Source organism: Schistocerca piceifrons, chromosome 9 (genome assembly GCF_021461385.2).
Source record: "Schistocerca piceifrons isolate TAMUIC-IGC-003096 chromosome 9, iqSchPice1.1, whole genome shotgun sequence".
NCBI classification, from domain to species: domain Eukaryota; kingdom Metazoa; phylum Arthropoda; class Insecta; order Orthoptera; family Acrididae; genus Schistocerca; species Schistocerca piceifrons.
The window spans coordinates 167,360,949-167,433,037 of NC_060146.1; the positions used below are offsets into that span (position 1 = coordinate 167,360,949).

The following is a 72,089-nucleotide window of genomic DNA, read 5'->3' on the forward strand; positions in this document are numbered from 1 at the left end:
ATCCCACAACTGCAGCACCAGTGGAAACTGAGGATGAACCTCAGAAGAAGGCGGCCTCGGCTATTATTCCATTTTGTGGGACCTTATCCAGAAAAATTGGACACATTTTACGTAAACACCAAGTGAAAACCATCTTCTGTCCTCCAAGCAAAACCAAGAGCCTTGTTGGTAGTGTCAAGGACAACCTTGGTCTATGTAAATCTGGGGTTTATCAGATACATTGCCAATGCGGTAGTGTATATATAGGGCAGACCATTTGTACCATTGAGGACCGATGCCGAGAACATCAACGGCACACTAGACTGCAACAGCCCAGTAAGTCGGCAATCACTGAGCATTGCCTGTTGGAACTCCACAGCATGGAATATGACCAAACCAAAGTCCTGACACAGACTTCCAAATACTGGGAGATCAGAGTAAGGGAGCCACAGCTAAATCGTGACAGCGGTTAAATCCTTAGCAAGGTGTGGGAACCCTCAATCACCTGGATTAAGAAGAAAAAGGACATTTCCCAGAGTGTACCGACTTCGGGGGAGGAGGGAAGAATAACGAGAGCAGTGCCGACAGACCCTCCTGAACGAGAAGACTTGGAGAGCAGCGCCCAGACAGCGGGAGAACGGATGCTGTACCTGGACCGCGCGCAGGGTGCGGACCTCACCGACTCATAGGAAGCACCTGAGGGAGGAGCGGGAGGGAGATTGTCTTATGTACCGGATGTTACAAAAAAGGTACGGCCAAACTTTCAGGAAACATTCCTCACACATAAAAAAAGAAAATATGTTATGTGGACATATGTCCAGAAACTCGTACTTTCCATGTTAGAGCTCATTTTATTACTTCTCTTCAAATCACATTAATCATGGAATGGAAACACACACACTAGCAAAATCACCTTATTAACTGCAGCTTTAGTTGACTTACCTGTTCTAAACATGTACTGGTGAGGGCTCGTTTTGTGTTGCAGTCTATGATCTTACAGTCTCTTGTATAATAGCTTTTCAAATAATAGCTTTCAAATGACAAACTGGTCTGTAGGATTTGAGTATCATCAGATCCTTGTTTTCCCCTTTACTAATCATTACCACTTCAGTATTCTTCCACAATACAGAGACCCTTCCTTGCACGATACATTCATAAAATTTCTATAATCTACCAATAACATTTTTCATACTGTACTCTGATATTCTGTCTTACCTTCTTCTCGATTGTCAGGAAGTAGTGTTTCCCAACTTTCTGTTACCATCTCATCATTCCTTTAGAACATGGATAAGACTGTAAGTGATTGTATTTTCTTGCAGACTGTTTTACATAGAATACCCCAGGGATTGGTTTCTAAGTTAGCCTCAGCAAATTGCTTCCATCTTTCCATTTCTGTTTTCCATAGCTCTCCCTTAAAATGTTGTTTAAGATACCTGTATCTATGCAACCTTCATTCTCTTTCTTCTTGGATCATGCTACTCTGGTACAGCTTCCTGGATCTTCTTGTTACACATCTTAATTTCAGCAGCACCTCAGTCCAGATGTGAGGTACTCCCTTAGAGTGACGTCTCCAGCCAGGTGTTAATGCCTCCACCGTGTTTTTGCACTGTTACATCTACATTATCACTTCCCAGACAATGAAACAGTCTTCTTAGTTCTTTCTAGTTTGAATCCTGGATGTTGTATTTGGTCCTTATGCTCATGTTTTCTGTGGCATCTTGGATTTTCCTTCCAGTGATGGTACAGTGTACAGTATTGTGATCACTCAATGTCATTTCACACTTAACCTTCCAGCCTTTTGTATGGTGCTCTGCTGCCCTATTTACTACAGTGACATCAGTATTTGATGTTTCTCCAACCCTCTGTTCCTAGATTTTATAATTATATTTTTCCCTGAGACATTTAAGTCTTTTCTTTATCTGTGATAATGATTGAAGCAGAAGAAATGTACAGAAATGTTAACCATTGTGCTGTGGTGGTGTAATGGTTAGCATTTCTGCCTAGCAAGCAAGCAAGTAAGAAAGAAGACCCGGGTTTGAGTCCCAGCTGCAGCACAAATTTTGATCCATTTCTTCTGCTTCAATCATTATCCTCCCTTCATAGGTTAGTGGATTGTTAGGTACCTGTAGGTTGAGTTCCACAATGGCTTCTTCTAGTAGTCATCCATGGTCATTTGCTCGAATGGAATACACAAGAGGTTTTGTTCATCCTATGTGACTAATATCCTTTAGTCTTGATCTCAACACTAAACTGAAAATAGATGGAAACTAAGATGCAACTCTCCCTTCCAGTTGACAGTCTGGAGAGCATTTGACATGGTGCCCCACAGCAGACTGTTAACGAAGGTATGAGCATACAGAATAGATTCTCAGGTGTGCGAGTGGCTTGAAGACTTCTTAAGTAATGGAACTTAGTTGTTGTCCCCATTGGCGAGTGTTCATCAGGGATGAGGGTACCATCAGGGGAGTTCCCAGGAAGTGTGATAGGATTGCTCTTATCCTTTTTATGCACAAATGATCTGACAAACAGGGTGAGCAGCAGTACGTGGCTGTTTGCTGATGATGCTGTGGTGCACAGATAGGTGTCATCATTGAGTGACTGTAGCAAGATACAAAATGAGTTATATAACATTTCTATTTGCTATGACATATTGCAGCTTGCGCTAAATGTAGAAAAGTGTAAGTTAACGCAGATTAAGAGGGAAAACAGTCCTATAATGTTCAAATATGGCATTAGTAATGTGCTGCTTGACACAGTTACATCAATTTTATACCTAGGTGCAATGTTGAAAAGTGATATGAAGCATGGAAGAACAGTAGTAGAGAAGGTGAATGGTCTATTTTGGTTTATTGAGAGAATTTTAGGGAAGTGTGGACACACCACATATAGGACACTGGTATGACTCATTGTTGAGTACTAATAGTGTTTAGGATTCCCATCAGGTCAGATTAAAGGAAGACATTGGAGCAATTCAGAGGTGCACTGCTAGACTTGTTACCTGTAGGTTTGGACAACACGCAAGTGTTACAGAGATGCTTCAGAAACTCAGGTGGGAGTCCCTGGATGGAAGGTGACTTTCTTTTCGAGGAATATTACACACATTTCATCAGATCAACATGTCTGCAACTGAGATGGGTATACCATATGACGGTCTTTGTAGTTTGTTCTGGAATGCACACCCTCCATTCCCCTTCATCTACATTATTCCTGTGGTATAACACACCATCACCCAAGAAGTAATAATCCTTGATGTCTTTGCCAGTGTTGTTGTACTTCCTTTTAATAGCACTAACTTTTCATCCCAGTTTTGCTCTCTTCTGATGTTCTTTATTACTCTGCACACTGTCCCTTCATGTACGGCCCCTTTTATCAGACAAATAGTGCTTTCTGTCGACAGTGGAGGCGCAGGATGTTTTTCTAGTCCTATTGGCAATAGAGGTAGCATATCCGCCACTGTCGGCTAAGTTACTGGCACATATCGAATATTGAAATCAAATTCTTGCAAAGCAAGCACCCACCTCATTAATCTGTTATGAAGCAGTCTGAATGTTAATACAAAGGCCAAGCCTTGTGATCTGTTACTACATAGATTTTTGTCCAGCCAAATAATATCTAAATTTGGCAATATCATACACTACTGTTCATGCTTCCTTCTCCATTATCGATTATGTGGAGCTCCAGTATGTAATAGTAGTGAGTGACAGCTGACACAGTGGTACAAATTATGGAACATGCTTTATTTTATAGAAACTCAATACATACAAGAATACACAACATAATACACTGAAGCCACAGAGTGGACTGAATTGCTACCATCAACCATCAGAGACAAGACTGTGAGTTGTTTTCTCTGGCCAGCGATCTTGACTTTACCACAAGTACTTCTGTTCCCATATACTGATATAAATGGACCCCTAGTCCATAAACTGACATATCACACCCTAAGTAAAATGTCTTTCACGTATCTGAATGAGCTAGCATTGCTTTTCTTCAGCAATCTATGCAGTGCTTTGCTATTTAATGTTTACTCATCGACGAATCAATGGTACAATTTATAGAGACCGATGAAACTTTTCAGCTGCTTCCTTTGCTTGGTATTGGAATATGTATTATTGCTGTCAGTTTCTCTGTGTTGGGTCTTATTCCTTCTGGTCTGATAAGATGCCCCAGGAAAGGTATTTCCTGTATTCTGAATTCTAACTTCTGAAAATTAAGCCTGGCACCTGCACATTCACACCTTTCTAATGTCTTCCGCAGAGTCCTTAAGTGTTTCTCCCACATTTCACTGGCTCCTAACATGTTATTTACTTAGATCATAATTTTCTTCAACAAATCTTCTTCTAGCATTCAATGTAGGGTTCTAATAAAAAAGCAGACACATTTACGGTATGTTCAATCCAAAAGGCAGCAGTTTATATTGATAACACCTTCCCTCACACAAAAATGCTGTAAATGACCTTGATTGATTCCAGGTTGATCAGTATTTGATGATATCCAGACTTCTGCAATTCCCTCTCTACTTCTTCTTTTCTTACATGTTGTATTGGATAAGGTGTCTTAAAATATGGCCATTCGTCCAGCCTCCAACATTACTTGACAGTTTATCATTTTCCTATATTCACCAATAGCTCCTTTTATTTTGAATCCAATAACTGGTAATTTTGGTACATCATTTCCTTATTTCAGTAACTCATTATATATAGTTTTAGCTATAGCATAAAACTGGCTTCTCTAACCAACTAAAGACCTAGTTGCACACTCATATATTTTAACTTCAATTATCAGAGTAATTACTACCTTATCTATTTACTAGACCATCTTCATCTAGTAGATCTCATTCATCACCTCACAAAGTCATTGACAAAAGGAGAGCTGGAGATGCCTGGTGGGAGACAGGCTATAATAAGTTTAATAGCTATAGCAAAGAGGACAATGCTCAGAACTGAGCCTTGAGGCACCTGGTTCTCCTGAATAAAGGTGTCCAACAAGATAAAACCTGCATGTACCTTGAAAATCCAGTCTTTTAGAAATTCCTCACAGAAATGGGGCAGGCAGACTAGGAATCCCCAAGTGTATAGAGCTTGGATGATACCAGTCCTCTAGCAGGTGTTGCTGACTTTTTCCAAATCAAAAAACATAGCCACAGTCTGATATTTCTGCAGAAAACTGTTCATGACATGGGCTGAAAAAGTGATGAGATGGCCAACTGCAGCACAGCATGCACAAAATCCATATTGTAAAGTGGTTAGTAGGTTGTGAGATTCAAGCCACTGTACCAGCCAGCCATGAATCACACATTCCATCGCCTTGCAAACACATCTGGTGATGGAAATGGATGGCAGCTAGAAGGAAGGTGTTTGTCTTTACTGGGCTTAGGTATGGGTATGACAGTGGCTTCATGCCAGGCTAAGTTAAAATAAACAGTTAAGATCACAATAATATTTATCTATTAACCAGTTTCAGCTTATGTACAAGCTATCTTCAGAATTTTTTGGCCCTGCATAGGTAGGAACAGTGTCTGAGAAATGTGCCATCTGTCCAAATGTGATTGTACATATGAAAGGAGAAAGTGCTTGCCCACGAGAGATAGGTGCTGCAATATCTGAATGTTAACACCATGTGGCCCTGGGATGGAAGATTGGGATGAGGAGAGAGTGTGGTCAAGCCCCCTCATAGTAAAGGTGGCATTGTAGCCTTCACAGTTCTGAGAGGAAAACGATATCAACTGTGCCTCCTCCACTCACTTCCAAGGGAGGAAGGTGGGGTGATAGTGGGAGGAGCTCAAAATCCCCATGAAATAGCGGCACAAGGCATTGGAGATGGGAACAGGATCCACAATGACATCATCTGCTACTGTCAAGCCAGAAATTGAGGAGTGAACCTTTGTCCCAGAGAGCCAGCAGAGCTTACCCCATGTGATTGAAGTGGGAGTGAAACTCAAAAGAACTAGTAAAAGAAATCCAGCTTGCTTTTTCACTATCCCAAAGAATGTGATGACACTGCACATGCAAGTGTTCATAATGAATACAGTTCACCATCGTAGGATGAGAGCTATAAATGTGGAGAGCTTGTCTCAATGTGCTAATCACATCGTGTCACATCTCAGTCCACAAGGGGACCAGTACATAGTGCAGTAAAGAACTGGTGTGAGGTATGGAACATTCTGCGGAAGTAAAGATAACTTTCATTCAGTACTCTACCTATCCATCACAGCTGGGGAAATGTTGTTTATCAATGGTTGCCACAGAGGAGCAAAGCCTCCAATCAGACTTAGGAAGGTGCCAATTGAATTTTCACACAGGTGGGGTATGAGTCAGCAAATTGATAGCACACGTGAAATGGTTGCTCAAGTATGTGTCACAAAGAATGCACCACTCGGGACAATGAGAAACCAGGGCAGTGCAAAATGAGAGTTGCAAATAGAGATAGGTGTGCATGGAGTCTGAACGGAATGTGGTTGCTCCAATGTTGAGCTGGTTGAGAAGGTCAACTAAGAGGATCATCTCAGACAAGTCCTTTAAGAACCCCAAATGGTACGGCAGCTGTTAAAGTCACCGAGCAGCAAAAAGGGTGAGAGAGCTGACCAATAAGCTGGAGTAAGTCTGAACTGGTGGCAACAAATGATGAAAGGATGTAAACATTACCAAGAGAAAAGATGAAGCATGGAAGGAAAATGCAGACTGCAACAGCTTGCAGCTGAGTGTTCAATGAGGTGGTTTCGTTATGGACATCATCCCAAATGAGCAGCATGACTCCTCCATGAGATGTAATCGTGTCTTCAGGGGGAAGGTCAAAGCAGACAAGAAGGAAATGCGAGATATCATAGCAGTCACGAGGATGCGATTTCACTTTTTGGAGCAGAAAACAACCGGAAGCTGTGATTCCAAGAGCAACCACAAGTCCTCCTTGTTAGATCTAATGCAGTGAATATTCCATTCAGGATGGATTCAGAACAGGGAATGGGGAAGAGGGAACAAACAAAGGGCAGTAAACTTGGCAGCTGCTGAGTGCCAGCCTTTGAAGACTACTGCTACAAGGCGCAGTGGCTGTAGGATCCCGTTTCATGAAATCTACAAAGGTGTCAGCATTCTCCCTGAGTTGACCTGTGGATTCCAGTGCAGAAAAATGGTAGGTGATGTGGACTGGCAAAATGGAGGTCTCCCAGATGAGGGTATCATGTGGCGACACTGTTGAAGAGGATCTCCAGGTCAGGGAAAGAGAAGACTATTTGACTTCGTTTGATTTCTTAGAGCTTTTAGGTTGTCAGATGAAGACACAGACAGTTGTTGGCTGGACGAATGTAAAAAGCCTTCGTGGGACTGTTCCTTTTGTCCTTTGTGGCCTGCCACTTGTGTAGCAGGTGATTTTGCCATTGGGGAGGAGGATCTGGAGGCTTGTTGTGCAGCTATAGGAGAAGGAGATGGCAATGCTAGCATGATATTTGGCAATTTTGCAACTGCAGCACTGAATTGGAGATCATAAGTCTGCGTAGCCACGTCTTTCATAGAGCAAGGCGAAGCAAGAATGGCACTATAAGTGCCAGATGGTAAAATGCGGGGCTTTTGCTGAGCCAACAAATCATGAATGATGGGAAACGTACTTTTTCCTTCATACAGATCTCCTTGACGGCCCCCTCATCAAGGTACCAGGGACATTCGTGGGATGAGGCAGCTTGATCACCATTATAGTTGATACAATGCGAAGAAGGTGGCAGCGAATTTCTCTCGTGAGCATATTTACTACAAGTAACACATTTGACCATGTTTTGACAGGACACATGAGTGTAGTTATAATGTTGACGCTGATAGCAAACACATTGGTTTTGGAATGTATGGTGAGACGATGACGATTTCATAGGCTGCATTCATCTTTGATGGAAGAACTACCCGATCAAATGTGAGGAAAAATGTGCACGTAGGCACTACGTTTGTTTCAACCTTTTTCATTACACAGTGGACTGTAGTGATGCCCTGATCAGAGAGATAATTTTGGATTTCCCCTTGGTCAGACCATTAAGCAGCTGAGGTAAATAACACACGCGAAGTATTCAGCATATGATGGGCCTCAACACGAACAGGATAGCCACAGAAGAGCGAAGCTGTAAGCAGTTGTTGGGCTTGAAAATCAGAGTTGGTCTCCAGAAGCACAGTTCCATTATGTAAGAGATAGCAAGATTTCACAGGACTTGTAATTCCATCAACAGCGTTCTAAATAATAAACAGATTAACTGTAGCAAAAGACTGACCTTCTGTGGTACATGACACCACAAGGAACTGAGCTGCTGCTGGAGAGTCACTGGATTTGTAGCCTCATTCCATTTATGTTTAGTAGATGTAGACTGAGATAAAGATGATTGGCTCATTGAGAAAAAATTCCTCATGACTGCCAGGGCTCTGATGGCACACTAGTTCCAACTGGGAGCTGCCTCAGATGGAGCTCACCCACCTTAGGTGATTAGTCACACTTCAGCTAACACCTGTTGAACTCCATATAGATGGACCAATTGATAATTGGGGAGGTAACAGCTCAGGCAATCATCCCTCCCTGGGCCTGGCCTGTACCAGGGGTATGGTACGTGCGAATCCTACCTGTCGACCCAGTCACCAGTTACATATCAAAGTGCATGGGCCAGCCTTCAGGAATGCACAGGGGGGAAGAAGAAACAAAGAGACTTCAAATGCTGAAGCAGAGTAAGGGGAAGAGATGGAGAATGAAGGAAGCAGGAATAAAACAGACAAAGGACCGTTCTGATGCTGGGCTATTGAAAATTCAGAACACATTCCCAAAAAATACCCAAGACTTGTTCCCCAAGGGAAGGAAAAAGAATAGCAAGAGTATAGATATGCATCATGTAAAGGGAAGATGTGCTTCAAAGACTGGGGGCCCTGTAGTAGCCAATAATGAGCTCGCCAAAGAGTGGTAAACCCCCTGGGGGAAGGGAGGGAGGAATTGGAGGAGCAGAGAGGAACATGTAGACAAAGAGAGGGAGGAAGAGGAGATGGACAGGGGGGAAGAGGAAATGTTGTTGTGGTCTTCTGTCCTGAGACTGGTCTGATGCAGCTCTCCATGCTATTCTATCCTGTGCAAGCTTCTTCATCTCCCAGTACTTACTGCAACCTACATCCTTCTGAATCTGCTTAGTGTATTCATCTCTTGGTCTCCCTCTACGTCCACACTGCCCTCCAATGCTAAATTTGTGATCCCTTGATGCCTCAAAACATGTCCTACCAATCGGTCCCTTCTTTTTGTCAAGTTGTGCCACAAACTCCTCTTCTCCCCAATTCTATTCAATACCTCCTCGTTAGTCCATGAACCATGGACCTTACCGTTGGTGGGGAGGCTTGCGTGCCTCAGCGATACAGATAGCCGTACCGTAGGTGCAACCACAACGGAGGGGTATCTGTTGAGAGGCCAGACAAACATGTGGTTCCTGAAGAGGGGCAGCAGCCTTTTCAGTAGTTGCAAGGGCAACAGTCTGGATGATTGACTGATTTGGCCTTGCAACAATAACCAAAACGGCCTTGCTGTGCTGGTACTGCGAACGGCTGAAAGCAAGGGGAAACTACGGCCGTAATTTTTCCCAAGGGCATGCAGCTTTACTGTATGATTAAATGATGATGGCGTCCTCTTGGGTAAAATATTCCGGAGGTAAAATAGTCCCCCATTCGGATCTCCGGGCGGGGACTACTCAAGAGGATGTCGTTATCAGGAGAAAGAAAACTGGCGTTCTATGGATCGGAGTGTGGAATGTCAGATCCCTTAATCGGGCAGGTAGGTTAGAAAATTTAAAAAGGGAAATGGATAGGTTAAAGTTAGATATAGTGGGAATCAGTGAAGTTCGGTGGCAGGAGGAACAAGACTTCTGGTCAGATGACTACAGGGTTATAAACACAAAGTCAAATAGGGGTAATGCAGGAGTAGGTTTAATAATAAATAGGAAAATAGGAATGCGGGTAAGCTACTACAAACAGCATAGTGAACGCATTATTGTGGCCAAGATAGATACGAAGCCCACACCTACTACAGTAGTACAAGTTTATATGCCAACTAGCTCTGCAGATGACGAAGAAATTGAAGAAATGTATGATGAAATAAAAGAAATTATTCAGATAATGAAGGGAGACGAAAATTTAATAGTCATGGGTGACTGGAATTCGAGTGTAGGAAAAGGGAGAGAAGGAAACATAGTAGGTGAATATGGATTGGGGCTAAGAAATGAAAGAGGAAGCCGCCTGGTAGAATTTTGCACAGAGCACAACTTAATCATAGCTAACACTCAGGAAGAAGCTGCCAAAGGAAGATCAGAGAACAGTGGAAGAAGAATGGGGAGATTTTAAGAGGGCTCTAGTTGCGGCAGCTGAGACTGTGTGCGGAAGAACTAGCACAAAGAGGAGAAGTAAGGAAACCCCATGGTGGAACAACATATGTAAAGAGGCAGTACTTCGAAAGAACAAAGCCTTTAGAGAATGGTTCCAGACCCGAACAGAAGAAGCTAGGGTAAAATATAAGGAAAGCAAGAAAGCGGCACAGACCATAGTAAGGGCGGAGAAGAAGAAGTGGATGGAAAAATGGACAAGAATGTTAGAAGAGGACAGTGAAGGGAACAAAAAAGTACTTTACACCATGATAAGAAATAAGAGGAACGACAGAAGCGAGTGCCTGAGGATCATGGATAATAGTGGAAGAGTTGTGGAGGAAATGCATGAGCTCAAAAAGATTTGGAAGGAGTACTTTGAAGATATGTTGAATGCCGCCAAGCGAGTAACTAACAGCGTTGGAGAGCCTAAGGCAGCAGACGATTATAATAGTGGGGAAATTGATGATCTAACTTGGAATGAAGTGGAAGAAGCCATAAAGAGGGTGAAAGGGGGCAAGGCACCAGGTTGGGACGAAGTAACAGTGGATATGATACGAACAGCAGGAGAAGTAGGAACCCAGTGGCTATACAGAGTGCTGAGGGTGGTGTGGAAGGAGAACAGAATTCCTGAGGATTGGAAGAAAGGAATTATAGTCCCGATCTTCAAGAAAGGGGATAAAAGGAGATGTGAGAACTACAGAGGAATCACCCTGCTATGCCACTGTGGAAAAATCTATGAAAAGATCCTGGAGAAGAGAATAAGAAGCAGTATTGAAAGTAGACTGCAAGAGGAGCAGTATGGTTTCAGACCGGGAAGATCAACAACGGACCTCATATTTGCGGTAAGGCAACTGCAGGAAACGCACTATGAGTACGGGAAGGACTTAATCATGGCCTTTTTAGATATTGAGAAGGCGTATGACAGTATCTGTAGGGACAAGCTCTGGGATGTGCTGAACGCAAAAGGGATAGATGAAGAGATAACATGAAAAGTCAGAAAAATGTATGAGGGAAGTGAGAGTTGTGTGAAAGTGGGGAGGGAACGTACTGCATGGTTCAAGCTGGAAAATGGGCTGCGACAGGGAAGTGCACTTTCACCTTTATTGTTTATTATTGTTATGGATGAAATCCTACAGCAAGTATCAGATGCAATTGGAGATCATAAAATGAAAGCAGTGCTTTTTGCCGATGACCTGATGTTATGGGGAAATTGCGAGAAGGAGGTGCAAGAGCAGTTAGATGTATGGGAGGCAACGGCAGCACAATATGGAATGCATTTCTCTGCAAAGAAAAGTGAAATAATCGTCACAACAAGGAAGAAGAATAGGCCAAATGTGGATATAACTTGTGGAGGGGAAAAACTACAAGTGATAGAGAACTTCAAGTACCTGGGAAGCATGATTGAAAGTAAGGGGGGAAACGCAATGGAAATAAATGAAAGGTGCAGAAAAGCAGGGCAGTTCTACAAATGCATTAGGGGGCTTATTTGGAGCAAGGAGGTGCCACAGAAATCCAAGGGAATTATATACCGAACCTACTTTGTCCCCATATTAGCATACGGAAGTGAGACATGGGTAATGCACAAAAGTGACAAAGGAGAATACAGGCTAGTGAAATGAAGTTCCAGAGGAGCAGGTTGAGTGTAACAAGACGAGACAGATTGCGAAATGTGTATGTGAGGGAAAGGCTAAAGGAGGAACCAGTACAGGACAGGATAGAAAAATCAAGACTGCAGTGGTATGGACACATGAAGAAAATGGATGAGGGAAGAATTACAAAGAAGATGTTTGATCTGCAACTGGAGGGGAAGAGGCCCAGAGGAAGACCAAGAGATAGATGGGTGGAGGGAGTGAAGGAATGTGTGATGAGAAGAGGAGAGAACTGGACGAAGGTGGAAGAGGGGGAATGGTGGAAAGACAGAACACGATGGAGAGGCTTGTGTTCCCGACAGACCCAGCCAGTGGCTGGAAACTGTCCAAGATGATGATGATGATAGAAGGTTGTATACATGGAAGAACCCTGGAGATACTAAAAGGTATCAGATAGATTATATAATGGTAAGACAAAGATTTAGGAACCAGGTTTTAAATTGTAAGACATTTCCAGGGGCAGATGTGGACTCTGACCACAATGTATTGGTTATGACCTGTAGATTAAAACTGAAGAAACTGCAAAAAGGTGGGAATTTAAGGAGATGGGACCTGGATAAACTGAAAGAACCAGAGGTTGTACAGAGTTTCAGGGAGAGCGTAAGGAAACAATTGACAGGAACGGGGGAAAGAAATACAATAGAAGAAGAATGGGTAGCTTTGAGGGATGAAATAGTGAAGGCAGCAGAGGATCAAGTAGATAAAAAGACGAGGGCTAGTAGAAATCCTTGGGTAACAGAAGAAATATTGAATTTAATTGATGAAAGGAGAAAATATAAAAATGCAGTAAATGAAGCAGGCAAAAAGGAATACAAACGTCTCAAAAACGAGATCGACAGGAAGCGCAAAATGGCTAAGCAGGGATGGCTAGAGGACAAATGTAAGGATGTAGAGGCTTATCTCACTAGGGGTAAGAAAGATACTGCCTACAGGAAAATTAGAGAGACCTTTGGAGAGAAGAGAACCACTTGTATGAATATCAAGAGCTCAGATGGCAACCCAGTTCTAAGCAAAGAAGGGAAGGCAGAAAGGTGGAAGGAGTATATAGAGCGTCTATACAAGGGCGATGTACTTGAGGACAATATTATGGAAATGGAAGAGGATGTAGATGAAGATGAAATGGGAGATAAGATACTGCGTGAAGAGTTTGACAGAGCACTGAAAGACCTGAGTCGAAACAAGGCCCCGGGAGTAGACAACATTCCATTAGAACTACTGACAGTCTTGGGAGAGCCAGTCCTGACAAAACTCTACCATCTGGTGAGCAAGATGTATGAAACAGGCGAAGTACCCTCAGACTTCAAGAAGAATATAATAATACCAATCCCAAAGAAAGCAGGTGTTGACAGATGTGAAAATTACCGAAGAATATAATAATACCAATCCCAAAGAAAGCAGGTGTTGACAGATGTGAAAATTACCAAACAATTAGTTTAATAAGCCACAGCTGCAAAATACTAACACGAATTCTTTACAGACGAATGGAAAAACTAGTAGAAGCCGACCTCGGGGAAGATCAGTTTGGATTCCGTAGAAATACTGGAACACGTGAGGCAATACTGACCTTACGACTTATCTTAGAAGAAAGATTAAGGAAAGATAAACCTACGTTTCTAGCATTTGTAGACTTAGAGAAAGCTTTTGACAATGTTGATTGGAATACTCTCTTTCAAATTCTAAAGGTGGAAGGGGTAAAATACAGGGAGCGAAAGGCTATTTACAATTTGTACAGAAACCAGATGGCAGTTATAAGAGTCGAGGACATGAAAGGGAAGCAGTGGTTGGGAAGGGAGTAAGACAGGGTTGTAGCCTCTCCCCGGTGTTATTCAATCTGTATATTGAGCAAGCAGTAAAGGAAAGAATAGAAAAATTCGGAGTAGGTATTAAAATCCATGGAGAAGAAATAAAAACTTTGAGGTTCGCCGATGACATTGTAATTCTGTCAGAGACAGCAAAGGACTTGGAAGAGCAGTTGAACGGAATGGACAGTGTCTTGAAGGGAGATATAAGATGAACATCAACAAAAGCAAAACGAGTATAATGAAATGTAGTCTAATTAAGTCGGGTGATGTTGAGAATATTAGATTAGGAAATAAGGCACTTAAAATAGTAAAGGAGTTTTGCTATTTGGGGAGCAAAATAACTGATGATGGTCGAAGTAGAGAGGATATAAAATGTAGACTGGCAATGGCAAGGAAAGCGTTTCTGAAGAAGAGAAATTTGTTAACTTCGAGTATAGATTTAAGTGTCAGGAAGTCATTTCTGAAAGTATTTGTATGGAGTGTAGCCATGTATGGAAGTGAAACATGGACGGTAAATAGTTTGGACAAGAAGAGAATAGAAGCTTTCGAAATGTGGTGCTACAGAAGAATGCTGAAGATTAGATGGGTAGATCACATAACTAATGAGGAAGTATTGAATAGGATTTGGGAGAAGAGAAGCTTGTGGCACAACTTGACCAGTAGAAGGGATCGGTTGGTAGGACATGTTCTGAGGCATCAAGGGATCACCAATTTAGTATTGGAGGGCAGTGTGGAGGGTAAAAATCGTAGGGGCAGACCAAGAGATGAATACACTAAGCAGATTCAGAAGGATGTAAAATGGTTTAAATGGCTCTGAGCACTATGGGACTCAACTTCTGAGGTCATTAGTCCCCTAGAACTTAGAACTAGTTAAACCTAACTAACCTAAGGACATCACACACATCCATGCCCGAGGCAGGATTCGAACCTGCGACCGTAGCGGTCTCGCGGTTCCAGACCGCAGCGCCAGAACCGCACGGCCACTTCGGCCGGCGCAGAAGGATGTAGGTTGCAGTAGGTACTGGGAGATGAAGAAGCTTGCACAGGATAGAGTAGCATGGAGAGCTGCATCAAACCAGTCTCAGGACTGAAGACCACAACAACAACAGTTATGTGATCTACCCATCTAATCTTCAGCATTCTTCTGTAGCACCACATTTCAAAAGCTTCTATTCTCTTCTTGTCCAAACTATTTATCGTCCATGTTTCACTTACATACATGGCTACACTCCATACAAATACTTTCAGAAACGACTTCCTGACACTTAAATCTATACTCAATGTTAACAAATTTCTCTTCTTCAGAAACGATTTCCTTGCCATTGCCATTCTACATTTTATATCCTCTCTACTTCGACCGTCATCAGTTATTTTACTCCCTAAATAGCAAAACTCCTTTACTACTTTAAGTGTCTCATTTCCTAATCTAATTCCCTCAGCATCACCCGATTTAATTTGACTACATTCCATTATCCTCGTTTTGCTTTTGTTGATGTTCATCTTATATCCTCCTTTAAAGACACTGTCCATTCCATTCAGCTGCTCTTCCAAGTCCTCTTTCATCTCCCTTCACTACCTGAATAATTTCTTTTATCTCATCATACATTTCATCAATTTCTTCATCGTCTGCAGAGCTAGTTGGCATATAAACTTGTACTACTGTAGTAGGCATGTGCTTTGTGTCTATCTTGGCCACAATAAGAGGAAATGGACAGAGAAAAGGGGAAGGAGGAGATTAACTAATAGAAGACTGAAATAAATAAGTACCTGGGTGGTGCCAGGTTCTCAGCTAGTGGAAAGACAAAAATTCTTTGATCACAAAAGCAGCTAGTTGGAGCCATTTCTGAAAACCTTTATGCAGATTAGTATTTTACATTAATAAGTAACTCACACATGTCCATAGCTTTTTATAATAAATTAGTGTGAAAAGTAATAAGTTGTTTGTTTTATTTACCTTCAAGCTTATGCTTCGAAACAGTAACAGACTATGAAAGAACTTCATGGAGCAATCAGTATGGATAAAATAGCTACACCTTGAAGGCTAATGATTGAGTGTTGCAATATGGGTTTGACAGTCATAGAAAATTATATTTGAGTAGAGAGCGAACAACACACTCTATTTCAAGAATTAATTTTCACTCTGCAGCAGAATAAGTGCTGATCTGAAACTTTGTGCCAGGCCGGGACTGGAACCTGGGACCTTCGACTTTATTGGGCCAGTGCTCTGCTGACTGAGCTATGTGAGTGTGACTCCTGACCTTCCCTCCAAGGCATGGTAGCAGGTTCAAGTTCCTCTTTAACACCCAGTTTTAACCTGTCGGGAAGTTTCACATCAGTTACTTCTGATAAGAAATTCATTAAAAGAGTAGAAGTAATTTATAAATAACAAATCCTTTAGGCTTCTCTTAAACAGTACTTTATTTTGGAGCTGAATTTTTTATCCTTAGTGGAATGCTAATGAAAATGTATGTTCCTGAATATTGTACACTCTTTGTGGACCAAAGTGAATGACTTTAATAAGTCTCTCTGAAGATCATTCTTATTCCTAATGTTCACTCTGTATATTGAACAGTTGGTTTGAAAAACAGATGATTTATTTAACAAATTTCATTAAGGAATAAATATATTGCAAAGCATTAGTTATCATACCTGGTCTTTGAACAAACCTGTGCAACACATTCTTGGATCTGTTCCACAACTAATTCATATTAGACACTTACGAATGTCAAAAGTCTTAGTTTAGCTCAATGAGTTACTTCGGAGTGTGATACCATGTTCTGTTGTGTGCTCCATCCAAATGAATATATTATCAAGTTTTAATCCCAAGATCTTAACACTATCAATTTTTTTTTTATCAGCCTGGCCTCCAATTTTACACTTGTTGGATCGAAGCTCTTGTCATTTCTGAACCAGATTCAGCAAAGGCTTTTGTTTTGAAATTTGAATGACAGCGAACTGACTAGTAATTACTTACTTATATGGATGAAAATTTCATTAAGTTCTTACTAAAACTGCATTTCATTTGCTGTTTATTGAAATATTAGCTAAGCGCCCACTGTTTCACTTGCATAGTCTGTATGGACTGCACAAATATTTTTATTTTTGATTTTTCTTTAATCAAATTTTTATGTAAGTCACAAATTGTAATACCTTCTAAACTTTTCATGCTAATTAGGGCCATAAAAGAATGGAATTTTCCAAATGTACTTCTGAAGGAGCAATTCTGGTAGTTGCAATCCAAAGCTTTTGTTAATCATACCTTTTGCATTCTTGTGGTGATATTTACAAAGGAACTTTCATCCCAAGCACGTATTTCTTTATAGCTAACAGAGAAGTGAAATACCAATTTTCAGAGTTTTAGCTTTAATTTTTTTAATATAACAAAATATTCTCGAAAATTTTCATCCCCTAAGTGGTTGAATTTCTGATAACAGTAAGACATGAATTTTTTAATTTCTAATGCTAAGACAAATACAATTTTTCATAGATTTAGCTATGCAAATGTTTTCGTACTGAAATAATTTCATAAAATGTTTCATGCCTTATTTCATTCTCTTAGGGGCCAGAATTTACAAAACACTGAAACAAGCATTTTTTTAATTTCTAACCAACAAGTCAAATACCAGTTTTAATAGATGTAGCTTTAAAAATACTTTACTACTTCTTTAATAATGAATTACTTCCAAAGAAATTTTCACCCACTATTTTACCCCCTTAATGATTGAATTTCAATAAATGCTGAATTGTGTATTTTTTTATTTCTGATTGAGGAACTATATACCAATTTTCATAGTTTGATATTAAAAATTGCCTTAATAGTGACATATTTTCAAAATGCCTTTCAACCTTTATTTCACCCCCTTTATCCATTATAGGGATATTTCAGACAATCCATTCTTGAACGATTCCTTCAGTATAAGGTACATGTCCTATCCAAATTTCTATCATTAGTGGTTTTGGCTGGGCAATGAGGAGTCAGTGAATCAGTCTGTCCCTATTTCACCCCCATCAGGGACTGAACTTCCAAAAGTAGAGAAACATGTATTTCTTTTATTTCTAACTGAGAAGCCAAATACCAATTTTCATAGCTTTAGCTTTAAAATGCTTTCACAATAAATTTTTTTTCATGAAACATTTCATACCTTGTTTCACTCAATAAGGAGTTGAATTTTTTATTTCTAGCAAAGATGCCAAATACAAATTTTCATAGATTTAGCTTCAGAAATGCTTGCACAATGAAATATTTCAACATAGAATTTCATCCCATTTTTCACCTCCACAGAGGCTGAATTTTATTTCTAACTCAGAAGTCAAATGCAAATTGTCATTTAATTAGCTTTGAAAATGTGTTAGTAATGAAATATTTCATTAAATGTTTCATCTGCTATTACAACACCCCCCCCCCCCCCCCCAATAGGGGCTAAATTTCCAAAAATGCTGAAACATGTATTTCTGTACTTCTGACTGAGATATTAGATACTATTTTCACAGATCTGGCTTCAAAATTGGCTTAATAGCAACATACACTATGTGATCAAAAGCATCTGGACACCTGGCTGAAAATGATTTACAAGTTAGTGGCACCCTTGTAACGTTATGTGATTGCCTTATCATTTTAAATTATTCACTAATCGAGCAGTCGCTCGGCAACAGCTACAGTTAGCAAATAATGTTGCGAGAATGTAAAAGGTGAACGACCTGTGACGTAACTTGTTTATTGTCGAAGCGCCGTCAGAGATGCAGTGAGTTATTGACTTTGAACACGGCCGCCTAATACAGGCGGCTGTGCTTTGAAAACCGTGGCGTGAAAAACGGACAGAAGAAGAACACTTTTACACATTTTTTTTTTTATGTACGAGATATTCTCGATGAACAGTTACTCATTCTTCTCTTGTAACTTGTGTCGGACGCGCATGTCTTGCCGCCGTATTATTATCGTTAAAAATAATATTGTTTTAGTGTAAAGTAAATGTGTAATACTAAAAGTGCCTAGCAGTAGATTTATTGTGCGACATGTATGTGAAAACGTCAAAGGAATTGTTTTCATTACGAGAAGTGCCAGTCAAAACGGCATCCATGTTAAATCCTTCATTGCAGTGTAAGTTCGTCTATTAATTGCCATAAATTCAGAGTTAAATGGAGCTGGTGTATGGACTATTTATTTAATATAGAATCTATGTCTCACTCCTTCATGAAGTTATTTAATTTTCTTTATGTTTCTGCCAAATAGAGAGTTGACAGTCACGAATTCTTTCGTCGAAATCGGACGGAAGTTGTATGCGGCGAAATATTTTCTCCGCGCCATATTCTACTGGTAAATGCATGATAAACTACGGTCCCTTAGGAAATTCATGTTGAGCTATCCAAAAATAATTATATTTTGAATAGGCATTTACTCTCCTCTGCAATGCAACTTCCGACTGATCAGACGATCAAACAAGAAACAGTCGGACACGGTCGGCGTTCGCAAATATGTTTCCACCGCTGATTATAGCTATATGTTACAGCACAAAAGTAAACATATTGTTATAATTAGCGACTACGAATGGGAACATTTATAACTGTATGTTTATGTATACACATTACGTAAACATATCGTTATACCCTCCATCGATAATGTTGAAATTCAATATGATGTGACCCACCCTTAGACTCGATGACAGCTTCCACTCTCTCAGGCTTACATTTAATCAGGTGCTGGAAGATTTCTTGGGGAATGGTTGCACTGAGGAGAGGTATAAATATCGGTCGGTGAGGCCTGGCACACAGTCGGCATTCCAAAACATCCCAAAGGTGTTCTATAGGATTCAGGTCAGGAGTCTGTGCAGGCCAGTGCATTATAGGGATGTTATTGTCATGCAACCACTCCGCCAAAGGCTGTGCATTATGAACAGGTGCTTGATCGTGTTGAAAGATGCAATCGCCGTCCCCAAATTGCTCTTAAACTGTGGGAAGCAAGAAGGTGCTTAAAACATCAATGTAGGCTTGTGCTATGATAGTGCCATGCAAAACAACATGAAAAATACGACCACACCATAACACCACCGTCTCCGAATTTGACTGTTGGCACTACACACGCTGGCATTTGCCATACCCACACCCTGCCATCGGATCGCCACATTGTGTACCGTGATCCGTCACTCCACACAATGTTTTTCCACTGTTGAATCATCTGATGTTTACACTACTTACAGCAAGCAAGGTATCGTTTGGCATTTACTGGCGTGATGTGTGGCTTATGAGCAGCTGCTCGACCATGAAATCCAAGTTTTCTCACCTCCTGCCTAACTGTCGTAATACTTGCAGTGGATCCTGATGCAGTTTGGATTTCCTGTGTGACGGTCAGGATAGATATCTGCCTGTTACACATTACAACCCTCCTCATCTGTCAGTGGTCTCTGTCAGTCAACAGACGAGGTCAGCCTGTACGCTTTTGTGCTGTACGTGTCCCTTCACGTTTCCACTTCACTATCACATCAAAAACAGTGGACGTAGGGATGTTGAGGGGTGTGGAAATCTTGCATACAGATTTATGACACAAGTGACACCCAATCACCGGACCACGTTCGAAGTCAGTGAGTTCCGCGTAGCGCCCCATTCTGCTTTCTCACAATGTCTAATGACTACTGAGGTCGCTGATATGGAGTACCTGGCAGTAGATGGCAGCACAATGCACCTAATATGAAAAACGTATGTTTTTGGTGGTGTCCACATGCTTTTGATCACATAGTGTATTTCGAAAAATATTCCATCTCCTGTTTCGCACCTTAAGGGGTGGAATTTTGAAAAATCCATTCTTAGACTACACTTAAAGTATAAGATCAACACCCTCTCCAGATTTTGAGTTCCTGTCCTTAGTGATTTGGACTGGGCGATGGTGGGTGAGTGAGTGAGTGAGTGAGTGAGTCAGTCAGTCAGTCAGTCAGATGTACAGATTTGTATCACCTAAACAAAACCAGATGGCAGTTATAAGAGTCGAAGGGCATGAAAGGGAAGCAGTGGTTGAGAAGGGAGTGAGACAGGGTTGTAGCCTCTCCCCGATGTTATTCAATCTGTATATTGAGTAAGCAGTAAAGGAAACAAAAGAAAAATTCAGAGTAGGTATTAAAATCCATGGAGAAGAAATAAAAACTTTGAGATTCGCCGATGACATAATTCTGTTAGAAACAGCAGAGGACTTGGAAGAGCAGTTGAACAGAATGGACAGTGTCTTGAAAGGAGGGTATAAGATGAACATCAACAAAAGCAAAACAAGGATAATGGAATGTAGTCGAATTAAGTCGGGTGATACTGAGGGATTAGATTAGGAAATGAGACACTTAAAGTAGTAAAGGAGTTTCTCTATTTGGGGGAGCAAAATAACTGATGATGGTCGAAGTAGAGAAGATATAAAATGTAGATTGGCAATGGCAAAGAAATCGTTTCTGAAGAAGAGAAATTTGTTAACATCGTGTATAGATTTAAGTGTCAGGAAGTCGTTTCTGAAAGTATTTGTATGGAGTGTAGCCATGTATGGAAGTGAAACATGGATGATAAATAATTTGGACAAGAAGAGAATAGAAGCTTTTGAAATGTGGTGCTACAGAAGAATGCTGAAGATTAGATGGGTAGATCACATAACTAATGAGGAGGTATTGAATAGAATTGGGGAGAAGAGGAGTTTGTGGCACAACTTGACAAGAAGAAGGGACCGGTTGGTAGGACATGTTCTGAGGCATCAAGGGATCACAAATTTAGCATTGGAGGGCAGGGTGGAGGGTAAAAATCTTAGAGGGAGACCAAGAGATGAATACACTAAGCAGATTCATAAGGATGTAGGTTGCAGTAAGTACTGGGAGATGAAGAAGCTTGCACAGGATAGGGTAGCATGGAGTGCTGCATCAAACCAGTCTCAGGACTGAAGACCACAACTACAACAACAAACAAAACAATTCAATGAAGCTCCAGTGTGAACACACATAATGTTGATCCAAAACAGCAAAACAAACTGCATAATTCTATGTTGATCTATCTGTGGAATGTAATACAGCACCGTCTCTGTGCAGCATTTATTCGACAAGTCCTCAGAAGGTTTCCAGAGGCACGTGGCACCAGATGGCTACATGCAGTTCCTGTAAATTATGGGTGTGGAGTTGGTACCTCACGGTGTCCCATATGTGATCCACTGGGTTCAGATTGGGCAAATTTGGTAGTCAAAATATCAAAGTGAGTTCACTATTGTATTCCTCAAACCACTGCCTCATGGCGTGGGCAGTTATTGTACTGGAAAATGCCCATTGTTGTCAGGGAAGATATCGAGATAAGGGATGCTGGTGGTCTGTAACAATTTTCAGGTAATCGACAGCTGTCACAGTGCCTTTGATTACTACCAGAGGTTCCACAGAAGCCTAGGTGAATGTCCCGCATAGTGTAACACTGTCACCAATGAATGACCTACATCCATTGCACAGTTCATGTTTTGAGCAGCCGTTTGCCTGGATGACAGTGTACCTGGAAACTTCAGTCGACCTGTGACTGGGTGTCACATTTCCACCCATCCATGCCGCAATGTAGATAATTCCGTGATTACTGCTGTAGTGATTTATGATGCCATTGGGTCAACATGAGAAACATTAGGGTTCATTGGTTCCAGGGCCCCATATTTGACAATGCACTGAATGGTGTGTTCCAAAACACTTCTATTGGCACCAGCTTTGCACTCTGTCCTTGGTCTCCTACCTTGATTTTCTGTGATGAGATGTTGACAACTGAGACATCTACATCTACATACATACTCCGCAATCCACCATACGGTGCGTGGCGGAGGGTACCTCGTACCACAACTAGCATCTTCTCTCCCTGTTCCACTCCCAAACAGAACGAGGGAAAAATGACTGCCTATATGCCTCTGTAGGAGCCCTAATCTCTCTTTATCTTATCTTTGTGGTCTTTCCGCGAAATATAAGTTGGCGGCAGGAAAATTGTACTGCAGTCAGCCTCAAATGCGGGTTCTCTAAATTTCCTCAGTAGCGATTCACGAAAAGAATGCCTCCTTTCCTCCAGAGACTCCCACCCGAGTTCCTGAAGCATTTCCGTAACACTCGCATGATGATCAAACCTATCAATAACAAATCTAGCAGCCCGCCTCTGAACCTCTGAATTGCTTCTATGTCCTCCCTCAGTCCGACCTGATAGAGATCCCAAATGCTCGAGCAGTACTCAAGAATAGGTCGTATTAGTGTTTTATAAGCGGTCTCCTTTACAGATGAACCACATCTTCCCAAAATTCTACCAATGAACCGAAGATGACTATCCGCCTTCCCCACAACTGCCGTTACATGCTTGTCCCACTTCATATCGCTCTGCAATGTTACGTCCAAATATTTAATCGACGTGATTGTATCAAGTGCTACACTACTAATGGAGTATTCAAACATGACAGGATTCTTTTTCCTATTCATCTGCATTAATTTACATTTATCTATGTTTAGAGTTAGCTGCCATTCTTTATACCAATCACAAATCCTGTCCAAGTCATGTTGTATCCTCCTACAGTCACTCAACGACGACACCTTCCCATACACCACAGCATCATCAGCAAACAGCCACACATTGCTATCCACCCTATCCAAGAGATCATTTATGTAGATAGAAAACAACAGTGGACCTACCACACTTCCCTGGGGCGCTCCAGATGATACCCTCACCTCCTATGAACACTCACCATCGAGGAAAATGTACTGGGTTCTATTATTTAAGAAGTCTTTGAGCCACTCACATATATGCTCGTACCTTAGTTAGGAGTCTGCAGTGGGCACCGAGTCCAACGCTTTCCGGAAGTCAAGGAATATGGCTTCCGTCTGACACCCTTCATCCATGGTTCGCAAGATATCATGTGAAAAAAGGGCGAGTTGTGTTTCGCAGGAGCGATGCTTTCTAAAGCCGTGCTGATGCATGGACAGCAACTTCTCTGTCTCAAGGAAATTCATTGTATTCAGACTGAGAATATTTTCGAGAATCGTGCAGACCTTGTTGTCTATTCATGGTTTCACCATCCTTCCATCACTTTCCATAAATTAGCATGCAAACAGCTGACCATTATTACTATAAAGCTTCCATATTTGTCTCTGCTCTGTTTACATATTTTCCTTACCATAGCATATGCTTGCAGTGACATCAAGTGGCATTGTATCTCACACCGGCTGTGATTGTAATGTTTTGGCTGGTAAGTGTATATGCATTTGTCACAAATCTACACATTGAGGCAAAAATCCATAAATGGTGTGATGTCTGTCTGATGCTCCTCTACTGTGGATCCAGGAAATGCAGCAACCATTAAAGGTGTTGTCAGCGCCAGTTCTAAAACATTTTTCCACACAAGCAGCTTATCTACTTCATTTATAATCAGCAAACCACTGTGAAGTGCAGGGCAGAGGGCACGTCCCATTGTACCAGTTATTAGGGTTTCTTCCCATTCCATTCACATGTGGAGCGTAGGAAGAATGATTGTTTGAATACATCCATGGGTGCTGTAATTATTTCAATCTTACCCTCATGACCTCTATGTGAGTGATATCTAGGAGGTTGTAGTACATTCTTAGAGTCACCATCTATAGCCGGTTTTTGAAACTTAGGAAGTAGATGTTCTCAGGACAGATTACATCTGTCTTCGAGTGTCTGCCAGTTCAGTTCTTTCAATATCTCACTGACATTCTCCCACAGATCAAACAAATCTGTGAACATTTGTAATGGCCTTCTCTGTATATATTCAATATCCCATGTTAGATCTATTTGGTACATGTCCCATACAGTTGAGCAATACTGTAGAACTGGTCACACAAGTGATTTGTAAGCAGTCTCCTTTGTAGACTGATTTCAATTCCCCAGTATTCTATCAACAAACCAAAGTCTATCACCTGCTTTACCCGTGACTGAGCCTATGTGATCATTCCAGTTCATATCACTACAAAGTTTTAGGCCCAGGTATTTGTGTGAGTTGGCCGATTCCAATAGAATTTGGTACCTCCCCCCACCCTCAACTCTCCATCACACAGACATTATTAGTTGAATTTCTTTGGGCTCTTGGGAGGGCCTTGAAAAATAAGCATAACTCCAGTCATTGTGGAATAGACATCCCTTTGCAACAAAATATATATCTGAATCTTATTCCAGTGAATATTAAATGAAGAAACAATTTGTTTCCATTTCAGGTAATTCTTGAGATTTTTAGAAGTTTCTACTGCAAGTAGAATGGCCTAAGCCTATTCTATTGGTCTAACTTCATTGAAAATGAGCTGTTTATTAAACTGCTTGGAAATAATGAAGATATAAAGTTTTGTTGCTTTTTAGTTTAATAATGAGGCTCTTTAATTCTGTAATGTACAAATTAGAAATACAAATAATAATCTAATTTTATTTTGACATATTAAACATTTGACACTGTATGTTATCTGTGAAGAAAACTCACCAGTATTTAAATTTAGGCAGTTTTCCATGAAAAAGAGTTCAAAATTGATAAATATGGTCAGAATTTTTGCGCATGCAACTGAAAATGAAAACAAATTTGTGTGTGAAGCAAAAGAGAAATAATCTATTCACATAATCATGTATAATACCTACAGTTCTTCAGAATAAGTAGTGACAATTTTCCCATTGGGTAAAAACATTTTACCATAATTTTTCTAGCCTTGGCAAAATCTTTCAAAGCAGAATTTCAATATGTTGATTTGAGGTACCAATGTTAGTGGTAAAATATGAAAATCTGTGTGCAGAAAGTTTTGACCTACGGCATGTCTTTATCAACTTTAGTTTTGAAAACATCCATTCACCTATAGCTGTAGGTAAAGTCAGGATGATTCGTAAAATTACAAGAATATTGGGAAAATGTCAAAAATATTGGAAACTAAGAGCAAAACTTAATAATTTATTTCTTTTCCATCATGACGCATTCATCACTTAATACAGTTTCAAGAGCCATATATGTGACTCTTAGTTTCCCCATCATCCCGTGTCTGCAAATGGTGAATATCATGTAGAAAGCTGAAGCTCTTACTGCCCATAAGCTCAAATCCCTCTTTTAGTGAGCAGATAGCCATATCAGCAATAAGATGGAAAGCATTTACCGTTTTATTTCACCCTTATCAGTAGGTTCATTGTTAAACTCATATGTAAATTGCTTCGTCTCTGTACTGGGATGAATTTTATTTTATTTTTCAAAGTCTGACTAAAATAAAAAGTTTGTCAAAAACTATTTTTGCATCTGTTAACAAATTATTAAAGCCCAGTTTTGGTCCCATGTTCTTAAACAAACCGTCAATGCTTTCAACCAGATCCACAACACACTCTGTGGAGAGCTTTGATGACCTGGTTCAAGTTAACCATAATTTCACACCAGAACACTCTACAGACAAGAAGTCTGAATTCCTTTAGCTTCCTTAGAATACCAGTGGCACTGTTTCCTCCAAAAGAATCTTTGCTATCTTCATAAGTGTCATAATACATTTGTTCAATGTGGTATCTAAGAGGTTCAAAGACTTTCCCAGTGGATATCACTGAGAGGTTTAAAGCCAGATTAGACACACATTTCTCCCAAATGCCCCATTGATAAGAATCTGTAGAGAAAAAATTGAAAATTTTTGAAATACACTCTAAGACAAAAAGAACAACATACCACAAAAGAATTATCTGAATGGGATGGAAATTTGTAGATGTGATGTACGTGTATGGACAAACTAATGATTAGTATTTCAGAAAAACTGTATGATTTGTTCAAGAAAAAGAGATTCACAAACTGAGCAAATCAATAGTGCATCAGTCCACGTCTGGCCCTTATGCAAGCAGTCGTCTGGCCTTGGCATTGACTGGTAAAGTTGTTGGACATCCTCCTGAGGGATATCATGCCAAATTCTGTCCAGTTGGCACGTTAGATCATTAAAATCCCTGGATAGTTGGAGGGCTCTGCCCACAATGCTCCAAACGTTCACAACTGGGGAGAGATCCGGCGACCATGCTGGCTGAGTTAGGGTCTGGCAATCAGGAAGACAAGCAGAAAAAACTCTTTCTGTGTGCAGGCAGGCATTATCTTGCTGAAATGTAGGCCCAAGATGTGTTGCATGAAGAATATTGTCAACATACCACTGCACTGTGCTGTAAGGGTACCACAGGGATACTTCTGTGAAAAAAAAGAAAGAAAGAAAAATTGCTCCAGACCATCACTTCTAGTTCTAGTTGTCAGGACAATGGTGAGCAACAGTCAGATTGGCATCCCATCTCTGTCTGTGGCATCTGCAGACAAGTCTTCCACCTGGAATCTTATCGAATGGAGTAGAATTCTCTTCAGTGATGAATCCATCTTTGAGCTGACCCCCGGTCACCAGCAAAGTTGACAGCAACAGGATATAATAGCCATACATTGTTCACAATAAGGATTAAAGAATGAGCCCCAGAAAAAAATGCTCAACGCTTAAGGCATTTTATTCTGTTTTGAACTCATATTTTTTCTCTCTTTCATATTTGAACAATTATTGTGTTCTTGCCCAAACATATCTTTTCAAAATCACTAGTAGTGTCTGTAACTGAAATAAAACCAAAGAAAAGATTTTTGATAGTTATTTCTTCACCTATTTCCATCTGAATAAAACGAATGAGCACTGAGAATTCTTCTGTGACACTCACATCAGTGGAACGGTTTAAAATAAATGAGTACTTGCTTTTTTTAGCTCATTTAAAATGCAGTCTTGAAAATGTCAATAACAGTGATTTTGCATTGCATTACTAAGATAGTGAACATTGATTTCATGAGAACTTTGCAAGTGCACTTTCAACATGACATAAAACGTGGTGACACATTTTATTAGTTTCAACAAATTCCTGTTATTTTCTTTGAAGAATATATATGTTGTTCCTTAAATTGCCAATGTCAGTGTCCCAAGGAACTCTGTTATACAATGACACCTTTTTAATACCTCATACTAATGCTTAGTCATAGGATGAATGAGTCTCTGGTTTTCTTCATCTAGCATTTTTCCTAGATGCAAGCTTATGTGTAATTTTCCCAGTGATCGCTATGCTCTTATATAGTTTGAGCATGTTGTGTTGCGTTATAAAGCCAGATATGTTTACTGGAACATTTTTGCGTTTATTAGTGTACACATCTACATCCATATGGCTACTCTGCAAATCACACTTAAATTCCTGGCAGAGAGTTCATTGAACCTCCTGCTCTCTCTAACTCTCAATTATCCCACTCGAACAATGCGTGGAAAAAACAATCACCTCTATCTTTTCATGTGAGCTATGATTTACTTTATTGTATTATAATGATTGTTTCTTCTTATGTAGTTCGATGTCAACAAAATATTTTAGCGTTTGCAGGTGAAAGTTGATGATTGAAATTCTCTGAGAAGATCCTGCCACAACAGGAAGCTCTTTTGTTTTAATTATGTCCACTCCAAATCCTGTATCTTATCTGTTAGACACTCTCCCCTACTTCTTGATAATACAAAACATGCTGCCCTTCTTTGAACTTTTTTGACGTACTCCCTTAATCCTATATGGTAAGAGTCCCACACCATACAACAGTATTCTAAAAGAGGATGGACAAGTGTAGTGTAGGCAGTCTCTTTAACAGATCTGTTGCATCTTCTAAGTGTTCTGCCAATGAAACATTGTCTTTGGTTCTTTTTCCCCTCAACATTTTCTATGTGTTATTTCCAAATTAAATTGTTTGTAAATGTAATTTCTAGGTATTTAGTTGAATTTATGGCCTTTAGATTCAGTTGATTTATCATGTGACTGAAGTTTAACAGATTCCATGTGATATTCATGTGAATGACTTGACAGTTTTCACTATTTAGGGTCAATTTCCATTCCATACAGATATCTTATCTAAATCATTTTGCAATTAGTTTTGATCTTCTGATGACTTTACTAGATGATAAATGACAAAATCATCTGCAAACAACCTAATATGGGTGCTCATATTGTCTCCTAAATTATTTATACAGATAAGGTACAGCAGAGGGTCTCTAACACTACCTTGGGGAATGCCAGAAATCACTTCTGTTTTACTCGATGACTTTCTATCAATTGCTATAAACTGTGACCTTTCTGACAGGAAATCACAAATCTAGTCACATAACTAAGACAATATTCCATAAGCACACAATTTGATTACAAGTCACTTGTGAGGTACGGTGTCAAAAGCCTCCTGGAAATATAGATGTATGGAATCAATTAGAAATCCCTTGTCAGCAGCACTCAAAACTTCATGTGAGTAAAGAGCCAGTTGTGTTTCACAACAATGATGTTTTCTACATCCGTATTGACTGTGTGTCAATAGACCATTGTCTTCAAGGTAATTCATAATGTTTGAACACAATATAAGTTCCAAAACCCTGCTGCATATTGAGGTTAATGATACGGGCCTGTAATTTAATGGATTACTCCTATTGTTGTTTATGAATATTGTTGTGACCTGTGCAACTTTCCAGTCTTTAGGTACAGATCTTTCATCGAGCGAGCAGTTGTATATAAATGTTATGAATGGAAGTACTGTGTCAGCATACTCTGGAAAGGAACCTAACTGGTATATAATCTGGACCAGAAGAGTTGCTTTTAGTAAGTGATTTAAGTTGATTCACTACTCTGAGGATATCTACTTCTAACTTATTTGTGTTGGCAGCTATTCCATGCATGTCAGCCTTCATTACTTATTGTGATACACGCTGTATACAAATGCCGCACTGGATCGCTTCTAGTGCCCCAAATGGCCATCTGAGACACTTGGGCCTTAAAATGGCACTGGGTGCTGTGATGGGTAACAGTGAAGTCACATAACACACTGTAGTAACTGTAAATATAGGGTTTTCTCTGTAGATGGTTCTGCACAGTTTCAATGTATTTAAAAGAAAGGCATCAAGGAACATCTAAAACCTGTTGATAACTAGCTTCAGTCAACAGACCAACTTCAAATCATGTATCAATACTATATCACGTTTAAGGAAGGTTACTAGATGTCAAATACAGAACTGGTTAATGAAGGATTTGTAGGGTAGTAGATGCGTGTGTGACATGCTTTGACTATAAGCAGTCTTATATTTGACACTGAAGAACTGCTACCTGGACTCTATTAGGCATTAAATTTTCAAGTTTCGTGTACTTGTTACACAGACTTAGAGTATGTGTGAGTGAAATCATGACACCTAACCCCTATTAAGCATTCTTTCATAGCTACATTACATTTGGATTACTGTTTTGGAGAAGCTTCTCTAGGGCAAAAAGAGCCTTTATGTGGCAGAAGAAGGCAGTCAGGCTTTCTGTAGGTATTTTCAAAAACAGTGTGTCATGTAGGTCACTTTTCAAGAAACTGAGCACCATGGCAGACCCATCATTATTTATACTCACCCTGCTCTACAAAAAACAAGTAAAGGCAGTCACAACACATGCCACAAAGAAATGATTGACTAGTCCTTTACAAGACTTTACCTGGGAGGTAAAATGTTCATGCGCTGCCATCAGAATCACACACTATCTCATTAAAAAACCTTCAGGAATGCAATGTAAAACTGATTTTTTTTTTAAATTCATATTCTAGTACCAAGCATTGTGGGTTTTGAATCCGCGCCAGATGGCATGGATCTCAATTACCACTAGAGGTCTCTGCAGCCGTCGCACCATAAGCCGTGGCTGTGCACGCTCCTGGCCCGAGTATAATGTGAGGGCGCCATGGTGGAGCACGTGGTCCCAGCAGCCAATAGCAAAGGACCCTATCATGTATTTAAGCACCTGCCTCTCACTCAGTGAAGCAGTCTGATATTTGAATGAGTCTATATCGACATCTTGCCAACACACAGTGCGTTTACTTTGTGTCTGTATACAAGTGGACATTGTGGATTCGTGAGGTTTTCTCTTGTGACCCCGTTGCTTCTTGCGTGTTGTTGTTCGTAAGGTCTTGCTCGGTCGTCCAACATTGTTCGTATCCATCCTTCCCCCTTGGTTTGTTTGTTCGCGGGCCGCTCCCATTTGGCCCCGCCACGCTTCATTTGCGGCAACCCTGCGACCAGAATAGTCACCGTTACAACACCTATGCTATGCTGGAGTACATTCCTTGTACAAAAGACGTCCATAAATTTGAACTTCTACTTTTTGTATGTAAATCTGTAAGCTTTAAGTGTTGTATTTATTATTATATTACATCTTATTCACTTTTTACTAATTAAGAGAGCATCAGTAGCATGCATAATGCTCAAAAATGAATAAATATTCTTTACAATGTCTTTTGGTTTTCCATAATACTAGTTTTGTAAATACAAGGATCAATTAGAACAACATGGCACATGGTGTGTGATCACAAGATTTCTGCAAGATGAGTGCCCAAGTAAGCGACTATTGAATTAAAATAGCTAAGTGTTGAGTCACAACAAACTTCTGTGCTACACTGAGGAAGAGGGTGACTCCCTTATACGAATCATCAGTAAGTATGAAACCTGGCACCAACTCCAGTCAGAAACTAAGTTACTGGGTAAGGCTGGATACCATTCTTCATGTCAAAGGCCAAAAACAGTTTCAAACAAACACATCAGTGGGTAGGGGTATGTTGAATGCCTGGAATGAAGAGAAGAGTAGGAATATCTTTGAAGTGGCCATTTTTATGTATTTCTGTTTGCATCTCTAGGAGCAACAGTTACTCACCATTGCTTTTACTAACAAACAAGTATGTAAAACAGGACAAACATATGTAATATTGAAGTTCCAATCCTTGTGCTAGATGTAAACAACAGTACACAAAAAGTCAGGTGATGTTTCCTGTTTGATGTTGGTGACACGCATAGTGCACTATGTTCACCATGGAAGTTCCTCTGCTATGGAATGAAATACAGATAATCTTTGATAACTTGTATTCTTACAGTACTGTACATTCCAAACATTTTATTAAAGAGAAAAATTTTCATTTAGTGAACTTTGCCTTTCACTGGCTTTCCTACATCAGTAGGCCACTGTATGAAAATCAACTTACTGAAGAGGTTATGGTTAACACAAAAAATTGATTTGCTACCACACAATACTGTGATGTCCTGTTGGTTCCTTATGACATCAGGTGGTGGAGTAAAATCTGATCAGCACCCGAGACACTGTTATTTAATTTTGCTCATCTTATTATTTCAGAACACTTTCCAACCTATACTAACTGAACTTCTTTTCTCAAATTGCTGCAGTTGCTGCTGAATGATAAGAGTACAAATCCAACATCCAACTCTCAAAAAAAACATGAGGCTTCTCAACAGCATCACATATACTGTACTCATATTTACAATAACTCTGTTTATTAAGTTGATGCATTATGCAGAAAATCACAAAAACAGTGATAAAGACAAAGTCCAAAATGATTCTGTCTCCATTAACAAGTGTCCACTAAATGTACCTGTATAACAAGCTTTCTTTTGCCCCCGTGGTGTCACAGGCATTGCTGTAACCACTCTTCTCTATGGCGCACACCATATTATCTTCAACACAGGAACTGATGGTATGGAGTAAATTGCTCAACTTGCAGGTACCACAAATTTGGTTTGATGTTTATCATCATCCTGGCTTGCAGAAATGCTGCATCCATCCATCTTGTGGTACATGTACTTTAAAAAGCCTAAAAATTACGTTACATTAAGTATTAAATGCTATTCACAGTACAAGCTCCCAGGCAGTAACTGTATACTAATCAATACTGTATCAACAACTCTTATCTTACAAGACAACTCAAATCTGTGTCTCCTTCTGCTCTCTAATAATAACTATTTGATAAGTCCCTCTATAAACTCATAACTACAACATTCTGACATACCTAAACCCTGCAAACATGTTAGAAGAGCATATCAGATTAGGCTCCTACTGTATCACATATTAGGATTCTTTGCATATCATTTGTGTACAGAGTGTGGAGGAACAATTCCTCAGATCATCTGAGCACACTAATTTTATATTTGTGGTGCCTGTGAGAGTGATGCACATAGGAGTTGTACATATATTAGATTGTCCGCTTAATACAGGTTACTGAAACTTTATAAGTGGTAGGATAATTGAAGCCTATTGTCAAGCATCTGCCATTATCTCTATGACACTCTCACATGGGTCACACAAATCAGTAAGTATTTGTGCTGCCCTTCTTTGTACATATTTGACATCCTCCACACATCTAAGTCATATTCAGGTGCAAGAGGGTTTTGTAAACAGTCTCTCTTGTAAACTGACTGCTTTTTTCCAGTATCACACCCATCAAACAATGTCTGCTACCTGCTTTACCTTTGGGTGGATCTACTATTTCATAGCCCCACAAACTTATATTTGAGCAGGCCAACTGATTCCGACCGTGACTTGTTGACCGTCTCGTACCTGTACAGGACAATGAATGGATAGATGCAATTTCAACAGATTTGTGCATATCCGAACATCACAGAAATCAAAGAGATTCTTCTTGTTTGATGTACACTAGTATATTATTGTAGAACTGATATGACGAAGGGAAGGAGTGACTACATACAAAAAAAATAGACCCAAGTTCCAAGCCATTCAGGTTAACAACTACCACGTTGAACATCTTTTTGGATGCTGTGCACAAGGAAACGTATACAAGTTGACAGTTTACAGATCGACAACGGGAACTATCTTCAGTTTTGTAAGGCAGTTACAAACAGCTTTAATAAGTTTATGCAATTGTAACTGGAGAATCATTGTTTGTGGGAATTTCAACGTTGATTTCTGTCAGGTAGTGCTTACCAAGGACACCTAGAGTTGTTGATGTCCAGTTTTGAGTTACTTTCCACGGCAAAATGCCCTACAAGGATTTTAGGACTTAGGACAACAGCTACACAGTTTCTTTCTAGACCTGTCAACTTGCAATGATTTAGCTGTAAAACCAATAGTCAATGATTTGTCTGACCATGGTGTTGACAATGAAACATTCTGATCAGTTACATGCAAAAGTATTGAATTGCAGAATCATAAACAATAACTTGATCACAGTGCTTAGGGAGAAATTGTTGGAAAAACACTGTGGAAAAGTGTATAAGGCAGACAGTATTGATGAAAAATTTGACTCTTCCTTAAACATATTGCTACAGCTACATCAGGATAACACCAAACTATCTTTATGCATATTATGTATGTAACCAGTTAGCAATGAAATGCAGGAACTGGGGACTGAATTATCAGAAAACAGAATGTCTCACTAATGATCCAGATGACTTAGACATAGAGGGGAAAGAAAATTAAGGTGGTCAATACCTTCTCTTATTTGGGACTCAATTTATAGCTGGAGGGAAGATAAGAGGTAGAAGTTAATAAAATAATTAGCAGTGAAGCAGAAATGTAATAAACCAAACCAAAATAATTTTATATAAATCGATACTTGAGAGCATAGTTATGTATGGAGAGGAGACATGGACTACTTACCTGAAACACAAAAATAAATAAATAAATCAATAAATAAAAATAAAAATAAAAAATAAAAACAAAAACAAAGATTTGCAAGCAAGCAGTAGAAATGAACTTCTGGAGTAGTCCAGCAAGAATTTCTGGAAAAGAGAAAATAAGAAACGACAAAGCAATAAGAGAATCGAAGTAAGAGAAAGAATACATGACGTGATAGAAAGAAAGAAAGTGCAATGGTATGGGCATGTAAGAAGAGTGGAGGAAGCTGAAATACTGAAAATGATCCTGAACTGGGAATTGGAGGGAAAGAAGAGAAAAGGTCCCCTTATCACTGCCTCGTTCCAAAATGTATGTTTAACAATGAGTGGATTTGGCGCAGAGGAAGAATACATGTAAGATTGAAACACCTGGAGAGACATCCCGAGGACATACATTAAGTTCTTATGTAACATGTGTAACTATTTCCATGTATTTGTTATGTTGGAGAAAAACTTTTGTATAGAGGAAAATATCAATAAATTAAAAAGAAATGAAAAAAAACCTTTCTAGCCAATCAGTATTTCCTGACAGATGTAAATGTGCTACAGTAACAACCATATATAAAACTGGAGATATACTGTCTGTAATTACATATATGTATCACTCATTCCAGTCATTTCAAAAGTGGTTGGGAAAGTCTCAATTAACTAAGCACAACTTGTTAATTGCCTTTTCAGTTTAGCTTCAGTAAAGAACTCTCCACAGAGGAAGCTGTACAAGGCCTCAGCAAGAAAAAAAAAATACTGTCAGAGTATTCTGTGACATTGCTAAAGCTTGTGACTGTATGGATCACAAAATTCTACTTGGCAAACTAAACCATTATGGCATTAATAGCACCTGTCCGGCATGCTGGGAATCTTACTTGCACAACAGAAAACAGAAGGTCTCATTAACAGACTGTATTTCAGACATGGAAATAACTGCAGAACAGGGAAGACAACATGTGGAGTGGCACAGGGATTTGTGCTGGGCCCATTCTTGTTTCTAAACCTGTGTAAATGATCTTCCAGTGACTTTAAAAGGCAGTATAAAAACTGTGATGTTTACTGATGACCTGAGTGTACTAATTGTAGATTCAAACTCAGACTGTATGATGTGGAATGTGTAAAATTCCTTGGGGGTGGGGGGTCCAGCTCGATAGCAAGTCAAAATGGAGCCAACACACAGATAAACTAATTAAAGACTCAGCTCAACATGTTATACCCTAAGAAGCACCTCTCACTGTATTGACATAATTATAGGAGTGTTGGGTTATTTAGCATATTTCATTACCTGTTGCCCTATGGAATTATCTTCCGGGGCTGTGTGCCTAAGGTAAATTACGTGTTTGTTCAGCGGAAGTAAGCAATAACATTATTGTCCAAACTAGATACCTATATATGCCAATAAAGTCTTTTTAAGGTTCTTGGAATTCTTACTCACTCGCTCCTATCATCATGCCCTGAAATGAGGAACATCCTACCAGAGATCTTTCCCACCTAAAGTGGTGCTCCATCACCCACCCTACCTCCACAACCTCTTAGTCTGTCCTGTGGAAGACCCAGGTGCAAGACCAGCCCAATCAACCCAAACAGCACTTCCTATTCCATTCCTGTCACATGTTTATCCTACCCCATCAGGGGCATGGCCACCCGTGAAAACAGCCATCTCATTTACTAGCTCTACTGCAATAATTGCACAGCTTTTTATATTGGTATGGAAAAAAGCGCAAGTGACACCTGTATATAAGAAGAGTAGAAGGACGGATCCTCAAAATTACAGACCAATATTCTTAACATCAGTTTGTTGCAGGATTCTCAAACATATTCTCAGTTTGAATATAATGAATTTCCTTGAGACAGAGAAGTTGCTTTCCATGCATCAGCACGGCTTTAGAAAACACCGCTCCTGTGAAATGCAACTCGCCCTTTTTTCACGTGATATTTTTCGAACCATGGATGAAGGGTATGTGACGGATGCCATATTCCTTGACTTCCGAAAAGCGTTTGACTCGGTGCCCACTGCAGACTCCTAACTAAGGTACGAGCATATGGGATTGGTTCCCAAATATGTGAGTGGCTCAAAGACTTCTTAAGTAATAGAAGCCAGTACATCGTCTGCGATGGTGAGTGTTCATCGGAGGTGAGGGTATCATCTGGAGTGCCCCAGGGAAATGTGGTGGGTCCGCTGTTGTTTTCTATCTACATAAATGATCTTTTGGATAGGGTGGATAGCAATGTGCGGCTGTATGCTGATGATGCTGTGGTGTACGGGAAGGTGTCATCGTTGAGTGACTGTAGGAGGATACAACATGACTTGGACAGGATTTGTGAATGGTGTGAAGAATGGCAGCTAACTCTAAATATAGATAAATGTAAATTAATGCAGATGAATAGGAAAAAGAATCCTGTCATGTTTGAATACTCCATTAGTAGTGTAGCACTTGACACAATCACGTCGATTAAATATTTGGGCGTAACATTGCAGAGCGATATGAAGTGGGACAAGCATGTAACGGCAGTTGTGGGGAAGGCGGATAATCATCTTCGGTTCATTGGTAGAATTTTGGGAAGATGTGGTTCATCTGTAAAAGAGACCGCTTATAAAACACTAATACGACCTATTCTTGAGTACTACTCGAGCGTTTGGTATCCCTATCATGTCGGATTGAGGGAGGACATAGAAGAAATTCAGAGGCGGGCTACTAGATTTGCTACTGGTAGGTTTGATCATCACGCGAGTGTTACAGAAATGCTTCAGGAACTCGGGTGGGAGTCTCTAGAGAAAGGAGGCATTCTTTTCATGAATCGCTATTGAGGAAATTTAGAGAACCAGCATTTGAGGCTGACTGCAGTACAATTTTACTGCCGCCAACTTATATTTCGCGGAAAGACCACAAAGATAAGATAAAGAGAGATTAGGGCTCGTACAGAGGCATATAGGCAGTCATTTTTCCCTCATTCTGTTTGGGAGTGGAACAGGGAGAGAAGATGCTAGTTGTGGTATGAGGTACACTCCACCACGCATTGTATGGTGGATTGCGGAGTATGTATGTAGATGTAGATGTAGACCACCAGGATGAACGGCCTCCACCAAACTGTGGCCAGAAGCAAAGTAGACAACCCTGTGACACAACATAACACATTTCATTTCAATGGCTGCTTCACTACCTGGGACATCTGGATCCTCCCCTCTACCACCAGCTTTTCTGAACTGTGTAGATGGAAGTTATCCTTAAAATACATACTGTACTCCCATAACTATCCCAGCATCAACCTACATTAACATACTGTTCCCACACCCTTCTCCCAACAGTTTCCACCCCAAGTTTCTTATCATTTCCTCCCGCTCTCATGTCCAACCCTTTTTGTTTGGCATCCTCTGTCAATGCAACTTTCCATCTTTCCCCACTCCTCTTTTGTTACGCTCCTTTTTTCCCCACCTTTCTGTTCCACAACCTCTTGACACTGCACCTGCACACTCCATTAGATAGTGTACCTCTCCCTCCTCCCCCTCCCCTCCCCCACCTGTACACTACTATCCCCTCCCCATCCCCCTCCAAATTGCTGCTTCCATCCCACTTGATAGCTGCATTCTGGTCTGAGCTGGCAGTCAAGAGTGCGTGAGGGATGCTTGCTTGTGTGTATGAATTGTGTGTTTTTCTCTGTGTCCCATTTGCTGATGAAGGCTGTGGCTGAAAGCTTTGTATAAGTCTCTTAATTGTGCATGCCTGCAACTGAATGTGTCTTCTTTACAGTATGTAGCAATCGGTCTTTTCCTGCATTGTTGATTTTCTACATCTACATCTACATCCATACTCCACATGCCACCTGACAGTGTCTGGTGGAGGGTACATTGAGTACCTCTATCGGTTCTCCCTTCTATTCCAGTCTCGTATTGTTCGTGGAAAGAAGGATTGTTGGTATGCCTCTGTGTGGGCTCTAATCTCTCTAATTTTATCCTCATGGTCTCTTCGCGAGATATACATAGGAGGGAACAATATACTGCTTGACTCTTTCCCACCGACATTACTTTTGTTATGAAGATTAGCATCTCCAAAACAAAAGTAATGTCAGTGGGAAAGAGATATAAACGGATTGAGTGCCAAATAGGAGGAACAAAGTTAGAACAGGTGGACGGTTTCAAGTACTTGGGATGCATATTCTCACAGGATGGCAACATAGTGAAAGAACTGGAAGCGAGGTGTAGCAAAGCTAATGCAGTGAGCGCTCAGCTACGATTGACTCTCTTCTGCAAGAAGGAAGTCAGTACCAAGACTAAGTTATCTGTGCACCGTTCAATCTTTCGACCAACTTTGTTGTATGGGAGCGAAAGCTGGGTGGATTCAGGTTACCTTATCAATAAGGTTGAGGTTACGGATATGAAAGTAGCTAGGATGATTGCAGGTACTAGTAGATGGGAACAATGGCAGGAGGGTGTCCACAATGAGGAAATCAAGAAAAACTGGGAATGAACTCTATAGATATAGCAGTCAGGGCAAACAGGCTTAGATGGTGGGGTCATGTTACACGCATGGGAGAAGCAAGGTTACCCAAGAGACACATGGATTCAGCAGTAGAGGGTAGGAGTAGCTGGGGTAGACGAAGGAGAAGGTACCTGGATTCGGTTAAGAATGATTTTGAAGTAATAGGTTTAACATCAGAAGAGGCACCAATGTTAACACTGAATAGGGTATCATGGAGGAATTGTATAAGGGGGACTATGCTCCAGACTGAACGCTGAAAGGCATAATCAATCCTAAATGATGATGATGATGACCCCTCGGTGAAGGTATATTCTCAGAACTTCAACAAAAGCCTGTACCGAGCTACTGAGCATCTCTCCTGCAGAGTCTTCCACTGGAGTTTATCTGTCATCTCCGTAACGCTTTCGCGATTACTAAATGATCCTGTAACGATCACTCCTAATGCGTACTCCCAGATAATTTATGGAATTAACTGCTTCCAGTTGCTGAAGTGCTATATTGTAGTTAAATGATAAAGGATCTTTCTTTCTATGTATTCGCAGCACATTACACTTGTCTACATTGAGATTCAATTGCCATTCCCTGCACCACGCGTCAATTCAGTGCAGATCCTCCTGCATTTCAGTACAATTTTCCATTGTTACAACCCGATATACCATACCATCATCCGCAAAAAGCCTCAGTGAACCTCCGATGTCATCCACAAGGTCATTTATGTATATTGTGAACAGCAAGGGTCCCACAACACTCCCCTGCGGCACACCTGAAATCACTCTTACTTCGGAAGACTTCTCTCCATTGAAAATGACATGCTGCGTTCTGTTATCTAGGAACTCTTCAATCCAATCACACAGTTGATCTGATAGTCCATGTGCTCTTACTTTGTTCGTTAAACAACTGTGGGGAACTGTATCGAACGCCTTGCGGAAGTCAAGAAACATGGCATCTACATGGGAACCCGTGTCTATGGCCCTCTGAGTCTCGTGGACGAATAGCGCGAGCTGGCTTTCACACGATTGTCTTTTTCGAAACCCATGCTGATTCCTACAGAGTAGATTTCTAGTCTCCAGAAAAGTCATTATACTCGAACATAATACGTGTTACGAAATTCTACAACTGATCGACGTTAGAGATATAGGTCTATAGTTCTGCACATCTGTTTAACTTCCCTTCTTGAAAATGGGGATGACCTGTGCCCTTTTCCGATCCTTTGGAACGCTATGTTCTTCTAGAGACCTACGGTACACCGCTGCAAGAAGAGGGGCAAGTTCCTTCGCGTACTCTGTGTAAAATTGAACTGGTATCCCATCAGGTCCAGCAGCCTTTCCTCTTTTGAGCAATTTTAACTGTTTCTCTATCCCTCTGTCATCTATTTCGATATCTACCATTTTGTCACCTGTGCGACAATCTAGAGAAGGAGGAACTCCTGCCTGGAGTTTCCATCATTTGATTTCACTTGCCAGTACAATTACTTCTTAGTGGTTTATGTTCCTGATAATAAAAATCAGTTTAAGCTAACAATACAAGACAGGAAAATAACTTTAATGTAGACTTTACCTCCTTGTTTAGAGCTTAGAATGGAGTTACATGCTTTGATGTTAAAATATTCAACAAGCACCCATCTAACGTAAATCCCTATTAATTCATATAAGAATTAAAAATATCTCTCATTAGCCACATTTTCTGCTAATTACATAGATTTAGGATTCAAAAGTTCTTTTCAATACATGGCAAGTAGCAGGATAAAAATTATTTGCAGGGTCAAAATTTTTTTGAATCCATGATAGTGTAAGACTTTAAAAATCTACTTGTTCGATCAAGTTAAAACTCCTCAACAAAAGAACTACACCATAAGAATCAGAAAAATATAAATAAATGTCTGAGTAACAAGAATTTGTGAGACATAGTCCATAAAACTGTTTTGTTATTTTACGAAACTGTAGTACAAATGTAAATTTCAGAAAAAAAAAATATCAGATTTATTTAACCTATGAGTAATACCAGAGCTAAATTTCATACTGCACACTGAAGGCAATGCTGTATCATAGAAAAGCAGCGAGAAAGATTAGTTTGGTCCAAAAATGAAGTCAAAATGACATGGATTATTCTCTGCAGGTGTTCTTTTGAATAATGGCAGTACACAGCCATATGCCCTAACAGCTGTTATTACAAACACAGACCCTTTACACTGTGCATTTCCAACAGACACTGTAGTCACCAAATCTTTTTCTTTACTCACCTTATTGTTTCATTTCTTCTCTTGTTAGGGTTATACATCCTTTTAAAAGACACTTACAGATTTTAAATAATTGAATTTGTCAATACTGTCTTTGCACAATTTTCATTTTTTTTGCAGGGTTGCATGATGTATTAATATACTTTCCAGTTGTTAATCTCTCTTTATCCTTTTGAAAGCTAATATGAACACTGTGTAAGCTTAGAATGTAAGTACAGGAAAATTACAGAAAGTTAGTCTTTCTGATATTTGCACGTAAGTTAAAATATAATTATGAAGGTTAACATAAATCATATTTCACAACAACACATGAATTTTTATCTTTTACTGCACACATCCACATCAGTCTATATATAAATGTTCACAAGATGTCAAAATTTATATTTGCTGTAATATTGTCTTTGGTTATGTGATGGTGACAAATGCAATAGACATTCTGTTCCAAGCCAGTCACGGTGTGTGAAGTAGTCATGCCGTACACAGTTAAGACGTTATTGTGTACACAGTTAAGACGTTATTGTCATAAAGATAGAGCAGTCATGTACATGAGTTGATTATCTATTTATTTTTTATTTTACTTTTCCATGACCTAGATCATACAAAATAATGACAAAATTTTTCCAGACACTGCCAATTTTCTTCTACGTGGACTGTGAGCTCCATACTGCAGCTGTCTTGGTCTTATCTCTCACTGCATAAAGATCATCTGTGGTGCAAGGACAAGACAGAGACAATACGGTCTTGCAGGTTACCACACTCACAGTGAAGCCCCACTTCCTGATGTTCGTCTCACATCGCGACCCTCCCATCCTCTTCCATGTCGTGCACTGTGGATGGAAGCCTGCAGCAAATTCATTTGTGATACTCTCCTCAGCTTTCAGTTAGTGAATTTTGCCATCGGTCTGTTTGGTGACTGCCAGGTGCTGATGGAATTGCCTGATGATGTGTGCATCAAGTTGCTGCTCCTTTGCCATGACTTAGGTTTTGTTCCTGTACAAACAGAGGATGTCTAAGTGAGATTGCTTCTTTTTTCCCATTTCTGTGAGTGTTGTCCTGCAGATGTCAGGTGGCACCATACCCACAATTTCATAAAATTTTGGTGACAGGAGTTGAAAATTTTCCAATTTTTTATAGTACAGAATGTAAGTATACAATTTCAGTTAATGGGAATGAATTTTAACTGTTTACCGTATTCTGTGAACTATCAAAAAGATTTAGCTCAATAAATTCCAGTATGGTGCCTAAATATGTTGTCATTTCCGATGACAAGTGTGCTAAAGACAGGTCCAAACCCAATCTTTGCAAGCAGCGCTCAGATGACAACTGCACAGACGGCCAGTGTGGCCGAGCAGTTCTTGGCGCTTCAGTCTGGAACCACGTGACCATTACAGTCACAGGTTCAAATCCTGCCTCGGGCATGGGTGTGTGTGATGTCTTCAGGTCAGTTAGGTTTAAGTAGTTCTAAGTTCTAGGGGATTGATGACCTCAGATGTTAAGTCCCATAGTGCTCAGAACCATTTGAACCATTTGACAACTGCACAGGCTTTCAAGTGGTTCACAACTAATACTTTTTAAGTCTAAGAGTAAGACTTATGTTATGCAGTTTCACCCAGTAATAATGACGTGTTGGTGCCAGAAATAAACACTGTCATACACTAAATGAAACACACTGAAAAATTTCATGGTGCGCAGATGGATAAGAAGTTAAAACAGAGGCATTTTATGACCTGAGAAGCATTTCTTGTCCTGATGAGCTAAAGAGAAGACTGTTGGCTTCTTGTGCATATATTCACTCCCTGTTGACTTATGGAATTATCTTCCAGAGCAGTGCACCTAAAGTAAATAAAGTGTTGGTTCAGCAGAAGTGGGCAATAAGACTATTGCTCGAACAGTCCACGAGTATACGGCCGGTTCATAGTGTCCAACGGGCACAATATTTCAGCAATCAGACATGTCACCATCGTCAGGTGTGCTGACGAACTGAGTTCCTGCGGGTGGGCCGCGCGCCTGACGATGGTGACATGTCTGATCGCTGAAATATTGTGCCCATTGGACACTATGAACTGGCAGTATACCCGTGGACTGTTCGAGCAACAAATATGCCGGGAGAAGCTGAAGAATCACACAATAAGACTATTGTCTAAAGTAGATAACTACATATCTTGCTGCAGGTTCCTCAATTATTTTCTACAGTTCCACTATCTGCAATGAGATTTGCACTTTGGAAAATGAATATCCCCATCTCTAAAGTGATTTACAATAGTCGTCAGCCTGTATGTACATGTCTGCTGCATCAAAAATCCGAAGTTGCATCTCTTACTTACTAGTAACTGAGCAAGTGTTTTTCAGGGTAAATGTTTCATCAAATACCTAGTTTTAAACTTGGGCAACTTTACTGCTGCTAGTTCGATTTTAATACATTTCAAATGTCTTGCTTTTTGACCGGCGATATGTGTCGTATATTTGCAGTAAAATCATTAAGCTGCAACAATGTCAGTAAGGCATATATTTTTTTGGAAGTAATTCATAATATTTTTCAAATCATATCATTTTGCTTTCAGCTACCAGAATTATACAGGGTGATTCAAAAAGAATACCACAACTTTAGGAATTTAAAACTCTGCAACGACAAAAGGCAGAGCTAAGCACTATCTGTCGGCGAATTAAGGGAGCTATAAAGTTTCATTTAGTTGTACATTTGTTCGCTTGAGGCGCTGTTGACTAGGCGTCAGCGTCAGTTGATGCTAAGATGGCGACCGCTCAACAGAAAGCTTTTTGTGTTATTGAGTACGGCAGAAGTGAATCGACGACAGTTGTTCAGCGTGCATTTCGAACGAAGTATGGTGTTAAACCTCCTGATAGGTGGTGTATTAAACGTTGGTATAAACAGTTTACAGAGAATGGGTGTTTGTGCAAAGGGAAAAGTTCTGGACGGCCGAGAACGAGTGATGAAAATGTAGCACGCATCCAGCAAGCATTTGTTCGCAGCCCAGGAAAATCGACTCGCAGAGCTAGCAGAGAGCTGCAAATTCCACAATCAACTGTATGGAGAGTCCTACGAAAAAGGTTAGTTATGAAACCTTATCGTCCGAATTGAACATCCACTACCCGAGGCGATGGATCGGCCACCAGGCAGCCCGTGACAGAGCACTTCATCACTGGCCTCCAAGAAGCCCTGATCTTACCCCCTGCGATTTTTTCTTATGGGGGTATGTTAAGGATATGGTGTTTCGGCCACCTCTCCCAGCCACCATTGATGATTTGAAATGAGAAATAACAGCAGCTATCCAAACTGTTACACCTGATATGCTACAGAGAGTGTGGAACGAGTTAGAGTATCGGGTTGATATTGCTCGTGTGTCTGGAGGGGGCCATATTGAACATCTCTGAACTTGTTTTTGAGTGAAACAGAAGGTTATATTATGTGTAACAGAAGGGTATATTATGTTTCTTTCATTAAATACACATTTTTAAAGTTGTGGTATTCTTTTTAATCACCCTGTATTTTGTGATTCCAATTTTTGCATTAAGCCATTTTCAAGCAAAAAATTTTGACGTAAGGGCTGTTGTTATCTCTGCTCGTAAGTCGAAGTCTTATGCTTGAAAATGGCTTAATGCCAAAATTGCAATTGCAAAATAAAATTTCAACAGCTGAAAACAAAACGAAAACCTTAAAAAATCATAGGTGCTGTGGATGCATCCTGCAAGAAAAATAATTCGTATGTCGTTGATTACCGGTGGGATGTACATGTCCTGTAATATGCTATAAAGAAGCAGTGGGACTTTTCTGTATGTTACTGCTGTGTGTCAGTGTCCCATTGGTAAAGGCAAGCCTGCTAATGGCTTGCAGAATTCTTACACCTGGAGATTGTGCCACCTTCAAGTTTTATTGTTAACCCTCTGCCTCATACTGTAACATCAAAATACTGAGTGCCTGCAGATAGGCACAGATGACTTCTGAAAGCCCCGAGAAACCTACAAATAATTTTTTACATCTCACCTCTCCCCACACTGGAAAATGAAATGGTGGGAAATTTTTTCATGTTTTTACTTCTGACTGACAGATATAATTACAATACATTAATGTACTTTGCCCCAAAATAAAAAAAAACCTTGCATTTTATGAGTTCTTTCCAAATATTTCGATGTTTGTCATTTGTTTATGGCAATTTGTCCTTAAATATGCATTTTTGGCTGCTAAAACCTCTGTGGTTCAGTGTATAAATGTGTTTCACTTCCATTTACTCTTTCTTTCCTTATCATTGAACATATTCATTAAATGCCCCAAAACACAGGCGAAAATAAAAAATGAAGCATTCCTTTAGTGCTTAAAATTTATTATTCAGCTGATTACATAGTCTGCAGTGATAAATAATTCAAACAATCGGCAAATCCTCAAGTGTCTACAGACAGCAGTATTTTTGTTAGTTATCACATATGAGATAAATAAAAAATTACAATCAAAGCTATGCTTGCTACAGATGTTACAAATTTACACCACACCTACAGCTATTCATTGTAAGCAGTGTTCACAAGCAACAGAAATTGGCAGAAATCATGCAGACACTCTAAAGATTATGAATTGAGGCAATTACATACCACTACAGCTGTTTGTCACGTTGAAAATGCTAGAATTCAGATATATAGTGTACATGCCACTACAGCTGTTGTCACGTTGAAAATGCCAGAATTCAGATATATAGTGCATTTAACAATAATATTGCTAACATCTTAAAGCATTTGCTACAATATTTTATCCTAAATGCTGAGAAACAGTCTTAATACAACACTGTATATTTACTAGGCTTAACTGACTTCTATGTATCAGATTCGCATCTGAAGTAGAAGGAGTCATTATAAGTAAAGTACAGAAAAATGCTGCAAAATTATTATATAAATTAAATAAATTACTTAGCCCCCAATCTGAAATACATTGGAGTGGTTTTTAAACAGCTTCTGGCTTGATTAATGCATTTCATTTACCAAGCAGAAGTTGAAAATGTCTTCTGGCTCATTTCCCAGATGCCACACTACAGCCAGAACTTTAGCATGAACATACATTATTTCCACATACTTTGAAAATGGCTGACAGGTGTCAGAAAATATGAAACACCATATTTTGTTGAGAATGGTTAAGAGCTGCAAGAAACTTTGGTTTCTTGTCTCCAATATTAACAAAACACACAAGTGATTTTAACAAATCACATGAGTAGTGACATTTCAAATAAATGATTCACTTTGACAAAATTTTCTCTTACATCTGAGCATTCTTTGTACTACAAGTTGTTTGCATGTGTATTTGCACTTGTCTAAAACATCTTGTAGAAGTCTAACATGTATTTAACCAAAATATTTCAGTGCAATGCAGTGAATGCTATCATCTTCTGACGGAGAAGAAGTAGTTTCATACTGCACCAAAATGTAGCTTCACCTAATATTTCATTTAGAGTGTTGCTTGCACAAGTGTTGATCTGATTTAAGTAACTGCTAGTCATGTTCAATTGTTACACATTAAAAACTTCCACTTCATGTGGAAAAACAGCCATCTTAAAAACAAAATTTAACTGCACTAAGGAGTCCAAGGCTTGTATTAATTCAGTACACTGAAGCAGGTCACAATCCCAAAAGGGTGCTGTCCTCATTTCTCGGCTCAGCAATTGGCACAACTCCGTGCAAGATTACACACTGAGTGACACATCAGGGAGGGCAGCTCGTAACATCCGTTGTCACTCGGTAACAGTACTCTGCCACACGCACCCTCCCGTATCGCAAGTGTAGGGGTCCTGAGTCACGACAGCGTCGATGGGAATCGCACGGGAGTCGACCGGCGCACGGGCCAAGTTGCCGGCCCAGCTTCGGTCTCTCAGGTGTGGTCTGCCAGGCAAGTCATGTTGCAGGGGGCGGCCACGGGGCGACGCAAATGGCGTGCGCCCGGCGCTCACGTGTTGTCGCCTGGAGCTGTGGCCGTCTCTGCTGCCATCTCGGAGAAGATGCTGATGAGATTGTTGATGCCGATCAGGTAGCCGTCCTCGTGGTTGCCCACCACCCAGCGTGAGGCGTGGTCGATTGCTGTGCCGCTGGGCAGGATCAGCGTCTTGGCAAAATCTATGAGCCACACGTTTGCATTGTGCTTGTCGTGCACAAACAAAAGGGAACTTCCTATCACCTGTACAGACAAAAGCGACAGGGCATTAGTTGATTGCAGGAAACAGATGAGGCTGCTGAAGTCTTTCAGCATCAATTGGAAGATATGAGAAGTGCCAAGTTACGTATTCAAAATCATTTATTACTGTCAGTTGCTATGAAAACCTTTATTATTGTGACATGTTTTGACTGCTAATCCTTACCATCTCAAAATATCATCACACTATCTTCTAATCACTATCAGAATATCAACATATCACCTCTATCATAATATCACCTCGTAACATCACCCACAATGAGTTTTCTATTGTGGTATCTATACCAAAAACAAGAACTTGACAGTAACGTTCAGACAACCTAACAAGTCAAACTTTTTAACAACGTTTATATTCTGTGTATTGAGTCGCATTGTCCTATTCAGGTTTTTCTATGATGCTTAAAGTGGGGTGGAATTTTATGTATTAATGCACATAACATACAGTGACTTAAAACCCTCTTGTGCCTAATGATGGCAGTCTAAACTGGAAACCATAAAGGTTTTCATATCTCTCTCTCACTCACTCTCACTTTCTCTCTCTCAGATTACTGTGTTTCATATATGCTTACCTCATGCGAAGAGAAGAATTCAGAAACTTCCAAGGTGGCCCTGATTGCTTTCAACCTCTGAATGTATTTTGGCTGGAAGAAAAAATAAAACCTATAAGTAACAGGGTTTCATACAATGTCACTTAATGTAAGAATGTTTCATTATGCAAAACGTTTATTATCCCTATGTATGCAAATGTGTTATGACAAACAGAAGTTGAACACATTCAATTAATGTGAGAATTGAACAGACTTTATTCTGCTTCACTCTTATAGTTCATTGCGGAACCACTTTTTCCAATTAAATTAACAGCCTGGTCAAAGAACTACAATTCATTTTAGGGCAGATACAAAAACTTTTAAGGATGGGAAGTAAACCTACAGTACCTTAAACCATTCAAACCTGCCCCACTGTTGGGAACCAAGGTTGGCAAGTCAGCCTATCCCATTACACATTCCTAGTCCTTGGTGAGCTTGTTGGTTGGCCTTGGCCATCACGGATTTCATCTCCTATGACGTTTGCAGACTGGCAACAAGCTGGCAATATTTCAGTCTGTGCATCTCCCACCAAATTATAGTCAGAGTACACATTTGAGGTGTTTAAGACAGGAGAAAGTGTGGTATCACTTTATGCCATTAACTTTATTTTTTGCATTTCGCTTCATAAAGAGAGGGATGCCAGGAGACTGAAGTGCAACATTTGCATCTGGTCGAAAGACACTTGTTCGACTCAGATGGTGTCAATATTGACCATCAGTGACAACAGTACTTCACTAGCTTTCAGTCTTTAACTAACAGTGATTTTCCCCCCATCTTTGATTTTAGGTTGTAGTGATCATTTAGAATTGCATCCCCCCCCCCCCCCCCCCCATATACGATTTTGCTGACAACTTGCTACTACACATCTACACATGCTACCACAACACATCTGGACTTAGGCCAGTATGTGTAACTTAATAGTTGCCTCTAGTACCAGGGATCAATCCAATTTGCAACCTCTTTCAGTTACTGGATGGCATGTGAGGTCTAACTTCACTTCCCTTCCCTTCTAATGTATTACACGACCAAGATACCACACTCAGATGAAGTTCTTTCACTACAATACAAAACAAGTCGCTGCTCCAAAGTTATCAGTGCCAATGTCTCACAAAGATGTGTCATGTATCTGTTTCTATTACATTGATAACAATCTGCACACATTGGGCAATTAGATGCCTTAAGTAACAGCTGTAGGGTAGATCTTTAACTTGAAATGACAGTAACTGAAAAATTAAATAGAAACTCTTGTCCTGACACTTACCACTGCATGTGGATATCCTTCCGTGAAATCCCTGAATGCTTTGAGAATCTGCTCCCTGGTCTTAGTCGTCTTGAAGTCTTTGCTAGACTTTCCATCTGCTTTGCGAATACCTTCTATGCGGAAGCCCAGTGTTGCTGTAGAGGAGATGGTCTCTCGCCACACCATGTACCTGCAAACAAAACAAAAATATTCATACATGATGGAGAAGTGGAAGATAATGATCAAAGTCTTATGTCACAACATATGTTTAGCAATGAACGCCTTCATTTCATTTTGCCTACTGAAGTCACAAACTGCAGGAACACCAAATATCTCTGAAGTTTGTTGGCCAATTGCCTTCCTTCAAGAACATGTTGTGGAATTTTGGTCAAACTGTGGGTCAAACTGTGGGATATCCTTAATTTGCTGCCACAATATTTCACTGTAGGATCTTCTTACCATCAGCGTACACTTTAAGATGGCCAGAAGACACTGCTCCAAAATATTGTGGCACGAAGTTACTGATACCGGGCAGTTCACCCAGAATTGCATACATGGCACATGTGCTGGAGGTAAGCGGAAGACAAGCCTTGAAGCTCACCTAGGCTTAGTGACACCCTTGAGGCGATGCTCCTCCTCTGTTGGAGCTTCGGGATCAATTTGGATCATCTTCTCATACATGTCCTGCAACAAAGTAAACAGCCGTGTCAGAGCCACATACCTAAAGCAGCATACAATACATCATTTTCATGCTTGCCTATTTTGTCTGCACATACAGGAATTGGCACCCATGATGGCATGACACTGCGTAAACGTCAGTGGGTAAATAGTAGGAAGCACTGATCATTACAGTGTACATTTTCACAGCTGTTAATCACATTATTGGGGATGTTAGACCAAAATCTAATGCCTGTACAACTGAAGCATGTTTTGTGAATAACATTTTGTATGAGAATGTCTCCACCAAGAGGAGATAAAACGTTAGACACTCAACATGCCTTTAGCACGTAACAAAGATAACAGAAAAGTGGGAAGCAGTGTTTTCTATTAAGGCTTAGCACATACAGGTATACGTAATGATTAACAGAGCAAGTCCCTTCATCCAGAAACCAAATGTGTGTGTCTATAATCACTAAGCTATAAAAAATTGTTTTGAATACTCCAACTAAAATTGGGTAATATGTATTGTTACTGTCGCATCACATATGTACCTAAATTTTTTGTTGAGGGTTGCTTCAGTTATGGAGTGTATTGTACTCCAAAGTATTTAACATCTGTAAGAAAGCTATGGGAACTCACCTTTCGGAGCTTGGGCTTTTCCTTGGCCTTAGCCAACTCCTCCTCCAGATAGGTGCGCACACCTATCTTGCAGTCCATAACGCACGGGGATTGGAAGTCGCCCAGTAAGTCTTGCAATTGTAAGTATACTGCTAGTATAAAGTCAAGGAATGCAATCGCTCTTAATGTGACAAGCTAATTTCAACAAATGGTTCATATGGGCGCACACGCACACACACACACACACACACACACACACACACACACACACACACACACACACACACACAGAGAGAGAGAGAGAGAGAGAGAGAGAGCCATAAGGCAGACTCAGACTATGCAGATCATTGTTGCAGTAGGCAAGGATACAGTCTCCGTCTTCGCAGGTGACGTGGCCCTTGTACTCTGGGACGTAGGGCCTGAGCACGTCCTTCATGAGCACCTGGAAGCACAGCTCCTCTTTGGGGCAAAGCTTCTTCAGAATCGTGCCTTGCTCGGGACCAGCTTTGAAGTTTCCTGCAGCAGAAACGAGAAAACATGTTAGAACACTCCGTCGTTATCTCCATAGTCGTGCTGAAAACGTCAGACACCCATACGATCAGAGAGAGTTCTTACTTAGAAAATCACCAGATCTCTTAGCGTATTACTACACTGTGTCTAGCCAAATAAACTAAACAGCATTCTCTCTCTCTCTCTCTCTCTCTCTCTCTCTCTCTCTCTCTCCGAAAAACGCTTCTTCAGCTAGCTAAACTTCCGTTAACACCAAAACTTAACAGTTCTAACCAGTCAATGCAAGTGCAGATCACACCCACTCGTTCCATATGACATCAAGACTACGAGGATTCAGTGACTTCAACGCATGATCAGGAGAGGAACCCGCAATCCGATCATTTCTACTATTCAGATAGGCATCTGCAGTGTTAAGATTAATTGTTATTCTGTTTCCCCAAATAATGTTTCACTACTCATTTTATATCATCATACAACAGCAACTCGTTACTGAAGTGTTTCTGAAAATAATCTGAGTAGCTATACCTGTTTACCACACCACTTACAACTGCCAAGATGAACTTTCACGAAGCAACACAACCCAAATTTTAAAATATTTATTCAGTAAAATTTACAGTAAATGCCGTACCGGCGTTAGTAAAGGTATATAAATTGTTTCATACGACGTCTATTTTTTTTATAAACTTCGTCCACGCTAATGTGGTAAATGAAACGAATTACAGAGTCTCAAGACGCCGGTCTAGATAAAATATTAAATCTAAATCTACGCACACTGTTTACCAACAATACGCTGGAGAAGAAATTCACATACCTTGATGGCCAGCAAGCTGCACCCAAGCATAGCGCTGTTTCTTGTACGTTTGGAAGAACGGAGTCCATTGAACGACATTCCGTAGTTTTCTCCAACCGGAAGGCTGCAAAGAAAAAGAAAAATAACGGTTAGGGTCATTACAGAGTCAGCAGTCAAGATGCATGCATTACATGAAGGACACGACGCAAACAGAACGGTTGTTCCAAAAGTCCGTAGAAGAGTTCAGCGTAGTGGAATACGCGACAAGGTCGAATCAGATAGTCGAGCGGGTTGCCTGTTTGCGGGCGTAAGCGGTCTGGCGTCTTCGATCCTGGACGCCACGCATATCTCTTAAAAGAAGATAATATCGTCAGTTGGTAGGAAAAAAAGGCATCTACTCTCCTCTCGTTGTTAAAAACACTATACAGAAAAAAACAGACCATTTACTGCGCGTGACTGCCAGATAAGCATACCAAACTCATTAACTAGAACGGTGCATCGAAGTACTTTTCGGTGGCTATTAAAAGATTAAAATTAATTTTGTTCAATATAGATCACAAATTAATCATCCAGCTCAGAAATTTGATTCTAGTCTGCAGCTATCCAAGATTACCTGTTTATCATTTTTATATTTTGAGTTGTAAAACCGTCAAGATTATTGATTTTGTGAGCATTTCGTAAACTGACAAATTTGTGCACGCACATCCAAGTTTTTAACACGTTTTCCCCCTATCGTTTCGTCACGTCTAGAAGAAAATGCACTAGAGTGCTGCCGAGATAATTCCAACGCCTGACGACAATCTGACGCGCTCCGTCCGACCGATGTTTATGTAACGCGAAACAGCTGAGTGATAGCAGACATGGGCGTCTGTATTCACGTCCCATCCATCACCTAACGTTTCGTTCGAAAGTTTAAACTCTCAACTGCTGCTGCGTAAAAGGCAAAGTAAGTATGTAAACGACTCATTTTATAGTCATTTCTGGACGTAGTGCACCAGCTATTAGGACTGTTACTAGTTGTTCCAGCTTGAACCACAGACTAAGCAACGCAGGGACAATAATCAGTAATTACTAATTTTTCCCGAATAGTGAGCGGGTAAGCAGACTTAACTGGTTCGTTGAACTTACTGTCAGCGCAAGTTAAACACAGACAATAAATTGTTTTAGCTGCCGAGCCTTATTATTTAACTAGGGCATTTTCTACTCTCCACACAAATGTAATTTAAGTGCCTTGCACTTCTGACGGGAACGTTAAGCGAGCTGCTAGTTGGGTTCGTCCCAACAATAGGAGACTAATTTTCTCAGACCAGGTTGTGCACGCAACCAGATGTACATTATAAACGTACCACGAATCTGTTTCCAGTACACGATAGACCAATAATTTTTCGAGAAGTATTAAGATTATTTCATGTGGGGGAAGTCGTTCATCAAATGGGTTACTGGAATGGTGGCCAAAACAAGAGAATATGTCATTTGCCGGCCGGAGTGACCGTGCGGTTCTAGGCGCTACAGTCTGGAGCCGAGCGACCGCTACGGTCGCAGGTTCGAATCCTGCCTCGGGCATGGATGTGTGTGATGTCCTTAGGTTAGTTAGGTTTAATTAGCTCTAAGTTCTAGGTGACTGATGACCTCAGAAGTTAAGTCGCATAGTGCTCAGAGCCATTTGAACCATTTGTCATTTTATCTAAGTTCTCGGCAAAATAACTACTACCCAAGGAAACAAAATGTTGCTCAAGAATGACAAAGACATCGCATAAGACCTACGTTTTGAGCGCCAAGACCATTCTACCCATACTATAAAACTCTTGAGACTGAAAAAAAAAAAGAAAATCGAAATGTGAACATTAACAGATCCAGAAGTTCAACTTGCAAGCTATTAATAGTTGGTTAGTAATATGCTCTCTTCAGTATCAATATTTTACAGTCCACAGGGCACCTGGCAATGTCTGCTAGTGAAAAATACAGAATCACGTTTTCGGTGAAGGACAGGTCAAGAACTAAGATCAACATCAAGGTATGATTATCGTGAAACTATAAGTCATCATTCAGGTACGGCTTCTGTCAGCAAGAAGATTGGAATAGAATTGAAATCAGCCGCAGGTATCAAAATATTAGTGAACACAAGAGTTCCGAGAGAAAAACAGCTCCTCATCGTTGTTTTACCGAGCTGGTCGTCACTGATAAATTACAAAACACACACACACAAGGCAAAGCGACTAAGTGTATTAAAGCAATGGAATATGACTAACCACCTTGACGATAATCTTCCCGAGCGTCATCTTCTTGCGGAAAGACGCGACGGCCGAGAAAGAATCTGAAGAAGCGTCAGACGACGAGTGGAACATCTCGAGGAGCATGTTAGCGGCAGACAGATCGGCGCACACGAGAGAGAACTGCGAAACGTAGTCACTCACACGCTGTGTAACACTTAGGATCGCACACGAGAGCTGTTCTCACTGAAGCGGCAGCTAGCAGCGAAAGACGCCCGGCCAGAGACAGCGGATACTCTTTTAAGACGCGGCCAGGCTACCCCCCACCACCGCACCGCCCGGCGCACGTCACATCGCCGCGCAGGCGCACTGGGACTTCCTGCGTGCCGTGACGCTCGCGGCTGATGTAGCCGGGAAGCGCATAAGCGGGATTTGGCGTTGCGGGCAATAATACGAACCCGGCATGACCAATGAGGAAAAATGCTGGTACTGGGGAGGGGATGATACGGGGCGTGGTGGGGGTGGATGCGAGTTGTTACTGCGTAGCCCCTGCACAGTCGCTAAGCAAACGCGGATCAACTCACAATCTGCTAGTCGCCTGTGTGTACAGTGAGAAGCGTTTAACACGAAATAATACTGCCGCCCCGGAAAAAAAACTTCTTAATCTCGTACATTCTTTTTCTTTTCCCGAATTTGAAACACGAACAGCTGCTAGCATGAGTTTCTTAGAAGTAGATACCTTAGGGGTTGCGAAGCAACTCAAATCGCTTGATACGGGCAAGTCTTCAGGTCCAGATTGTATACCGATTAGTTTCCTTCCAGATTCCGCTGATACAATAGCTCCCTACTTAGCAATCATATACAACCGCTCGCTCACCAATAGATCTGTACCTACAGATTGGAAAATTGCGCAGGTCGTACCAGTGTTTAAGAAGGGTAGTAGGAGTAATCCATCGAACTACAGACCAATATCATTGACGTCGGTTTGCAGTAGGGTTTTGGAGCATATACTGTATTCAAACATTATGAATCACCTCGAAGGGAACGATCGGTTGATACGTAATCAGCATGGTTTCAGAAAACCTCGTTCTTGTGCAATGCAGCTAGCTCTTTATTCGCACGAAGTAATGGCCGCTATCGACAGGGGATCTCAAGTTGATTCCGTATTTCTAAATTTCCGGAAAGCTTTTGACACCGTTCCTCACAAGCGACTTCTAATCAAGCTGCGGGCCTATGGCGTATCGTCTCAGTTGTGCGACTGGATTCGTGATTTCCTGTCAGGAAGGTCGAAGTTCGTAGTAATAGACGGCAAATCATCGAGTAAAACTGAAGTGATATCAGGTGATTCCAGGGAAGCGTCCTCCCCCAGGGAAGCGTCCTGGGACCTCTGCTGTTCCTGATCTATATAAATGACCTGGGTGACAATCTGAGCAGTTCTCTTAGGTTGTTCGCAGATGATGCTGTAATTTACCGTCTAGTAAGGTCATCCGAAGACCAGTATCAGTTGCAAAGCGACTTAGAAAAGATTGCCGTATGGTGTGGCAGGTGGCAGTTGACGCTAAATAACGAAAAGTGTGAGGTGATCCACATGAGTTCCAAAAGAAATCCGTTGGAATTCGATTACTCGATAAATAGTACAATTCTCAAAGCTGTCAATTCAACTAAGTACCTGGGTGTTAAAATTACGAACAACTTCAGTTGGAAAGACCACATAGAAAATATTGTGGGGAAGGCGAGCCAAAGGTTGCGTTTCATTGGCAGGACACTTAGAAGATGCAACAAGTCCACTAAAGAGACAGCTTACACTACACTCGCTCGTCCTCTGTTAGAATATTGCTGCGCGGTGTGGGATCCTTACCGGGTGGGATTGACGGAGGACATCGAAAGGGTGCTAAATAGGGCAGCTCGTTTTGTATTGTCACGTAATAGGGGAGAGAGTGTGGCAGATATGATACGCGAGTTGGGATGGAAGTCATTAAAGCAAAGACGATTTCGTCGCGGCGAGATCTATTTACGAAATTTCAGCCACCAACTTTCTCTTTAGAATGCGAAAATATTTTGTTGAGCCCAATCCACATAGGTAGGAATGATCATCAAAATAAAATAAGAGAAATCAGAGCTCGAACAGAAAGGTTTAGGTGTTCGTTTTTCCCACGCGCTGTTCGGAAGTGGAATGGTAGAGAGATAGTATGATTGTGGTTCGATGAACCCTCTGCCAAGCACTTAAATGTGAATTGCAGAGTAATCGTGTAGATGTAGAACCCGAAATAAAAATACGATATTGCAGTAACGGTGTTAAACTGATGATGACGCACTGCGGCGACCACAGCCGTTACGAAACATCAGCTGAATTTGCAATTGCGAATAATGGCTACCATCAGCTGTAGAATGGAATGACAATGAAAATTTGTGCCGGACCGGCATTCGAATCCGGATTTCCCGCTTACCGTGAGCGCTCGCCTTACCATTTGGCTATCCGTGCACGAATCACGGTTAGACGCTGTGTTTCGAAGTCTCGTGCCCGGTACCGGCAGATAAATACGATACACATAGTGGATGTGCGAGTACAGATCGTAGACGACATACGGAAGTTTGGGTCTGGCCATGGTAAGGCGACCGCTCGCTACAAGCGGAAAAGCCGGGTTCGAGCCCGGTCCGGCACAAATTCATTCCATTCTACAGCTGATGGTTGTCGCAATTGCGAATTCATCTGATGCTACATAAAAATGTTTTAACACTGAAGGATCTTGCTTCTCGGGCGAATATACTTGCTTTCCGCGGTCGTACAGACGTCACTTGCATTTACTTTGTTGTATCTGACGATAAAACGAAACCAATAAACACTGATTATACCGGTTTTTTTGGGTAAAGCCATTCTGAAAAACACTGACAAGAGGAAGTCCCCACCTTTTGAAACCGTTTGTACGGTGATACAGGTTAAGTAACGTCCAAGGTATCAAACCCTTCAGCCGTTCACACTGGTGGCCCTTCGTTTGCGAGTAATCGGCGGAAAAAATTTCGGAATTTCGTGTGATGGTACATAGCTTTGAAAATAGGGACATTATACAGACCGTTTGCGTAGTATAACGGGTAAGATACGGCACTCATGTACAAACGGCTCAGAGTTGGAATCCTGATAGGTGCAATGAAATTTCTAACTTTAAATCTTCATCGAAATGACTGTTCATTATTTTTATTCAATTAATTTGCGTAAATATAATCTTCCTTTATATTTATTTGTCATGTCATTGCAGTCATTCTATTAATTGTTCTCTTATTTCTTCCTACCATTCTATCTCCACTTGGAATCTCTCCACTTGCGTGAAAATCTATTTTTATTTATCTATCATAACATTAAAACATTTGAAAACTCTGGTCTATCAGTTAAAACGAAAAAGACGAACTAATCCATTCATATTGAGAGTGCAGTAGTGTTGAAAATGATTTTTCGTTACAAAATGTACATGTCTTGATGGTGATCGTCATACAATCCTCACATTCGGGAGGACGACGGTTTAAACCCGCGTCCGGCCATCCTGATTTAGGTTTTCCGTGATTTCCCCAAACCACTCCAGGCAACTGCTGGGATGGTTCCTTTGAAAGGGCACGGCCGACTTCCTAGCCCATCCTTCCCTAATACGATGGGACCGACGACCGCTTTTTGGCCTCGTCCAACCAACCAACCACCCTGTACACACTGGGTGATTATAATTGAACTTTCCCTATTTAACAAGTTATAACACGGACTCCAATTGCCGTACGAGTACCAACCTTGGTAGCATAATGTCCAGAGTATGAGGTACATCAGGCCTTCCCAACCTTTTCAGCTGGTGAACCCTTTCTTCAGTCGAAAATCCATGGCGGAACCCTAGTCAGTTAAGAGCACAGTAACTTTAAATTTCAGAGCGAAACCCATAGGAACTGAAAGCTTCTTAATGCAAGTTCCATGTTCCCGACGACCCCCCCCCCCCCCCCCCTCGAAGTATCAATAGTCCAATAGTCTTTGGTTTAGAGATGAATGAAAACAACTTGTAGGTAAAAAATCGACTTATGAAATAGGTAGTGCACTGACAAAGCAAGTTTAACATTTAATGATGCCTAGGCCCGCATACGTGCCAGCGAGCGCTGTGATTGGTCGACAAAGCTAGCTCCGCGGATGCGTAAAAGGTTTCAGCGCATCTACCGCCGCGAGTCGGCGCACAAACGACCCCCGTATTGTTGCGAAACAGTCGATCCGAGAGGCGCATTCTCCGGCACTAAACTGTGTATGCGTTCTCACTTGGGAAACGCAAAGGCTGCTTGGGAATACGACAGTCGTTTAATGAACAAAGTAAGAGCATATGGACTATCAGACCAATTGGCACAGAAAGGGGTGAATTATACTGGCACTGAAGTCTTTGGTCACTTACCAAATAGTATCAAAAGTCTGACAGATAACCAACAAGTATTTAAGAAGAAATTAAAAGACTTTCTGAATCACAACTCCTTCTACTCCATAGAGGAATTTTTAGATATAAATTAAGGAAAAAAAAAACACCCCAAAAAAATAAAGTTGTTATATTAACTTAAGTATGTTGTTAAATTAACCTAATTATGTCATGTATTGGAAAATTCGACTCGTTCCACATCATTACGAAATATCGTATTCATGATCCATGAAACTAGTATTAATCTAATCTTGTGTGATTGGATTGAAGAGTTCCTAGATAACAGAACGCAGCATGTCATTCTCAATGGAGAGAAGTCATCCGAAGTAAGAGTGATTTCAGGTGTGCCGCAGGGGAGTGTCGTAGGACCGTTGCTATTCACAATACACATAAATGACCTTGTGGATGACATCTGAAGTTCACTGAGGCTTTTTACGGATGATGCTGTGGTGTATCGAGAGGTTGTAACAATGGAAAATTGTACTGAAATGCAGGAAGATCTGCAGCGAATTGACGCATGGTGCAGGCAATGGCAATTGAATCGAATGTAGACAAGTGTAATGTGCTGCGAATACATAGAAAGAAAGATCCTTCATCACTTAGCTACAATATAGCAGGTCAGCAACTGGAAGCAGTTAATTCCATAAATTATCTGGGAGTACGCATTAGGAGTGATTTAAAATGGAAAGATCATATAAAGTTGATCGTCGGTAAAGCAGATGCCAGACAGATTCATTGGAAGAATCCTATGGAAATGCAATCCGAAAACAAAGGAAGTAGGTTACAGTATGCTTGTTCGCCCACTGCTTGAATACTGCTCAGCAGTGTGGGATCCGTACCAGATGGGTTGATAGAAGATATAGAGAAGATCCAACGGAGAGCAGCGCACTTCGTTACAGGATCATTTAGTAATCGCGAAAGCGTTACGGAGATGAAACTCCAGTGGAAGACTCTGCAAGAGAGACGCTCAGTAGCTCGGTACGGGCTTTTGTTGAAGTTTCGAGAACACACCTTCACCGAGGAGTCAAGCAGTATATTGCTCCCTCCTACGTATATCTCGCGAAGAGACCATGAGGATAAAATCAGAGAGATTAGAGCCCACACAGATGCATACCACTTCAAATCCTTCTTTCCACGAACAATACGAGACTGGAATAGAAGGAAGAACAGATAGAAGTACTCAAAGTACCCTCCGCCACAAGCCGTCAGGTGGCTTGCGGAGCATGGATGTAGATATTTTATTCATTTATTTATTGTAATTCTGTCAGAGACAGCAAAGGACTTGAAAGAGCAGTTGAACGGAATGGACAGTGTCTTAAAAGGAGGATATAAGATGAACATCAACAAAAGCAAAATGAGGATAATGGAATGTAGTCGAATTAAGTCGGGTGATGCTGTTGGAATTAGATTAGGAAATGAGACACTTAAAGTAGTAAAGGAGTTTTGCTATTTGGTCGAAGTAGAGAGGATAGAAAATGTAGACTGGCAATGGCAAGGAAAGCGTTTCTGAAGAAGAAAAATTTGTTAACATCGAGTATAGATTTAAATGTCATGAGGTCGTTTCTGAAAGTATTTGTATCGAGTGTAGCCATGTATGGAAGTGGAGCATGGACGATAAATAGTTTGGACAAGAAGAGAATAGAAGCTTTCGAAATGTGGTGCTACAGAAGAATGCTGAAGACTTAATGGGTAGATCACATAACTAATGAGGAAGTATTGAATAGAATTGGGGAGAAGATGAGTTTGTGGCACAACTGGACTAGAAGAAGGGATCGGTTGGTATGACATGTTCTGAGGCATCAAGGGATCACCAATTTAGTATTGGAGGTTAGCGTGGAGGGTAAAAATCGTTGGGGGAGACAACTGAAATTTATTCAAAAAATCGGCACCCAATATAGCTTTATTGATCAGCGCAACTATAAATGGCCATTGAAATTGACGTCGCAGTCCCAGATCAATAGTACCAAGTTCGATTTCGTATGTAGGACTTTTTCTGACACATCTATCCTGCCAAGGCTTGCATTTTGCGTAATAACTAACTAGGTTTTTGGTCTCCCAGATCAATTCCAGTAACTAATCTCTTAATACGCTTATCTTCACTTTTTTTGAAAATATTCAGTAGACGTTCCTTAGCCAACGAATATGTATTCGCATCTGTGCAGCAAATAGTGTCCCAAATATTCTCGATGTATTTTGGTTCTAATTGTGACACTAGGTGGTTAAATTTAGTTTCTTGTGTGACAGTTTTGCAAATGCTGAACTGTGCTTCTTTGATAGAACCAAATTTCGGGGTTTTCACTCCAAAAAGGCGGAATTTTGATGCTAACCTTGTTTGCTTCAAGGCGATCTTCGAAAACGCTCCCGTTTGTCGTCATATCTTCTTCTTATCACGTCGGGGTCACCAAATATAACTGCTGTAACGTAGTATTTGCGGCAGTTCCCAAAAGATGTAACTTGACGATATTTAGTCTAATTTTAAATCACCAAGAACACACGCCACTTGGCCTGCTTAAGACTTCTTTATTGACTTTTTCTTAACAGCTATCCCAGAATCATCACATCTTTGCTACCAAAGAATAAACAAAAAAAATTTAAAGATATTACATCATGTCATCAGTACTGAACCATAAGTATTAAAGGTCTTGGCAACTTCATAAAATATAAAAATTCCATTTAGATTTCATCACTGTTGCGTTTACAAGGCTCTCGTATACGGAACACGTAGGAAGTGGGCGAGGACTTTGCCATTGGACTGTAGGCGCCTCACCGACTTGTTTATCTGTCCTGCGGGACTTTACTTACGCGTGCCTCCATTGAGGAACAGCGGACGGCGATTACGGCGCCAGCGTAACGCTAACGCGAGCTGTTTACGCTACCGAGGTGGCGTCACGCCGCGTCCTGGGCAGCCAGTCCACTTAGCGTTCTACTCGCCGAGTACGCGGCAGCCGGCTGCAGTGGACGTGGGCCATACTTCGCAACATCCTAGGAAGTTCTGGTCTTACGTTACATCAGTAAGTGGCTCGAAACAGCATATCCAGACACTCCGGGATGATGATGGCATTGAAACAGTGGAGGACACGCATAAAGCTGAAATACTAAACACCTTTTTCCAAAGCTGTTTCACCGAGGAAGACCGCACTGGAGTTCCTTCTCTAAATCCTCGCACAAGTGAAAAGATGGCTGACATCGAAATAAGTGTCCAAGGAATAGAAAAGCAACTGAAATCACTCAACAGAGGGAAGTCCACTGGACCTGACGGGATACCAATTCTACACAGAGTACGCGAAAGACCTTGCCCCCCTTCTAACAGCCGTGTACCGCAAGTCTCTAGAGGAACGGAAGGTTCCAAATGATTGGAAAAGAGCACAGGTAGTCCCAGTCTTCAAGAAGGGTCGTCGAGCAGATGCGCAAAACTATATCTCTGACGCCGATCTGTTGTAGAATTTTAGAACGTGTTTTTTGCTCGCGTATCATGTCGTTTCTGGAAACCCAGAATGTACTCTGTAGGAATCAACATGGATTCCGGAAACAGCTATCGTGTGAGACCCAACTCGCTTTATTTGTTCATGAGACCCAGAAAATATTAGATACAGGCTCCAAGGTAGATGCCATTTCCTTGACTTCCGGAAGGCGTTCGATACAGTTCCACACTGTCGCCTGATAAACAAAGTAAGAGCCTACGGAATATCAGACCAGCTGTGTGGCTGGATTGAAGAGTTTTTAGCAAACAGAACACGGCATGTTGTTCTCAATGGAAAGCCGTCTACAGACGTTCAAGTAACCTCTGGCGTGCCACAAGGGAGTGTTATGGGACCATTGCTTTTGACAATATATATAAATGACCTAGTAGATAGTGTTGGAAGTTCCATGCGGCTTTTCGCGGATGATGCTGTAGTATACAGAGAAGTTGCAGCATTAGAAAATTGTAGCGAAATGCAGGAAGATCTGCAGCGGATAGGCACTTGGTGCAGGGAGTGGCAACTGACCCTTAACTTTTGTATAGTATTGCGAATACATAGAAAGAAGGATCCTTTATTGTATGATTATATGATAGCGGAACAAACATTGGTAGCAGTTACTTCTGTAAAATATCTGGGAATATCCATGCACATTAGAAAAGATAAACATTCCCCTCTTGCAACTGAAAGGAGAAACTTTATAAGATAAAAATATTTTATTTGATAATACAAGTATCTCACTTTTGCCTCTTCTTCTGTCCCCTACCCCCTCCCCCAACGTGTACAATCGCAAGATATTTCATTAACATTCAGTGCTCCTCACCCCACAGTCAGCCAAGATACCTAATGAAGAGCACCAATATGTTCACAGTTTCTTGTAAAAGCAACCCAGTACAAACGTAACGAAGCACGAATTCTGTTGCTGGTGGACCATGAAGTTGTTTCTGTATGTCAATCCTTAAAACAGATGGAAATTTAAGTTCAGGAGTACACTATTTGTTAAGAAGTGTGATGAATTGCACATTTAATTGGTTGCAGAAATCTCTCAGAACAATGTGTGTTGGTCAACTACCGCCAATAGTTTCACATTTTCCTGTGTCAGAGAGGGAGACACCACCATTATGAGTACGCCTGCAACAGACCTGGCGTTCGCCGTGCCTAGCTGACGTGACGTCACGAACAAGCGCCGAGGCCTTCCTTTGAGTCGGTGTTTACTCTATACACGGACAGCGCGCTCTCTGATACTTCATACCAGGAGTGTCTGACTAGTAGTCAATCCTCGCCAGGTGACGCTCCTATCGACTGGACCGGTTTATATTGATATTAGGTCGATGGTGATGTTCTGGCTAATCGGTCTATGTATTCAGCAACCAGTTCACGAGCTGGAGTTTAGGAAGCAGTTCACTTAAAAACGGTACGCATCCATAACGCCCAGCTCCTTGTGTTCTTGCTAACGTTTTTCCTTGTGTGACGCAAATGCAGAAGAGCATTGCTCACTTCCACTAGCTCACCTTCGTCCATTTCGTGGCATAGTTCGGTTAGTGTAAACAGTCCTAGCCCCGGAATGCATTGCCGGACGGCAGTGGCGCAACGTTGCCGAACATATGGCCGCAATACTTGTGGGTGGCGATGTTGCCGGCACCGTTTCCGGGTATACTATCGGCAATTGGCAGCTTATGTGGTCTATTGTAAGAACACAGTAAAAACTCTAGGGCTCTTTCCAGTACACTACAGCGTCATCAGGAAACAGCCGCAAATTCGTGCTCACCCTAACCGTGAGATGATTTATGCACGAAGATGATGATGATGAGTTTTGGGGGGCGCTTAAGTGTGCAGTTATCAGCGCCCGTACAAATTCCCAACCTTTGCTCAGTCCAATTTCACCATGATGAAATGAGGAGGACAAACACAAACACCCACTCATTTCGAGGCAGGTGAAAATCCCTGACCCCGCCGGGAATCGAACTCGGGACCCCGTGCTCAGGAAGCGAGAACACCTCCGCGAGACCACGAGCTGCAGACATGTACGAAGAGAATAGTTCCCCGGCGCACTATTAACCCTTTCGTGGGCAAAATTATTGAGCAGTTTTTTTTAATGAATGGAGATCAGATAGTAGCTAACAGATAGGTATATTTATCATACAGAATATCAAATTTTCTCCAACTGTGAAAGTGAGGTCACACAACAAGGTGGGAAGTATTCTTCCCACTGCCCTTCCTTGGAGTTAAATGACAAAAACAACTTTTTCAATATATGTCATATTTATTTGATAAATTTACTTCTCTTGTTACAATGATTGTTCACAATTACTTGCCATGAAATTTTCTGAAACATGGGCCTATGCAAAGTGGTATTTGACAATATGTACAAACACAGCTAGTGCTCTTTTCCGCAGCTTTGCTACTACAATGACGGCACGTCCAGTAAGTTTCTCCTAAAATGGGTTGATGCTCCCCTACAGCCACATGACGAAAATCTTCAGGTACTTTACCCCTTTTTGCCATAAAGACAGGTTTTTGTCCACACCTTTTTTGGGATTAGAAGCCAGCGACAATTGTCTGGCTAGATGGATCCTGTATGTGAGCTGATCATGCTGTCCACTTTCTCTTTTACTAATTTTCCACAGGATAAAACTGTTCACTGCAGCAACGTCCACCAGGAAATAAAATATTCTGTGCCACCATTTCACAGAACGTTTGCCAATAGCATACCTTTCTCGTAATTGATCAAACTTATCGACACCACCCATTATTTTGTTGTATTCTGCCACAACTTCAGGACAACAAATCTCTGTACTAGTACCATCCTTGTTTTTCCTTTTCACTGTGGCTGTTTCTCATGGATCATTAATTGAGGACAGGAAAGTGACTGGACGGTTATCCATCCATTTTGCTGCAGAAATGGCTCCTTTTGTTTCAAACTGGAATTCTCCTCGTTCCAATTTTATGTTTTCCTTCAGAAATTTGGGTACATCAAAAGTATTTACCTTATACTATAGCTCTGAGGAAAAAAAAATTACAAAATGTCACGCAAACAGCACTGAAAGGCTCCTCTACAGAGCAACACTCAGCTATACAGTGCCTCTGCGCGAAGGTACAGCAAAAGCGGCGGGAACTTCTGATTGGAAGCAGTACCCTATACTGTTCACTAGGTGACCGTACAGAGGTGGGAACTGTGAATCCCAAGGGACTAGGAGCGAGCTCATTGTAGTGGGAAGCATGTTTCCCGCGGCTCACGAAAGGGTTAAGATACACTTGTCTCTACTGAACACTCGCCGTCCAGGACAACCTTGCACGAGGTCGTTTACTGTTTTATGTATTTTTGACAGGATCTCCGAGTGGTCTCACTTTGCAGAAATTTTCGAAAGCTTTTTTAAAAAAGTTTAAGGCATTGATATATCTTATTTATGATGAAGACGTTGATTCAGATTATTATAATAGCATATTGAGCCACTGTACTTTGGACCCATGGCCTTCGGGATTATTGCCGTATCTGAATTCCACAATGTTTTACTGGTTTAAGGCAGTTCCAACGCCCTGATAACGCCTGTGTGTTGCTGCAGCTAAACACAGTGGCGCCTAGACAGAGATGTGCAGTGTTTATCGTTTGTTGCTGGTCAAAAAACCTGCAAAATAATGTAAGGAGAAAACTTACAAGTTCATTCACAGTTTATAACAACAATAGAAAGCAGCTCATCTGCTGGCTGTGTCTACACAACGGACAAATTAACACGAACAGAGTTAGAAATGACTATTAGTAACGTCCAAATAGTGCTATGATCACGGTTTCAACATGGTTTTTGAGCAGAGTTTCAAAAATGAGGATCAGTAGGAGAATGCTGGTGACACTTTGTGGTAGTAACCGCTTACCACTTAGGAAAGCAGCGAACGGTGGATGGACTAAGTTTTCTTTAATTTTGCCTATTTAATACTCTACTTGCGAATTTAAAGTATATTCGAATACATAGTAAAAATAACAAGCCTACTTGTGACCACATCTTGGTTGAGACCAGAGTTGAGATGACTGGACGTACAACACAATTATGTTGTCGTCCGCGAACTGCAATTTGTCGAAGAAATCTTTCAGGCATTTTTTGAACCACTGACGAAATTAAAGTAGTGAAACTCTTAGATAAATCAATAATTAACCAGCGAAGTGCAAATTATTCATTAATCAGGGTAATGCCGAGTACTACTTACATTCAGACAGCAAGTTGTTAATAAACACTGAATGATAAATGCAGTTTTAGAACATTAAACCCTAGAAGCAGAGGCACCAATACACCAACGAAGAAGCCGGCCGGGGTGGCCGAGCGGTTCTAGGCGCTACAGTCTGGAACCGCGCGACCGCTACGGTCGCAGGTTCCAATCCTGCCTCGGGCATGGATGTGTGTGATGTCCTTAGGTTAGATAGGTTTAAGTAGTTCTAAGTTCTAGGGGACTGATGACCACAGAAGTTAAGTCCCATAGTGCTCAGAGCCATTTTGAACCACCGAAGAAAGTTGGTGACAAATATCATGTAAACATTTTGCCGCAAGGAAAAACGCTTTTGTTTTAGTCATTGCCACCCTAACTCGCGGATATTATTTCTGAAGCACACACTCCCGTTTCACGATGATACAAAACTAGCTCACGTTCTTCGGCGTTCTCCACGTACTCCCTCACCATAATGCATATGATATTCCAGTTTTACTATTTAGCAAGTCGAATTGACAGCCTTTAAATTTATGGAATTTATAGTGTAACCGGAATTTAACAGATTCCTTTTAGTACTCACGTGGATGACTCCATACTTTTCATTATTCAGAGACAATTGACGCTTTTCACACCATACAGATATCTTGTCTAAATATTTTTAAAATTTAGAGGCGGTAAATGACAGGACCATCTACAAACAATTGAAGAGAGCTGCTTACAGAATGAGATTTTTCACTCTGCAGCGGAGTGTGCGCTGATATGAAACTAGTTGTTATTGTTGTTGATGTGGTCCTCAGTCCTGACACTGGTTTGATGCAGCTCTCCATGCTACTCTATCCTGTGCAAGGTTCTTCATCTCCCAGTACTTACTGCAACCTACATCCTTCTGAATCTGCTTAGTGTATTCATCTCTTGGTCTCCCTCTACGATTTTTACCCTCCACACTGCCCTCCAATGCTAAATTTGTGATTCCCTGATGCCTCAGAACGTGTCCTACCAACCAGTCCCTTCTTCTTGTCAAGTTGTGCCACAAACTCCTCGTCCCCCAATTCTATTCAATACCTCCTCATTAGTTATGTGATCTACCCATCTAATCCTCAGCATTCTTCTGTAGCAACACATTACGAAAGCTTATATTCTTATCGTCCATGTTTCACTTCCATACATGGCTACACTCCATACAAATACTTTCAGAAACAACTTCCAGACACTTAAATCTATACTCGATGTAACAAATTTCTCTTCTTCAGAAACGCTGTCCTTGCCATTGCCAGTCTACATTTTATATCCTCTCTACTTCGACCATCATCAGTTATTTTGCTCCCCAAAAAGCAAAACTCCTTTACTACTTTAAGTGTCATTTCCTGATCTAATTCCCTCAGCATCACCCGACTTAATTCGACTACATTCCATTTTCCTCGTTTTGCTTTTGTTGATGTTCATCTTATATCCTCCTTTCAAGACACTGTCCATTCCGTTCAACTGCTCTTCCAAGTCCTTTGCTGTCTCTGACAGAATTACAATGTCATCGGCGAACCTCAAAGTTTTTATTTCTTCTTCATGGGGTTTAATACCTACACCAAATTTTTCTCTTGTTTCCTTTACTGCTTGCTCAATATACAGATTGAATAACATCGGAGAGAGGCTACAACCCTGTCACAGTCCCTTCCCAATCACTGCTTTCCTTTCGTGCCCCTCGACTCTTACAACTGTCATCTCGTTTCTAGACAAATTGTAAATAGCCTTTCGCTCCCTGTATTTTACCCCTGCCACTTTTAGAATTTGAAAAAGAGTGTTCCAGTCAACATTGTCAAAAGCTTTCTCTAAGTCTATAAATGCTAGAAACGTAGGTTTGCCTTTCCTTAATCTTTCTTCTAAGATAAGTCGTAAGATCAGTATTGCCTCACGTGTTCCAACATTTCTACGGAATCCAAACTGATCTTCCCCAAGGTCGGCTTCTACCAGTTTTTCCATTCGTCTGTAAAGAATTCGCGTTAGTATTTTGCAGCTGTGACTTATTACACTGATAGTTCGGTAATTTTCACATCTGTCAGCACCTGCTTTCTTTGGGATTGGAATTATTATATTCTTCTTGAAGTCCGAGGATATTTCGTCTGCCTCATACATCTTTCTCACCAGATGGTAGAGTTTTGTCAGGACTGGCTCTCCCAAGGCTGTCAGTAGCTGGAATGTTGTCTACTCCCGGGGCCTTGTTTCGACTCAGGTCTTTCGGTGCTCTGTCAAACTCTTCGCGCGGTATCGTATCTCCCATTTCATCTTCATCTATATCCTCTTCCATTTCTATAATATTGTCCTCAAGTACATCGCCCTTGTATAGATCCTCTATATACTCCTTCCACCTTTCTGCTTTCCCTTCTTTGCTTAGAACTGGGTTTCCATCTGAGCTCTTGATATTCATACAAGTGGCTCTCTTTTCTCCAAGTGGCTCTCTTTTCTCCAAAGGTCTCTCTAATTTTCCTGTAGGCAGTATCTATCTTGCCCCTAGTGAGATAAGCCTGGCAGATTAAAACTGTGTGCCGGACCGAGACTCGAACTCGCGACCTTTGCCTTTCGAGGGCAAGTGCTCTATTAACTGAGCTACCCAAGCACGACTCACGCACACTCCTCACAGCTTTACTTCTCTCAGTACCTCTATTCCTACCTTGAGCACTTGCACGCAAAAAGCAAAGGTTCCGAGTTCGAGTCTCGGTCCTGCACACAGTGTTAATCTGCCAGGAAGTTTCATATCAGCGCACACTCCGCTGCAGAGTGAAAATCTCATTCTAGAAATATCCCCCAGGCTGTGGCTAAGCCATGTCTCCGCAATATCCTTTCTATCAGGAGTGCTAGTTCTGCAAGGTTCGCAGGAGAGCTTCTGTAAAGTTTGGAAGGTAGGAGACGAGGTACTGGTAGAAGTAAAGCTGTGAGGAGGGTGCGTGAGTCGTGCTTGGGTAGCTCAGTTGGCAGAGCACTTGCCCGCGAAAGGCAAAGGTCCCGAGTTCGAGTCTCGGCCCGGCACACAGTTTTAATCTAACGGGGCTGCTTAGATTGACTCCTAAATTGTTTATGTGAACTTGGATCAGCAGAAGGCCCACAACACTTCCTTGGCGAGGCCTAAAACACTTCTTTGGGGAAAGCCAAATATCACTTTAGTTCCATTGACTTCCCGTAAATTACTCCGAATCGTGACCCTTCTGACAAGTAATCACGAATCCAGCCGCTTGTGAGCAACGGTTTCAGAAGTCTTCTGGAAGTCAAGAAATATGGAATCAATTAGCGATACCCTGTCCGTATTACTGATTACGCTGAGCAAACACGGCCAGTTGTACAGGGTGATCAAAAAGTCAACATAAATTGGAAAACTTAATAAACCACGGAATAATGGAGATAGAGAGGTAAAAATTGACACACATGCTTGGAATGACATGAGGTTTTATTAGAACAAAAAAAAAAGTTCACAAAATGTCCTACAGATGGCGCTGGACAGCAAAAGGTCAGTAACTGCTAACGTGACGGATGAGAGGTACGGCCGATATGTTACAGAATCGCATCATCCCCAGCCTGGCTGATAAACACCTGCTGGAACGTACGATGTTTATGCAGGATGGCGCTCCACCCCATATTGTTAGACGCGTGAAAGATCTCTAGCGCGCGTCGTCTGGCGATGATCGTGTGCTCAGCCACCACTTTCGTCATGCTTGTCCTCCCAGGTCCCCACACCTCAGTCCGTGCGATTATAGGCTTTGGGGTTACCTCAAGTCGCAAGTGTATCGTGATCGACCGACATCTCTAGGGATGCTGAAAGACAACATCCGACGCCAATGCCTCACCATAACTCCGGACATGCTTTACAGTGCTGTTCACAAGATTATTCCTCGACTACAGCTATTGTTGAGGAATGATGGCGGACATATTGAGCATTTCCTGTAAAGAACATCATCTTTGCTTTGTCTTACTTCGTTATGCTAATTGTTGCTATTCTGATCAGATGAAGCGCCATCTGTCGGACACTTTTGAACTTTTGTATTTTTTCGGTTCTAATAGTATCCCATGCCATTCCAAGCATGTGTGTCAATTTGTACCTCTCTATCTGCATTATTCCGTGATTTATTCAGTTTTCGAACTTATATTGACTTTTTGATAACCCGGTATTCACCTAGCTGCTCCGGGCACTGGATATGGCGGCACAATATCCATCTGGCAAGCAAGCATTCGCGCTGACACGTACTGGGCACGTCAGTCATACGTTAATGAACAACGAATGAGGCCACAGGTATTCAAAAATAGCATACTGGCAACATATGGTCCCCTCTCCGTAATTATATTTCCGTAATGGCTCGTTTCGACATCTTGAGTCGTGCGCGAGATCTTAAATTGTTGAGGGTCCAGGATATCCTCCTCCACCTACGACGGCTGCGGAAGGACGTGTATTTCGCTGACATCACGGCACAGCTGTGTTAAGGGAAGTGAATTGGCGGATGTAACAGCGAAGGAGGCGTGTCGCGATAATTCTGTAGTTCAGTGCGATGCCCCCTACACGCTATCATATCTACGATAAGGTGCAGAATAGTGCGTATGTGCAAGAAGAGTGGCTGGGTGTGAAGGTTAGTAAAGTCCACAGCTCGGCCATGGCGTGCCTCATTTCAAACAAACAAGTGGGATGAGGTTCTCTTCACTCGTCTCTGCATAGGACATAAGCCCTATGACGCGCGGCTTCTTTCTCCCGTTAAAAGATCCTTCAATGTGCGCTCCTTGTTGCGTACGGATGGAAGCGCACCACATTTTAGTACACTATGTTTATATTCAGACACGAGGACAGCAGCTAATTTGTCTAAGCACCTTCCGTCAAATGACAGTCATACGGATTTAGTGCGACTATTGAAGTTTTGTGAACTGACCGAATTGTTCACTAAAATTTTAAGTGTGTGGCTGGCTCATCGTGGTTTTTTTTTTGTAACTGATTAGCCAATTCACATTTCCCTGTGTACGTATACTGAGGTGGCAAAGGTCCTGGGGCAGCGAAATGCTCGTATACAGATGGCGGTAGGATCGTAGTGTACACAAGGTATAAAAGGGCAGTGCATTGGTGGAGGTGTCTTAAGTACTGAGGTGATTCACGGGAAAAGGTTTCCAGCGTGATTCAAAAATGGCTCTGAGCACTATGGGACTTCACTTCTGAGGGCATCAGTCCCCTAGAACTTAGAACTACTTGAACCTAACTAACCTAAGGACATCACACACATCCATGCCCGAAGCAGGATTCGAACCTGCGACCGTAGTAGTCGCGCGGTTCCAGACTGAAGCGCCTAGAACCGCTCGGCCACACCGGCGGCGCCAGCGTGATTCTGGCAGCACGACAAGAATTAACAGGCTTTGAAAACGAAAAGGTAGTTTGACCCCGGAATGAGATTTTTCACTCTGCAGCGGAGTGTGCGCTGATATGAAACTTCCTGGCAGATTAAAACCGTGTGCCGGACCGAGACTCGAACTCGGGACCTTTGCCTTTCGCGGGCAAGTGCTCTACCAACTGAGCTACACAAGCACGACTCTTTCAGGAGTGCTAGTTCTGCTAGGTTCGCAGGAGAGCTTCTGTTAAGTTTGGAAGGTAGGAGACGAGGTACTGGCAGAAGTAAATCTGCGAGGACGGGGCGTGAGTCGTCCTTGGGCAGCAACCAAAATTCAGGTACCTGTTACGACTTAAAGTAAAAATATCACTCACTCAATCTCTCTCTCTCTCTCTCTCTCTCTCTTTCTCTCTCTCTCTCTCTCTCCAAACACATATACACATATACAGGGTGTTACAAAAAGGTACGGCCAAACTTTCAGGAAACATTCCTCACACTCAAATAAAGAAAAGATGTTATGTGGACATGTGTCCGGAAACGCTTAATTTCCATGTTAGAGCTCATTTTAGTTTCGTCAGTATGTACTGTACTTCCTCGATTCACCGCCAGTTGGCCCAAATGAAGGAAGGTAATGTTGACTTCGGTGCTTGTGTTGACATGCGACTCATTGCTCTCCAGTACTAGCATCAAGCACATCAGTACATAGCATCAACAGGTTAGTGTTCATCACGAACGTCGTTTTGCAGTCAGTGCAATGCTTGCAAATGCGGAGTTAGCAGATGCCCATTTGATGTATGGATTAGCACGGAGCAATAGCCGTGGCGCTGTACGTTTGTACCGAGACAGATTTCCAGAACGAAGGTGTCCCAACAGGAAGACGTTCGAAGCAATTGATCGGCGTCTTAGGGAGCACGGAACATTCCAGCCTATGACTCGCGA

General features: G+C 41.2%; 1 protein-coding gene across 3 annotated transcripts; it reads right to left on the reverse strand.

Annotated features, from left to right (window-relative positions):
* Window positions 1–45,252: 45,252 nt before the first annotated feature.
* LOC124717101 (inositol-trisphosphate 3-kinase B-like) lies at window positions 45,253–54,128 on the reverse strand. Of its 3 annotated transcripts, none has more exons than XM_047243810.1 (8): window positions 53,766–54,128; window positions 51,535–51,637; window positions 50,583–50,729; window positions 50,235–50,365; window positions 49,537–49,619; window positions 48,957–49,125; window positions 47,678–47,749; window positions 45,253–47,093 (listed from the first exon to the last, which is right to left on the reverse strand). In XM_047243810.1, exons 1-8 carry the CDS (start codon window positions 53,868–53,870, stop codon window positions 46,866–46,868), a joined length of 1,038 nt encoding a protein of 345 aa, XP_047099766.1. In that variant the 5' UTR covers window positions 53,871–54,128; the 3' UTR covers window positions 45,253–46,865. The 3 variants fall into 3 exon arrangements, with proteins under 3 accessions (XP_047099766.1, XP_047099765.1, XP_047099763.1); XM_047243809.1 differs by having other exon boundaries at window positions 50,235–50,362; window positions 53,763–54,128; XM_047243807.1 differs by having other exon boundaries at window positions 53,763–54,128.
* Window positions 54,129–72,089: the final 17,961 nt, after the last annotated feature.

Excerpts from the sequence above, each read along its gene's own strand:
- LOC124717101 (XM_047243807.1), bottom strand. The coding sequence starts at position 53,870 with ATGCTCCTCGAGATGTTCCACTCGTCGTCTGACGCTTCTTCAGATTCT. Across the intron at positions 51,638-53,762 it reads GGAAGATTATCGTCAAGGTG|CCTTCCGGTTGGAGAAAACT; the intron begins GTTAGTCATATT and ends TTTTCTTTGCAG. Across the intron at positions 49,620-50,234 it reads AAAAGCCCAAGCTCCGAAAG|GACATGTATGAGAAGATGAT; the intron begins GTGAGTTCCCAT and ends ACTTTGTTGCAG.